This window comes from Taudactylus pleione, unplaced genomic scaffold (assembly GCF_031769625.1).
Source record: "Taudactylus pleione unplaced genomic scaffold, aTauple2 ptg000506l, whole genome shotgun sequence".
In the NCBI taxonomy this organism is placed as follows: Eukaryota; Metazoa; Chordata; class Amphibia; order Anura; family Myobatrachidae; genus Taudactylus; species Taudactylus pleione.
The window spans coordinates 472470-544558 of NW_028284908.1; positions in this window are offsets into that span (position 1 = coordinate 472470).

Genomic DNA, 72089 nt, shown 5'->3' on the forward strand with positions numbered 1-72089 from the left:
ACACACACTTACACTGTTACCCCACCAAGTTACTTCCCCATCACACACACACTTACACTGCTACCTCACCAAGTTACTCCCCCACCACACACACACACACACAGTTATACTGTTACCCCACCATGTTACTTCCACATCACACACACACACACACTTACACTGTTACCCCACCAAGTTACTCCTCCACCACACACACACACACACTTACACTGTTGCCCAACCAAGTTACTCCCCCACTACACACACACACTTACACTGTTACCCCACCAAGTTACTCCACCACCACACACACACTTATACTGTTACCCCACCAAGTTACTTCCCCATCACACTTACTCACATACTTATACTGTTACCACACCAAGTTACTTCCCCATCACACACACTTACACTGTTACCCCACCAAGTTACTCCTCCACCACACACACACACACACACTTACACTGTTGCCCAACCAAGTTACTCCCCCACTACACACACACACTTACACTGTTACCCCACAAAGTTACTCCCCGAACACACACACACTTACACTGTTACCCCACCAAGTTACTCCCCCACCACACACACACTTACACTGTTACACGACCAAGTTACTACCCCACCACACTCACACACACTTATACTGTTACCCCACCAAGTTACTTCCCCATCACACACACACTTACACTGTTAACCCACCAAGTTACTCCCCCACCACACACCCACTTATACTGTTACCCCACCAAGTTACTCCCCCACCACACACACAAACACACTTACAATGTTACCCCACCAAGTTACTTCCCCATCACACATACTTACATACTTATACTGTTACCACACCAAGTTACTTCCCCATCACACACACTTACACTGTTACCCACCAAGTTACTTCCCCTTCACACACACACACACTTACACTGTTACCCCACCAAGTTACTCAACCACCACACACACACACACACTTACACTGTTACCCCAAAAAGTTACTCCCCCAGAACACACACGCACACTTATACTGTTACCCCACCAAGTTACTTCCCCATCACACACACACACACTTATACTGTTACCCCACCAAGTTACTCCCCCACCACACACACAAACACACTTACAATGTTACCCCACCAAGTTACTTCCCCATCACACATACTCACACACACTTACACTGTTACCCCACCAAGTTACTCCCCCACCACACACACACACTTACACTGTTACCCCACCAAGTTACTTCCCCATCACACACACACACTTACACAGTTACCCCACCAAGTTACTCCCCCACCACACACACAAACACACTTACAATGTTACCCCACCAAGTTACTTCCCCATCACACATACTCACATACTTATACTGTTACCACACCAAGTTACTTCCCCATCACACACACTTACACTGTTACCCCACCAAGTTACTTCCCCATCACACACACACACACTTACACTGTTACCCCACCAAGTTACTCAACCACCACACACACACACACTTACACTGTTACCCCACCAAGTTACTCCCCCACCACACACACGCACACTTATACTGTTACCCCACCAAGTTACTCCCCCACCACACACACAAACACACTTACAATGTTACCCCACCAAGTTACTTCCCCATCACACATACTCACACACACTTACACTGTTACCCCACCAAGTTACTCCCCCACCACACACACACTTATACTGTTACCCCACCAAGTTACTCCCCCACCACACACACAAACACACTTACAATGTTACCCCACCAAGTTACTTCCCCATCACACATACTCACATACTTATACTGTTACCCCATCAAATTACTTCCCCATCACACACACTTACACTGTTACCCCACCAAGTTACTTCCCCATCACACACACACACACTTACACTGTTACCCCACCAAGTTACTCAACCACCACACACACACACACACTTACACTGTTACCCCACCAAGTTACTCCCCCACCTCACACACGCACACTTATACTGTTACCCCACCAAGTTACTCCCCCACCACACACACACTTACACTGTTACACCACCAAGTTACTCCCCCACCACACTCACACACACTTATACTGTTACCCCACCAAGTTACTTCCCCATCACACACACACTTACACTGTTAACCCACCAAGTTACTCCCCCACCACACACACACGTATACTGTTACCCCACCAAGTTACTTCCCCATCACACTTACTCACATACTTATACTGTTACCACACCAAGTTACTTCCCCATCACACACACTTACACTGTTACCCCACCAAGTTACTTCCCCATCACACACACACACACTTACACTGTTACCCCACCAAGTTACTCAACCACCACACACACACACACACTTACACTGTTACCCCACCAAGTTAGTCCCCCACAACACACACGCACACTTATACTGTTACCCCACCAAGTTACTCCCCCACCACACACACAAACACTTACACTATTACCCCACCAAGTTACTCAACCACCACACACACTCTTACACTGTTACCCCACCAAGTTACTCCCCCACCACACACACGCACACTTATACTGTTACCCCACCAAGTTACTCCCCCACCACACACACAAACACACTTACACTGTTACCCCACCAAGTTAGTCCCCCACAACACACACGCACACTTATACTGTTACCCCACCAAGTTACTTCCCCATCACACACATGCACGCTTATACTGTTACCCCACCAAGTTACTCCCCCACCACACACACAAACACACTTACAATGTTACCCCACCAAGTTACTTCCCCATCACACATACTCACACACACTTACACTGTTACCCCACCAAGTTACTCCCCCACCACACACACACACTTACACTGTTACCCAACCAAGTTACTTCCCCATCACACACACACACACACTTACACTGTTACCCCACCAAGTTACTCCCCCACCACACACACAAACACACTTACAATGTTACCCCACCAAGTTACTTACCCATCACACATACTCACATACTTATACTGTTACCACACCAAGTTACTTCCCCATCACACACACTTACACTGTTACCCCACCAAGTTACTTCCCCATCACACACTCACACACTTACACTGTTACCCCACCAAGTTACTCAACCACCACACACACGAACACTTATACTGTTACCCCACCAAGTTACTCCCCCACCACACACACAAACACACTTACAATGTTACCCCACCAAGTTACTTCCCCATCACACATACTCACACACACATACACTGTTACCCCACCAAGTTACTCCCCCACCACACACACACACTTACACTGTTACCCCACCAAGTTACTTCCCCATCACACACACACTTACACTGTTACCCCACCAAGTTACTCCCCCACCACACACACGCACACTTATACTGTTACCCCACCAAGTTACTTCCCCATCACACACACGCACAATTATACTGTTACCCCACCAAGTTACTCCCCCACCACACACACAAAGACACTTACAATGTTACCCCACCAAGTTACTTCCCCATCACACATACTCACACACACTTACAGTGTTACCCCACCAAGTTACTCCCCCACCACACACACACACTTACACTGTTACCCCACCAAGTTACTTCCCCATCACACACACACTTACACTGTTACCCCACCAAGTTACTCCCCCACCACACACACACACACACACACACTTATACTGTTACCCAACCAAGTTACTCCCCCCCACACACACACACACTTATACTGTTACCCCACCAAGTTACTCCCCGTCCACACACACACACACTTACACTGTTACCCCACCAAGTTACTCCCCCACCACACACACAAACTTACACTTTTACCCCACCAAGTTACTTCCCCATCACACACACACTTACACTGTTACCCCACCAAGTTACTCCCCCACCACACACACACTTATACTGTTACCCCACCAAGTTACTCCCCCACCACACACACAAACACACTTACAATGTTACCCACCAAGTTACTTCCCCATCACACATACTCACATACTTATACTGTTACCCCATCAAGTTACTTCCCCATCACACACACTTACACTGTTACCCCACCAAGTTACTTCCCCATCACACACACACACACTTACACTGTTACCCCACCAAGTTACTCAACCACCACACACACACACACACATACACTGTTACCCCACCAACTTACTCCCCCACCACACACACGCACACTTATACTGTTACCCCACCAAGTTACTCCCCCACCACACACACAAACACTTACACTGTTACCCCACCAAGTTACTCAACCACCACACACACTCTTACACTGTTACCCCACCAAGTTACTCCCCCACCACACACACGCACACTTATACTGTTACCCCACCAAGATACTCCCCCACCACACACACAAACACACTTACAATGTTACCCACCAAGTTACTTCCCCATCACACATACTCACATACTTATACTGTTACCCCATCAAGTTACTTCCCCATCACACACACTTACACTGTTACCCCACCAAGTTACTTCCCCATCACACACACACACACTTACACTGTTACCCCACCAAGTTACTCAACCACCACACACACACACACACATACACTGTTACCCCACCAACTTACTCCCCCACCACACACACGCACACTTATACTGTTACCCCACCAAGTTACTCCCCCACCACACACACAAACACTTACACTGTTACCCCACCAAGTTACTCAACCACCACACACACTCTTACACTGTTACCCCACCAAGTTACTCCCCCACCACACACACGCACACTTATACTGTTACCCCACCAAGTTACTCCCCCACCACACACACAAACACACTTACACTGTTACCCCACCAAGTTAGTCCCCCACAACACACACGCACACTTATACTGTTACCCCACCAAGTTACTTCCCCATCACACACATGCACGCTTATACTGTTACCCCACCAAGTTACTCCCCCACCACACACACAAACACACTTACAATGTTACCCCACCAAGTTACTTCCCCATCACACATACTCACACACACTTACACTGTTACCCCACCAAGTTACTCCCCCACCACACACACACACTAACACTGTTACCCAACCAAGTTACTTCCCCATCACACACACACACACACTTACACTGTTACCCCACCAAGTTACTCCCCCACCACACACACAAACACACTTACAATGTTACCCCACCAAGTTACTTACCCATCACACATACTCACATACTTATACTGTTACCACACCAAGTTACTTCCCCATCACACACACTTACACTGTTACCCCACCAAGTTACTTCCCCATCACACACTCACACACTTACACTGTTACCCCACCAAGATACTCAACCACCACACACACGAACACTTATACTGTTACCCCACCAAGTTACTCCCCCACCACACACACAAACACACTTACAATGTTACCCCACCAAGTTACTTCCCCATCACACATACTCACACACACATACACTGTTACCCCACCAAGTTACTCCCCCACCACACACACACACTTACACTGTTACCCCACCAAGTTACTTCCCCATCACACACACACTTACACTGTTACCCCACCAAAATACTCCCCCACCACACACACGCACACTTATACTGTTACCCCACCAAGTTACTTCCCCATCACACACACGCACAATTATACTGTTACCCCACCAAGTTACTCCCACACCACACACACAAAGACACTTACAATGTTACCCCACCAAGTTACTTCCCCATCACACATACTCACACACACTTACAGTGTTACCCCACCAAGTTACTCCCCCACCACACACACACACTTACACTGTTACCCCTCCAAGTTACTTCACCATCACACACACACTTACACTGTTACCCCACCAAGTTACTCCCCCACCACACACACACACACACACACTTATACTGTTACCCAACCAAGTTACTCCCCCCCCCACACACACACACACTTATACTGTTACCCCACCAAGTTACTCCCCGTCCACACACACACACACTTACACTGTTACCCCACCAAGTTACTCCCCCACCACACACACAAACTTACACTTTTACCCCACCAAGTTACTTCCCCATCACACACACACTTACACTGTTACCCCACCAAGTTACTCCCCCACCACACACACACTTATACTGTTACCCCACCAAGTTACTCCCCCACCACACACACAAACACACTTACAATGTTACCCACCAAGTTACTTCCCCATCACACATACTCACATACTTATACTGTTACCCCATCAAGTTACTTCCCCATCACACACACTTACACTGTTACCCCACCAAGTTACTCCCCCACCACACACACACTTACACTGTTACACCACCAAGTTACTCCCCCACCACACTCACACACACTTATACTGTTACCCCACCAAGTTACTTCCCCATCACACACACACTTACACTGTTAACCCACCAAGTTACTCCCCCACCACACACACACTTATACTATTACCCCACCAAGTTACTTCCCCATCACACTTACTCACATACTTATACTGTTACCACACCAAGTTACTTCCCCATCACACACACTTACACTGTTACCCCACCAAGTTACTTCCCCATCACACACACACACACTTACACTGTTACCCCACCAAGTTACTCAACCACCACACACACACACACACTTACACTGTTACCCCACCAAGTTAGTCCCCCACAACACACACGCACACTTATACTGTTACCCCACCAAGTTACTTCCCCATCACACACATGCACGCTTATACTGTTACCCCACCAAGTTACTCCCCCACCACACACACAAACACACTTACAATGTTACCCCACCAAGTTACTTCCCCATCACACATACTCACACACACTTACACTGTTACCCCACCAAGTTACTCCCCCACCACACACACACACTTACACTGTTACCCAACCAAGTTACTTCCCCATCACACACACACACACACTTACACTGTTACCCCACCAAGTTACTCCCCCACCACACACACAAACACACTTACAATGTTACCCCACCAAGTTACTTCCCCATCACACATACTCACATACTTATACTGTTACCACACCAAGTTACTTCCCCATCACACACACTTACACTGTTACCCCACCAAGTTACTTCCCCATCACACACTCACACACTTACACTGTTACCCACCAAGTTACTCAACCACCACACACACGCACACTTACACTGTTACCCCACCAAGTTACTCCCCCACCACACACACAAACACACTTACAATGTTACCCCACCAAGTTACTTCCCCATCACACATACTCACACACACATACACTGTTACCCCACCAAGTTACTCCCCCACCACACACACACACTTACACTGTTACCCCACCAAGTTACTTCCCCATCACACACACACTTACACTGTTACCCCACCAAGTTACTCCCCCACCACACACACGCACACTTATACTGTTACCCCACCAAGTTACTTCCCCATCACACACACGCACAATTATACTGTTACCCCACCAAGTTACTCCCCCACCACACACACAAAGACACTTACAATGTTACCCCACCAAGTTACTTCCCCATCACACATACTCACACACACTTACAGTGTTACCCCACCAAGTTACTCCCCCACCACACACACACACTTACACTGTTACCCCACCAAGTTACTTCCCCATCACACACACACTTATACTGTTACCTCACCAAGTTACTCCCCGTCCACACACACACACACTTACACTGTTACCCCACCAAGTTACTCCCCCACCACATACACAAACTTACACTTTTACCCCACCAAGTTACTTCCCCATCACACACACACTTACACTGTTACCCCACCAAGTTACTCCCCCACCACACACACACTTATACTGTTACCCCACCAAGTTACTCCCCCACCACACACACAAACACACTTACAATGTTACCCACCAAGTTACTTCCCCATCACACATACTCACATACTTATACTGTTACCCCATCAAGTTACTTCCCCATCACACACACTTACACTGTTACCCCACCAATTTACATCCCCATCACACACACACACACTTACACTGTTACCCCACCAAGTTACTCAACCACCACACACACACACACACATACACTGTTACCCCACCAACTTACTCCCCCACCACACACACGCATACTTATATTGTTACCCCACCAAGTTACTCCCCCACCACACACACAAACACTTACACTGTTACCCCACCAAGTTACTCAACCACCACACACACTCTTACACTGTTACCCCACCAAGTTACTCCCCCACCACACACACGCACACTTATACTGTTACCCCACCAAGTTACTCCCCCACCACACACACAAACACACTTACAATGTTACCCCACCAAGTTACTTCCCCATCCCACATACGCACATACTTATACTGTTACCACACCAAGTTACTTCCCCATCACACACACTTACACTGTTACCCCACCAAGTTACTCCCCCACCACACACACACTTACACTGTTACCCTACCAAGTTAATTCCCCATCACACACACTTACACTGTTACCCCACCAAGTTACACCCCCACCACACACACACTTACACTGCTACCCCACCAAGTTACTTCCCCATCACACACTCTTACACTGTTACCCCACCAAGTTACTCCCCCACCACACACACGCACACTTATACTGTTGCCCCACCAAGTTACTTCCCCATCACACACACACACACACTTATACTGTTACTCCACCAAGTTACTCCCCCACCAGACACACACTTACACTGTTACTCCACCAAGTTACTCCCCCACCACGCACACACTTACACTGATAACCCCACCAAGTTACACCCCCACCACACAGACACACACTCACTTATACTGTTACCCCACAAAGTTACTCCCCCCACACACACTTACACTGTTACCACACCAAGTTACTCCCCGACCACACACACTTACACTGTTACCACACCAAGTTACTCCCCCACCTCACACACACTTACACTGTTACCCCACCAAGTTACTCCCCCACCACACACACACTTATACTGTTACCCCACCAAGTTACTTCCGCATCACACACACACACTTACACTGTTACCCCACCAAGTTATTCCCCCACCACACACACACTTACACTGTTACCCCATCAAATTACTCCCCCACCACACACACACTTATACTGTTACCCCACCAAGTTACTTCCCCATCACACACACTTACACTGTTACCCCACCAAGTTACTTCCCCATCACAAACACACTTACACTGCTACCCCACCAGGTTACTCCCCCACCACACACACACACAGTTATACTGTTACCCCACCAAGTTACTTCCACATCACACACACACACACACTTACACTGTTACCCCACCAAGTTACTCCTCCACCACACACACACGCACACTTACACTGTTGCCCAACCAAGTTACTCCCCCACTACACACACACACTTACACTGTTACCCCACCAAGTTACTCCCCGACCACACACACACTTACACTGTTACCCCACCAAGTTACTCCCCCACCACACACACACTTACACTGTTACACCACCAAGTTACTCCCCCACCACACTCACACACACTTATACTGTTAACCCACCAAGTTACTTCCCCATCACACACACACTTACACTGTTAACCCACCAAGTTACTCACCCACCACACACACACTTATACTGTTACCCCACCAAGTTACTCCCCCACCACACACACAAACACACTTACAATGTTACCCCACCAAGTTACTTCCCCATCACACATACTCACATACTTATACTGTTACCACACCAAGTTACTTCCCCATCACACACACATACACTGTTACCCCACCAAGTTACTTCACCATCACACACACACACACTTACACTGTTACCCCACCAAGTTACTCAACCACCACACACACACACACACACTTACACTGTTACCCCACCAAGTTACTCCCCCACAACACACATGCACACTTATACTGTTACCCCACCAAGTTACTTCCCCATCACACACATGTACACTTATACTGTTACCCCACCAAGTTACTCCCCCACCACACACACAAACACACTTACAATGTTACACCACCAAGTTACTTCCCCATCACACATACTCACACACACTTACACTGTTACCCCACCAAGTTACTCCCCCACCACACACACACACTTACACTGTTACCCAACCAAGTTACTTCCCCATCACACACACACACTTACACTGTTACCCCACCAAGTTACTCCCCCACCACACACACAAACACATTTACAATGTTACCCCACCAAGTTACTTCCCCATCACACATACTCACATACTTATACTGTTACCACACCAAGTTACTTCCCCATCCCACACACTTACACTGTTACCCCACCAAGTTACTTCCCTATCACACACACACACTTACACTGTTACCCCACCAAGTTACTCAACCACCACACACACACACACACTTACACTGTTACCCCACCAAGTTACTCCCCCACCACACACACGCACACTTATACTGTTACCCCACCAAGTTACTCCCCCACCACACACACAAACACACTTACAATGTTACCCCACCAAGTTACTTCCCCATCACACATACTCACACACACTTACACTGTTACCCCACCAAGTTACTCCCCCACCACACACACACACTTACACTGTTACCCCACCAAGTTACTTCCCCATCACACACACTTACACTGTTACCCCACCAAGTTACTCCCCCACCACACACACACTTATACTGTTACCCCACCAAGTTACTCCCCCACCACACACACAAACACACTTACAATGTTACCCCACCAAGTTACTTCCCCATCACACATACTCACATACTTATACAGTTACCCCATCAAGTTACTTCCCCATCACACACACTTACACTGTTACCCCACCAAGTTACTTCCCCATCACACACACACACACTTACACTGTTACCCCACCAAGTTACTCAACCACCACACACACACACACACTTACACTGTTACCCCACCAAGTTACTCCCCCACCACACACACGCACACTTATACTGTTACCCCACCAAGTTACTCCCCCACCACACACACACTTACACTATTACACCACCAAGTTACTCCCCCACCACACTCACACACACTTATACTGTTACCTCACCAAGTTACTCCCCCACCACACACACACTTACACTGTTACACCACCAAGTTACTCCCCCACCACACTCACACACACTTATACTGTTACCCCACCAAGTTACTTCCCCATCACACGCACACTTACACTGTTAACCCACCAAGTTACTCCCCCACCACACACACAAACACACTTACAATGTTACCCCACCAAGTTACTTCCCCATCACACATACTCACATACTTATACTGTGACCACACCAAGTTACTTCCCCATCACAAACACTTACACTGTTACCCCACCAAGTTACTTCCCCATCACACACACACTTACACTGCTACCCCACCAAGTTACTCCCCCACCACACACACACACAGTTATACTGTTACCCCACCATGTTACTTCCACATCACACACACACACACACTTACACTGTTACCCCACCAAGTTACTCCTCCACCACACACTTACACTGTTGCCCAACCAAGTTACTCCCCCACTACACACACACACTTACATTGTTACCCCACCAAGTTACTCCACCACCACACACACACTTATACTGTTACCCCACCAAGTTACTTCCCCATCACACTTACTCACATACTTATACTGTTACCACACCAAGTTACTTCCCCATCACACACACTTACACTGTTACCCCACCAAGTTACTCCTCCACCACACACACACACTTACACTGTTGCCCAACCAAGTTACTCCCCCACTACACACACACACTTACACTGTTACCCCACAAAGTTACTCCCCGAATACACACACACTTACACTGTTACCCCACCAAGTTACTCCCCCACCACACACACACTTACACTGTTACACCACCAAGTTACTCCCCCACCACACTCACACACACTTATACTGTTACCCCACCAAGTTACTTCCCCATCACACACACACTTACACTGTTAACCCACGAAGTTACTCCCCCACCACACACCCACTTATACTGTTACCCCACCAAGTTACTCCCCCACCACACACACAAACACACTTACAATGTTACCCCACCAAGTTACTTCCCCATCACACATACTCACATACTTATACTGTTACCACATCAAGTTACTTCCCCATCACACACACACACACTTACACTGTTACCCCACCAAGTTACTCAACCACCACACACACACACACTTTCACTGTTACCCCAAAAAGTTACTCCCCCACAACACACACGCACACTTATACTGTTACCCCACCAAGTTACTTCCCCATCACACACACGCACACTTATACTGTTACCCCACCAAGTTACTCCCCCACCACACACACACACTTACACTGTTACCCCACCAAGTTACTTCCCCATCACACACACACACTTACACAGTTACCCCACCAAGTTACTCCCCCACCACACACACAAACACACTTACAATGTTACCCCACCAAGTTACTTCCCCGTCACACATACTCAGACACACTTACACTGTTACCCCACCTAGTTACTCCCCCACCACACACACACACTTACACTGTTACCCCACCAAGTTACTTCCCCATCACACACACACACTTACACAGTTAACCCACCAAGTTACTCCCCCACCACACACACAAACACACTTACAATGTTACCCCACCAAGTTACTTCCCCATCACACATACTCACATACTTATACTGTTACCACACCAAGTTACTTCCCCATCACACACACTTACACTGTTACAACACCAAGTTACTTCCCCATCACACACACACACACTTACACTGTTACCCCACCAAGTTACTCCCCCACCACACACACGCACACTTATACTGTTACCCCACCAAGTTACTCCCCCACCACACACACAAACACACTTACAATGTTACCACACCAAGTTACTTCCCCATCACACATACTCACACACACTTACACTGTTACCCCACCAAGTTACTACCCCACCACACACACACACTTACACTGTTACCCCACCAAGTTACTTCCCCATCACACACACACTTACACTGTTACCCCACCAAGGTACTCCCCCACCACACACACACTTATACTGTTACCCCACCAAGTTACACCCCCACCACACACACAAACACACTTACAATGTTACCCCACCAAGTTACTTCCCCATCACACATACTCACATACTTATACTGTTACCCCATCAAGTTACTTCCCCATCACACACACTTACACTGTTACCCCACCAAGTTACTTCCCCATCACACACACACACACTTACACTGTTACCCCACCAAGTTACTCAACCACCACACACACACACACTTACACTGTTACCCCACCAAGTTACTTCCCCATCACACACACGCTCGCTTATACTGTTAACCCACCAAGTTACTCCCCCACCACACACACGCACACTTATACTGTTACCCCACCAAGTTACTCCCCCACCACACACACGCACACTTATACTGTTACCCCACCAAGTTACTTCCCCATCACACACACACTTACACTGTTAACCCACCAAGTTACTCCCCCACCACACACACACTTATACTGTTACCCCACCAAGTTACTTCCCCATCACACTTACTCACATACTTATACTGTTACCACACCAAGTTACTTCCCCATCACACACACTTACACTGTTACCCCACCAAGTTACTTCCCCATCACACACACACACACTTACACTGTTACCCCACCAAGTTACTGAACCACCACACACACACACACACTTACACTGCAACCCCACCAAGTTACTCCCCCACAACACACATGCACACTTATACTGTTTCCCCACCAAGTTACTTCCCCATCACACACACGCACGCTTATACTGTTAACCCACCAAGTTACTCCCCCACCACACACACAAACACACTTACAATGTTACCCCACCAAGTTACTTCCCCATCACACATACTCACACACACTTACACTGTTACCCCACCAAGTTACTCCCCCACCACACACACACACTTACACTGTTACCCAACCAAGTTACTTCCCCATCACACACACACTTACACTGTTACCCCACCAAGTTACTCCCCCACCACACACACAAACACTCTTACAATGTTACCCCACCAAGTTACTTCCCCATCACACATACTCACATACTTATACTGTTACCACACCAAGTTACTTCCCCATCACACACACTTACACTGTTACCCCACCAAGTTACTTCCCCATCACACACACACACACTTACACTGTTACCCCACCAAGTTACTCAACCACCACACACACGCACACTTATACTGTTACCCCACCAAGTTACTCCCCCACCACACACACAAACACACTTACAATGTTACCCCACCAAGTTCCTTCCCCATCACACATACTCACACACACATACACTGTTACCCCACCAAGTTACTCCCCCACCACACACACACACTTACACTGTTACCGCACCAAGTTACTTCCCCATCACACACACACTTACACTGTTACCCCACCAAGTTACTCCCCCACCACACACACGCACACTTATACTGTTACCCCACCAAGTTACTTCCCCATCACACACGCACAATTATACTGTTACCCCACCAAGTTACTCCCCCACCACACACACAAACACACTTACAATGTTACCCCACCAAGTTACTTCCCCATCACACATACTCACACACACTTACAGTGTTACCCCACCAAGTTACTCCCCCACCACACACACACACTTACACTGTTACCCCACCAAGTTACTTCCCCATCACACACACTTACACTGTTACCCCACCAAGTTACTCCCCCACCACACAAACACACACACTTATACTGTTACCCAACCAAGTTACTCCCCCCCACACACACACACACACTTATACTGTTACCCCACCAAGTTACTCCCCGTCCACACACACACACTTACACTGTTACCCCACCAAGTTACTCCCCCACCACACACACAAACTTACACTGTTACCCCACCAAGTTACTTCCCCATCACACACACACTTACACTGTTACCCCACCAAGTTACTCCCCCACCACACACACACTTATACTGTTACCCCACCAAGTTACTCCCCCACCACACACACAAACACACTTACAATGTTACCCACCAAGTTACTTCCCCATCACACATACTCACATACTTATACTGTTACCCCATCAAGTTACTTCCCCATCACACACACTTACACTGTTACCCCACCAAGTTACTTCCCCATCACACACACACACTTACACTGTTACCCCACCAAGTTACTCAACCACCACACACACACTTACACTGTTACCACACCAAGTTACTTCCCCATCACACACACTTACACTGGTACCCCACCAAGTTACACCCCCACCACACACACACTTACACTGCTACCCCACCAAGTTACTTCCCCATCACACACTCTTACACTGTTACCCCACCAAGTTACTCCCCCACCACACACACGCACACTTATACTGTTACTCCACCAAGTTACTCCCCCACCACACACACACTTACACTGTTACTCCACCAAGTTACTCCCCCACCACGCACACACTTACACTGTTACCCCACCAAGTTACAACCCCACCACACAGACACACACTCACTTATACTGTTACCCCACAGAGTTACTCCCCCCACACACACTTACACTGTTAACCCACCAAGTTACTCCCCGACCACACACACTTACACTGTTACCACACCAAGTTACTCCCCCACCTCACACACACTTACACTGTTACCCCACCAAGTTACTCCCCCACCACACACACACTTATACTGTTACCCCACCAAGTTACTTCCCCATCACACACACACACACTTACACTGTTACCCCACCAAGTTATTCCCCCACCACACACACACACACTTACACTGTTACCCCATCAAATTACTCCCCCACCACACATACACTTATACTGTTACCCCACCAAGTTACTACCACATCACACACACTTACACTGTTACCCCACGAAGTTACTTCCCCATCACACACACACTTACACTGCTACCCCACCAAGTTACTCCCCCACCACACACACACACAGTTATACTGTTACCCCACCAAGTTACTTCCACATCACACACACACACACACTTACACTGTTACCCCACCAAGTTACTCCTCCACCACACACACACGCACACTTACACTGTTGCCCAACCAAGTTACTCCCCCACTACACACACACACTTACACTGTTAACCCACCAAGTTACTCCCCGACCACACACACACTTACACTGTTACCCCACCAAGTTACTCCCCCACCACACACACACTTACACTGTTACACCACCAAGTTACTCCCCCACCACACTCACACACACTTATACTGTTAACCCACCAAGTTACTTCCCCATCACACACACACTTACACTGTTAACCCACCAAGTTACTCCCCCACCACACACACACTTACACTGTTACCCCATCAAGTTACTCCCCCACCACACACACAAACACACTTACAATGTTACCCCACCAAGTTACTTCCCCATCACACATACTCACATACTTATACTGTTACCACACCAAGTTACTTCCCCATCACACACACATACACTGTTACCCCACCAAGTTACTTCACCATCACACACACACACACTTACACTGTTACCCCACCAAGTTACTCAACCACCACACACACACACACTTACACTGTTACCCCACCAAGTTACTTCCCCATCACACACTCATACACTTATACTGTTACCCCACCAAGTTACTCCCCCACCACACACACAAACACACTTACAATGTTACACCACCAAGTTACTTCCCCATCACACATACTCACATACTTATACTGTTACCACACCAAGTTACTTCCCCATCCCACACACTTACACTGTTACCCCACCAAGGTACTTCCCCATCAAACACACACACTTACACTGTTAACCCACCAAGTTACTCAACCACCACACACACACACACACACTTACACTGTTACCCCACCAAGTTACACCCCCACCACACACACGCACACTTATACTGTTACCCCACCAAGTTACTCCCCCACCACACACACAAACACACTTACAATGTTACCCCACCAAGTTACTTCCCCATCACACATACTCACACACACTTACACTGTTACCCCACCAAGTTACTCCCCCACCACACACACACACTTACACTGTTAACCCACCAAGTTACTTCCCCATCACACACACTTACACTGTTACCCCACCAAGTTACTCCCCCACCACACACACACTTATACTGTTACCCCACCAAGTTACTCCCCCACCACACACACAAACACACTTACAATGTTACCCCACCAAGTTACTTCCCCATCACACATACTCACATACTTATACAGTTACCCCATCAAGTTACTTCCCCATCACACACACTTACACTGTTACCCCACCAAGTTACTTCCCCATCACACACACACACACTTACACTGTTACCCCACCAAGTTACTCAACCACCACACACACACACACACTTACACTGTTACCCCACCAAGTTACTCCCCCACCACACACACGCACACTTATACTGTTACCCCACCAAGTTACTCCCCCACCACATACACACTTACACTGTTACACCACCAAGTTACTCCCCCACCACACTCACACACACTTATACTGTTACCCCACCAAGTTACTCCCCCACCACACACACACTTACACTGTTACACCACCAAGTTACTCCCCCACCACACTCACACACACTTATACTGTTACCCCACCAAGTTACTTCCCCATCACTCGCACACTTACACTGTTAACCCTCCAAGTTACTCCCCCACCACACACACAAACACACTTACAATGTTACCCCACCAAGTTACTTCCCCATCACACATACTCACATACTTATACTGTGACCACACCAAGTTACTTCGCCATCACACACACTTACACTGTTACCCCACCAAGTTACTTCCCCATCACACACACACTTACACTGCTACCCCACCAAGTTACTCCCCCACCACACACACACACAGTTATACTGTTACCCCACCAAGTTACTTCCACATCACACACACACACACACTTACACTGTTACCCCACCAAGTTACTCCTCCACCACACACACACACACACTTACACTGTTGCCCAACCAAGTTACTCCCCCACTACACACACACACTTACACTGTTACCCCACCAAGTTACTCCACCACCACACACACACTTATACTGTTACCCCACCAAGTTACTTCCCCATCACACTTACTCACATACTTATACTGTTACCACACCAAGTTACTTCCCCATCACACATACTTACACTGTTACCCCACCAAGTTACTTCCCCATCACACACACACACACTTACACTGTTACCCCACCAAGTTACTCAACCACCACACACACACACACACTTACACAGTTAACCCACCAAGTTACTCCCCCACAACACACATGCACACTTATACTGTTACCCCACCAAGTTACTTCCCCATCACACACACGCACACTTATACTGTTACCCCACCAAGTTACTCCCCCACCACACACACAAACACACTTACAATGTTACCCCACCAAGTTACTTCCCCATCACACATACTCACACACACTTACACTGTTACCCCACCAAGTTACTCCCCCACCACACACACACACTTACACTGTTACCCAACCAAGTTACTTCCCCATCACACACACACACTTACACTGTTACCCCACCAAGTTACTCCCCCACCACACACACAAACACACTTACAATGTTACCCCACCAAGTTACTTCCCCATCACACATACTCACATACTTATACTGTTACCACACCAAGTTACTTCCCCATCACACACACTTTCACTGTTACCCCACCAAGTTACTTCCCCATCACACACACACACACTTACACTGTTACCCCACCAAGTTACTCAACCACCACACACACGCACACTTATACTGTTACCCCACCAAGTTACTCCCCCACCACACACACAAACACACTTACAATGTTACCCCACCAAGTTACTTCCCCATCACACATACTCACACACACATACACTGTTACCCCACCAAGTTACTCCCTCACCACACACACACACTTACACTGTTACCCCACCAAGTTACTTCCCCATCACACACACACTTACACTGTTACCCCACCAAGTTACTCCCCCACCACACACACGCACACTTATACTGTTACCCCACCAAGTTACTTCCCCATCACACACACGCACAATTATACTGTTACCCCACCAAGTTACTACCCCACCACACACACAATCACACTTACAATGTTACCCCACCAAGTTACTTCCCCATCACACATACTCACACACACTTACAGTGTTACCCCACCAAGTTACTCCCCCACCACACATACACACTTACACTGTTACCCCACCAAGTTACTTCCCCATCACACACACACTTACACTGTTAACCCACCAAGTTACTCCCCCACCACACACACACACACACTTATACTGTTACCCAACCAAGTTACTCCCCCCCACACACACACACACACTTATACTGTTACCCCACCAAGTTACTCCCCGTCCACACACACACACTTACACTGTTACCCCACCAAGTTACTCCCCCACCACACACACAAACTTACACTGTTACCCCACCAAGTTACTTCCCCATCACACACACACTTACACTGTTACCCCACCAAGTTACTCCCCCACCACACACACACTTATACTGTTACCCCACCAAGTTACTCCCCCACCACACACACAAACACACTTACAATGTTACCCACCAAGTTACTTCCCCATCACACATACTCACATACTTATACTGTTACCCCATCAAGTTACTTCCCCATCACACACACTTACACTGTTACCCCACCAAGTTACTTCCCCATCACACACACACACTTACACTGTTACCCCACCAAGTTACTCAACCACCACACACACACACACACATACACTGTTACCCCACCAACTTACTCCCCCACCACACACACGCACACTTATACTGTTACCCCACCAAGTTATTCCCCCACCACACACACAAACACTTACACTGTTACCCCACCAAGTTACTCAACCACCACACACACACACACACTTACACTGTTACCCCACCAAGTTACTCCCCCACCACACACACGCACACTTATACTGTTACCCCACCAAGTTACTCCCCCACCACACACACAAACACACTTACAATGTTACCCACCAAGTTACTTCCCCATCACACATACTCACATACTTATAATGTTACCACACCAAGTTACTTCCCCATCACACACACTTACACTGTTACCCCACCAAGTTACTCCCCCACCACACACACACTTACACTGTTACCCCACCAAGTTACTTCCCCATCACACACACTTACACTGTTACCCCACCAAGTTACACCCCCACCATACACACACTTACACTGCTACCCCACCAAGTTACTTTCCCATCACACACTCTTACACTGTTACCCCACCAAGTTACTCCCCCACCACACACATGCACACTTATACTGTTACCCCACCAAGTTACTTCCCCATCACACACACACACACACTCATACTGTTACTCCACCATGTTACTCCCCCACCACACACACACTTACACTGTTACTCCAAGAAGTTACTCCCCCACCACGCACACACTTACACTGTTACCCCACCAAGTTACACCCCCACCACACAGACACACACTCACTTATACTGTTACCCCACAAAGTTACTCCCCCCACACACACTTACACTGTTACCCCACCAAGTTACTCCCCGACCACACACACTTACACTGTTACCACACCAAGTTACTCCCCCACCTCACACACACACACTTACACTGTTACCCCATCAAATTACTCCCCCACCACACACTCACTTATACTGTTACCCCACCAAGTTACATCCACATCACACACAAACACACTTACACTGTTACCCCATCAAATTACTCCCCCACCACACACACACTTATACTGTTACCCCACCAAGTTACTTCCCCATCACACACACTTACACTGTTACCCCACCAAGTTACTTCCCCATCACACACACACTTACACTGCTACCACACCAAGTTACTCCCCCACCACACACACACACAGTTATACTGTTACCCCACCAAGTTACTTCCACATCACACACACACACACACACTTACACTGTTACCCCACCAAGTTACTCCTCCACCACACACACTTACACTGTTGCCCAACCAAGTTACTCCCCCACTACACACACACACTTACACTGTTACCCCACCAAGTTACTCCCCGACCACACACACACTTACACTGTTACCCCACCAAGTTACTCCCCCACCACACACACACTTACACTGTTACACCACCAAGTTACTCCCCCACCACACTCACACACACTTATACTGTTACCCCACCAAGTTACTTCCCCATCACACACACACTTACACTGTTAACCCACCAAGTTACTCCCCCACCACACACACACTTATACTGTTACCCCACCAAGTTACTCCCCCACCACACACACAAACACACTTACAATGTTACCCCACCAAGTTACTTCCCCATCACACATACTCACATACTTATACTGTTACCACACCAAGTTACTTCCCCATCACACACACATACACTGTTACCCCACCAAGTTACTTCACCATCACACACACTTACACTGTTACCCCACCAAGTTACTCAACCACCACACACACACACACACACACACACTTACACTGTTACCCCACCAAGTTACTCCCCCACAACACACATGCACACTTATACTGTTACCCCACCAAGTTACTTCCCCATCACACACACGCACACTTATACTGTTACCCCACCAAGTTACTCCCCCACCACACACACAAACACACTTACAATGTTACACCACCAAGAAACTTCCCCATCACACATACTCACACACACTTACACTATTACCCCACCAAGTTACTCCCCCACCACACACACACACTTACACTGTTACCCCACCAAGTTACTTCCCCATCACACACACACACTTACACTGTTACCCCACCAAGTTACTCCCCCACCACACACACAAACACACTTACAATGTTACCCCACCAAGTTACTTCCCCATCACACATACTCACATACTTATACTGTTACCACACCAAGTTACTTCCCCATCCCACACACTTACACTGTTACCCCACCAAGTTACTTCCCCATCACACACACACACTTACACTGTTACCCCACCAAGTTACTTCCCCATCACACACACACACTTACACTGTTACCCCACCAAGTTACTCCCCCACCACACACACAAACACACTTACAATGTTACCCCACCAAGTTACTTCCCCATCACACATACTCACATACTTATACTGTTACCACACCAAGTTAATTCCCCATCCCACACACTTACACTGTTACCCCACCAAGTTACTTCCCCATCACACACACACACTTACACTGTTACCCCACCAAGATACTCAACCACCACACACACACACACACTTACACTGTTACCCCACCAAGTTACTCCCCCACCACACACACGCACACTTATACTGTTACCCCACCAAGTTACTCCCCCACCACGCACACAAACACACTTACAATGTTACCCCACCAAGTTACTTCCCCATCACACATACTCACACACACTTACACTGTTACCCCACCAAGTTTCTCCCCCACCACACACACACACTTACACTGTTACCCCACCAAGTTACTTCCCCATCACACACACTTACACTGTTACCCCACCAAGTTACTCCCCCACCACACACACACTTATACTGTTACCCCACCAAGTTACTCCCCCACCACACACACAAACACACTTACAATGTTACCCCACCAAGTTACTTCCCCATCACACATACTCACATACTTATACTGTTACCCCATCAAGTTACTTCCCCATCACACACACTTACACTGTTACCCCACCAAGTTACTTCCCCATCACACACACACACACTTACACTGTTACCCCACCAAGTTACTCAACCACCACACACACACACACTTACACTGTTACCCCACCAAGTTACTCCCCCACCACACACACGCACAATTATACTGTTACCCCACCAAGTTACTCCCCCACCACACACACACTTACACTGTTACACCACCAAGTTACTCCCCCACCACACTCACACACACTTATACTGTTACCCCACCAAGTTACTCCCCCACCACACACACACTTACACTGTTACACCACCAAGTTACTCCCCCACCACACTCACACACACTTATACTGTTACCCCACCAAGTTACTTCCCCATCACACGCACACTTACACTGTTCACCCACCAAGTTACTCACCCACCACACACACAAACACACTTACAATGTTACCCCACCAAGTTACTTCCCCATCACACATACTCACATACTTATACTGTGACCACACCAAGTTACTTCCCCATCACACACACTTACACTGTTACCCCACCAAGTTACTTCCCCATCACACACACACTTACACTGCTACCCCACCAAGTTACTCCCCCACCACACACACACACAGTTATACTGTTACCCCACCAAGTTACTTCCACATCACACACACACACACACTTACACTGTTACCCCACCAAGTTACTCCTCCACCACACACACACACACACTTACACTGTTGCCCAACCAAGTTACTCCCCCACTACACACACACACTTACACTGTTACCCCACCAAGTTACTCCCCGACCACACACACACTTACACTCTTACCCCACCAAGTTACTCCCCCACCACACACACACTTACACTGTTACACCACCATGTTACTCCCCCACCACACTCACACACACTTATACTGTTACCCCACCAAGTTACTTCCCCATCACACACACACTTACACTGTTAACCCACCAAGTTACTCCCCCACCAAACACACACTTATACTGTTACCCCACCAAGTTACTCCCCCACCACACACACAAACACACTTACAATGTTACCCCACCAAGTTACTTCCCCATCACACATACTCACATACTTATACTGTTACCACACCAAGTTACTTCCCCATCACACACACATACACTGTTACCCCTCCAAGTTACTTCACCATCAATCACACACACACTTACACTGTTACGCCACCAAGTTACTCAACCACCACACACACACACACACACTTACACTGTTACCCCACCAAGTTACTCCCCCACAACACACATGCACACTTATACTGTTACCCCACCAAGTTACTTCCCCATCACACACACGCACACTTATACTGTTACCCCACCAAGTTACTCCCCCACCACACACACAAACACACTTACAATGTTACCCCACCAAGTTACTTCCCCATCACACATACTCACACACACTTACACTGATACCCCACCAAGTTACTCCCCCACCACACACACACACTTACACTGTTACCCCACCAAGTTACTTCCCCATCACACACACACACTTACACTGTTACCCCACCAAGTTACTCCCCCACCACACACACAAACACACTTACAATGTTACCCCACCAAGTTACTTCCCCATCACACATACTCACATACTTATACTGTTACTACACCAAGTTACTTCCCCATCCCACACACTTACACTGTTACCCCAACAAGTTACTTCCCCATCACACACACACACACACTTATACTGTTACTCCACCAAGTTACTCCCCCACCACACACACACTTACACTGTTACTCCACCAAGTTACTCCCCCACCACGCACACACTTACACTGTTACCCCACCAAGTTACACCCCCACCACACAGACACACACTCACTTATACTGTTACCCCACAAAGTTACTCCCCCCACACACACTTACACTGTTAACCCACCAAGTTACTCCCCGACCACACACACTTACACTGTTACCACACCAAGTTACTCCCCCACCTCACACACACTTACACTGTTACCCCACCAAGTTACTCCCCCACCACACACACACTTATACTGTTACCCCACCAAGTTACTTCCCCATCACACACACACACACTTACACTGTTACCCCACCAAGTTATTCCCCCACCACACACACACACACTTACACTGTTACCCCATCAAATTACTCCCCCACCACACATACACTTATACTGTTACCCCACCAAGTTACTACCACATCACACACACTTACACTGTTACCCCACGAAGTTACTTCCCCATCACACACACACTTACACTGCTACCCCACCAAGTTACTCCCCCACCACACACACACACAGTTATACTGTTACCCCACCAAGTTACTTCCACATCACACACACACACACACTTACACTGTTACCCCACCAAGTTACTCCTCCACCACACACACACGCACACTTACACTGTTGCCCAACCAAGTTACTCCCCCACTACACACACACACTTACACTGTTAACCCACCAAGTTACTCCCCGACCACACACACACTTACACTGTTACCCCACCAAGTTACTCCCCCACCACACACACACTTACACTGTTACACCACCAAGTTACTCCCCCACCACACTCACACACACTTATACTGTTAACCCACCAAGTTACTTCCCCATCACACACACACTTACACTGTTAACCCACCAAGTTACTCCCCCACCACACACACACTTACACTGTTACCCCACCAAGTTACTCCCCCACCACACACACAAACACACTTACAATGTTACCCCACCAAGTTACTTCCCCATCACACATACTCACATACTTATACTGTTACCACACCAAGTTACTTCCCCATCACACACACATACACTGTTACCCCACCAAGTTACTTCACCATCACACACACACACACTTACACTGTTACCCCACCAAGTTACTCAACCACCACACACACACACACACACTTACACTGTTACCCCACCAAGTTACTCCCCCACAACACACATGCACACTTATACTGTTACCCCACCAAGTTACTTCCCCATCACACACTCATACACTTATACTGTTACCCCACCAAGTTACTCCCCCACCACACACACAAACACACTTACAATGTTACACCACCAAGTTACTTCCCCATCACACATACTCACATACTTATACTGTTACCACACCAAGTTACTTCCCCATCCCACACACTTACACTGTTACCCCACCAAGGTACTTCCCCATCACACACACACACTTACACTGTTACCCCACCAAGTTACTCAACCACCACACACACACACACACACACTTACACTGTTACCCCACCAAGTTACACCCCCACCACACACACGCACACTTATACTGTTACCCCACCAAGTTACTCCCCCACCACACACACAAACACACTTACAATGTTACCCCACCAAGTTACTTCCCCATCACACATACTCACACACACTTACACTGTTACCCCACCAAGTTACTCCCCCACCACACACACACACTTACACTGTTACCCCACCAAGTTACTTCCCCATCACACACACTTACACTGTTACCCCACCAAGTTACTCCCCCACCACACACACACTTATACTGTTACCCCACCAAGTTACTCCCCCACCACACACACAAACACACTTACAATGTTACCCCACCAAGTTACTTCCCCATCACACATACTCACATACTTATACAGTTACCCCATCAAGTTACTTCCCCATCACACACACTTACACTGTTACCCCACCAAGTTACTTCCCCATCACACACACACACACACTTACACTGTTACCCCACCAAGTTACTCAACCACCACACACACACACACACTTACACTGTTACCCCACCAAGTTACTCCCCCACCACACACACGCACACTTATACTGTTACCCCACCAAGTTACTCCCCCACCACATACACACTTACACTGTTACACCACCAAGTTACTCCCCCACCACACTCACACACACTTATACTGTTACCCCACCAAGTTACTCCCCCACCACACACACACTTACACTGTTACACCACCAAGTTACTCCCCCACCACACTCACACACACTTATACTGTTACCCCACCAAGTTACTTCCCCATCACTCGCACACTTACACTGTTAACCCTCCAAGTTACTCCCCCACCACACACACAAACACACTTACAATGTTACCCCACAAAGTAACTTCCCCATCACACATACTCACATACTTATACTGTGACCACACCAAGTTACTTCCCCATCACACACACTTACACTGCTACCCCACCAAGTTACTCCCCCACCACACACACACACAGTTATACTGTTACCCCACCAAGTTACTTCCACATCACACACACACACACACTTACACTGTTACCCCACCAAGTTACTCCTCCACCACACACACACACACACTTACACTGTTGCCCAACCAAGTTACTCCCCCACTACACACACACACTTACACTGTTACCCCACCAAGTTACTCCACCACCACACACACACTTATACTGTTACCCCACCAAGTTACTTCCCCATCACACTTACTCACATACTTATAATGTTACCACACCAAGTTACTTCCCCATCACACACACTTACACTGTTACCCCACCAAGTTACTTCCCCATCACACACACACACACTTACACTGTTACCCCACCAAGTTACTCAACCACCACACACACACACACACTTACACAGTTAACCCACCAAGTTACTCCCCCACAACACACACGCACACTTATACTGTTACCCCACCAAGTTACTTCCCCATCACACACACGCACACTTATACTGTTACCCCACCAAGTTACTCCCCCACCACACACACAAACACACTTACAATGTTACCCCACCAAGTTACTTCCCCATCACACATACTCACACACACTTACACTGTTACCCCACCAAGTTACTACCCCACCACACACACACTTACACTGTTACCCAACCAAGTTACTTCCCCATCACACACACACACTTACACTGTTACCCCACCAAGTTACTCCCCCACCACACACACAAACACACTTACAATGTTACCCCACCAAGTTACTTCCCCATCACACATACTCACATACTTATACTGTTACCACACCAAGTTACTTCCCCATCACACACACTTTCACTGTTACCCCACCAAGTTACTTCCCCATCACACACACACACACTTACACTGTTACCCCACCAAGTTACTCAACCACCACACACACGCACACTTATACTGTTACCCCACCAAGTTACTCCCCCACCACACATACAAACACACTTACAATGTTACCCCACCAAGTTACTTCCCCATCACACATACTCACACACACATACACTGTTACCCCACCAAGTTACTCCCCCACCACACACACACACTTACACTGTTACCCCACCAAGTTACTCCCCCACCACACACACGCACACTTATACTGTTACCCCACCAAGTTACTTCCCCATCACACACACGCACAATTATATCGTTACCCCACCAAGTTACTACCCCACCACACACACAAACACACTTACAATGTTACCCCACCAAGTTACTTCCCCATCACACATACTCACACACACTTACAGTGTTACCCCACCAAGTTACTCCCCCACCACACATACACACTTACACTGTTACCCCACCAAGTTACTTCCCCATCACACACACACTTACACTGTTAACCCACCAAGTTACTCCCCCACCACACACACACACACTTATACTGTTACCCAACCAAGTTACTCCCCCCCACACACACACACACACTTATACTGTTACCCCACCAAGTTACTCCCCGTCCACACACACACACTTACACTGTTACCCCACCAAGTTACTCCCCCACCACACACACAAACTTACACTGTTACCCCACCAAGTTACTTCCCCATCACACACACACTTACACTGTTACCCCACCAAGTTACTCCCCCACCACACACACACTTATACTGTTACCCCACCAAGTTACTCCCCCACCACACACACAAACACACTTACAATGTTACCCACCAAGTTACTTCCCCATCACACATACTCACATACTTTTACTGTTACCCCATCAAGTTACTTCCCCATCACACACACTTACACTGTTACCCCACCAAGTTACTTCCCCATCACACACACACACTTACACTGTTACCCCACCAAGTTACTCAACCACCACACACACACACACACATACACTGTTACCCCACCAACTTACTCCCCCACCACACACACGCACACTTATACTGTTACCCCACCAAGTTATTCCCCAACCACACACACAAACACTTACACTGTTACCCCACCAAGTTACTTCCCCATCACATACACTTACACTGTTACCCCACCAAGTTACTTCCCGATCACACACACACACTTACACTGTTACCCCACCAAGTTACTCAACCACCACACACACACACACACATACACTGTTACCCCACCAACTTACTCCCCCACCACACACACGCACACTTATACTGTTACCCCACCAAGTTATTCCCCCATCACACACACAAACACTTACACTGTTACCCCACCAAGTTACTCAACCACCACACACACACACACACTTACACTGTTACCCCACCAAGTTACTCCCCCACCACACACACGCACACTTATACTGTTACCCCACCAAGTTACTCCCCCACCACACACACAAACACACTTACAATGTTACCCACCAAGTTACTTCCCCATCACACATACTCACATACTTATACTGTTACCACACCAAGTTACTTCCCCATCACACACACTTACACTGTTACCTCACCAAGTTACTCCCCCACCACACACACACTTACACTGTTACCCCACCAAGTTACTTCCCCATCACACACACTTACACTGTTACCCCACCAAGTTACACCCCCACCACACACACACTTACACTGCTACCCCACCAAGTTACTTCCCCATCACACACTCTTACACTGTTACCCCACCAAGTTACTCCCCCACCACACACATGCACACTTATACTGTTACCCCACCAAGTTACTTCCCCATCACACACACACACACACTCATACTGTTACTCCACCATGTTACTCCCCCACCACACACACACTTACACTGTTACTCCACCAAGTTACTCCCCCACCACGCACACACTTACACTGTTACCCCACCAAGTTACACCCCCACCACACAGACACACACTCACTTATACTGTTACCCCACAAAGTTACTCCCCCCACACACACTTACACTGTTACCCCACCAAGTTACTCCCCGACCACACACACTTACACTGTTACCACACCAAGTTACTCCCCCACCTCACACACACACACTTACACTGTTACCCCATCAAATTACTCCCCCACCACACACTCACTTATACTGTTACCCCACCAAGTTACATCCACATCACACACAAACACACTTACACTGTTACCCAATCAAATTACTCCCCCACCACACACACACTTATACTGTTACCCCACCAAGTTACTTCCCCATCACACACACTTACACTGTTACCCCACCAAGTTACTTCCCCATCACACACACACTTACACTGCTACCACACCAAGTTACTCCCCCACCACACACACACACAGTTATACTGTTACCCCACCAAGTTACTTCCACATCACACACACACACACACTTACACTGTTACCCCACCAAGTTACTCCTCCACCACACACACTTACACTGTTGCCCAACCAAGTTACTCCCCCACTACACACACACACTTACACTGTTACCCCACCAAGTTACTCCCCGACCACACACACACTTACACTGTTACCCCACCAAGTTACTCCCCCACCACACACACACTTACACTGTTACACCACCAAGTTACTCCCCCACCACACTCACACACACTTATACTGTTACCCCACCAAGTTACTTCTCCATCACACACACACTTACACTGTTAACCCACCAAGTTACTCCCACACCACACACACACTTATACTGTTACCCCACCAAGTTACTCCCCCACCACACACACAAACACACTTACAATGTTACCCCACCAAGTTACTTCCCCATCACACATACTCACATACTTATACTGTTACCACACCAAGTTACTTCCCCATCACACACACATACACTGTTACCCCACCAAGTTACTTCACCATCACACACACACACACACTTACACTGTTACCCCACCAAGTTACTCAACCACCACACACACACACACTTACACTGTTACCCCACCAAGTTACTCCCCCACAACACACATGCACACTTATACTGTTACCCCACCAAGTTACTTCCCCATCACACACACGCACACTTATACTGTTACCCCACCAAGTTACTCCCCCACCACACACACAAACACACTTACAATGTTACACCACCAAGAAACTTCCCCATCACACATACTCACACACACTTACACTATTACCCCACCAAGTTACTCCCCCACCACACACACACACTTACACTGTTACCGCACCAAGTTACTTCCCCATCACACACACACACTTACACTGTTACCCCACCAAGTTACTCCCCCACCACACACACAAACACACTTACAATGTTACCCCACCAAGTTACTTCCCCATCACACATACTCACATACTTATACTGTTACCACACCAAGTTACTTCCCCATCCCACACACTTACACTGTTACCCCACCAAGTTACTTCCCCATCACACACACACACTTACACTGTTACCCCACCAAGTTACTTCCCCATCACACACACACACTTACACTGTTACCCCACCAAGTTACTCCCCCACCACACACACAAACACACTTACAATGTTACCCCACCAAGTTACTTCCCCATCACACATACTCACATACTTATACTGTTACCACACCAAGTTAATTCCCCATCCCACACACTTACACTGTTACCCCACCAAGTTACTTCCCCATCACACACACACACTTACACTGTTACCCCACCAAGATACTCAACCACCACACACACACACACACTTACACTGTTACCCCACCAAGTTACTCCCCCACCACACACACGCACACTTATACTGTTACCCCACCAAGTTACTCCCCCACCACACACACAAACACACTTACAATGTTACCCCACCAAGTTACTTCCCCATCACACATACTCACACACACTTACACTGTTACCCCACCAAGTTTCTCCCCCACCACACACACACACTTACACTGTTACCCCACCAAGTTACTTCCCCATCACACACACTTACACTGTTACCCCACCAAGTTACTCCCCCACCACACACACACTTATACTGTTACCCCACCAAGTTACTCCCCCACCACACACACAAACACACTTACAATGTTACCCCACCAAGTTACTTCCCCATCACACATACTCACATACTTATACTGTTACCCCATCAAGTTACTTCCCCATCACACACACTTACACTGTTACCCCACCAAGTTACTTCCCCATCACACACACACACACTTACACTGTTACCCCACCAAGTTACTCAACCACCACACACACACACACACTTACACTGTTACCCCACCAACTTACTCCCCCACCACACACACGCACAATTATACTGTTACCCCACCAAGTTACTCCCCCACCACACACACACTTACACTGTTACACCACCAAGTTACTCCCCCACCACACTCACACACACTTATACTGTTACCCCACCAAGTTACTCCCCCACCACACACACACTTACACTGTTACACCACCAAGTTACTCCCCCACCACACTCACACACACTTATACTGTTACCCCACCAAGTTACTTCCCCATCACACGCACACTTACACTTTTCACCCACCAAGTTACTCACCCACCACACACACAAACACACTTACAATGTTACCCCACCAAGTTACTTCCCCATCACACATACTCACATACTTATACTGTGACCACACCAAGTTACTTCCCCATCACACACACTTACACTGTTACCCCACCAAGTTACTTCCCCATCACACACACACTTACACTGTTAACCCACCAAGTTACTCCCCCACCACACACACACTTATACTGTTACCCCACCAAGTTACTCCCCCACCACACACACAAACACACTTACAATGTTACCCCACCAAGTTACTTCCCCATCACACATACTCACATACTTATACTGTTACCACACCAAGTTACTTCCCCATCACACACACATACACTGTTACCCCTCCAAGTTACTTCACCATCACACACACACACACTTACACTGTTACCCCACCAAGTTACTCAACCACCACACACACACACACACACTTACACTGTTACCCCACCAAGTTACTCCCCCACAACACACATGCACACTTATACTGTTACCCCACCAAGTTACTTCCCCATCACACACACGCACACTTATACTGTTACCCCACCAAGTTACTCCCCCACCACACACACAAACACACTTACAATGTTACCCCACCAAGTTACTTCCCCATCACACATACTCACACACACTTACACTGTTACCCCACCTAGTTACTCCCCCACCACACACACACACTTACACTGTTACCCCACCAAGTTACTTCCCCATCACACACACACACTTACACTGTTACAACACCAAGTTACTCCCCCACCACACACACAAACACACTTACAATGTTACCCCACCAAGTTACTTCCCCATCACACATACTCACATACTTATACTGTTACTACACCAAGTTACTTCCCCATCCCACACACTTACACTGTTACCCCAACAAGTTACTTCCCCATCACACACACACACACTTACACTGTTACCCCACCAAGTTACTCAACCACCACACACACACACACTTACACTGTTACCCCACCAAGTTACTCCCCCACCACACACACGCACACTTATACTGTTACCCCACCAAGTTACTCCACCACCACACACACAAACACACTTACAATGTTACCCCACCAAGTTACTTCCCCATCACACATACTCACACACACTTACACTGTTACCCCACCAACTTACTCCCCCACCACACACACACACTTACACTGTTACCCCACCAAGTTACTTCCCCATCACACACACACTTACACTGTTACCTCACCAAGTTACTCCCCCACCACACACACACTTATACTGTTACCCCACCAAGTTACTCCCCCACCACACACACAAACACACTTACAATGTTACCCCACCAAGTTACTTCCCATCACACATACTCACATACTTATACTGTTACCCCATCAAGTTACTTCCCCATCACACACACTTACACTGTTACCCCACCAAGTTACTTCCCCATCACACACACACACACTTACACTGTTACCCCACCAAGTTACTCAACCACCACACACACACACACTTACACTGTTACCCCCCCAAGTTACTCCCCCACCACACACACGCACACTTATACTGTTACCCCACCAAGTTACTCCCCCACCACACACACACTTACACTGTTACACCACCAAGTTACTCCCCCACCACACTCACACACACTTATACTGTTACCCCACCAAGTTACTTCCCCATCACACACACACTTACACTGTTAACCCACCAAGTTACTCCCCCACTACACACACACTTATACTGTTACCCCACCAAGTTACTCCCCCACCACACACACAAACACACTTACAATGTTACCCCACCAAGTTACTTCCCCATCACACATACTCACATACTTATACTGTGACCACACCAAATTACTTCCCCATCACACACACTTACACTGTTACCCCACCAAGTTACTTTCCCATCACACACACACACACTTACACTGTTACCCCACCAAGTTACTCAACCACCACACACACACACACACTTACACTGTTACCCCACCAAGTTACTTCCCCACAACACACACGCACACTTATACTGTTACCCCACCAAGTTACTTCCCCATCACACACATGCACACTTATACTGTTACCCCACCAAGTTACTCCCCCACCACACACACACACTTACACTGTTACCCCACCAAGTTACTTCCCCATCACACACACGCACTTACACTGTTACCTCACCAAGTTACTCTCCCACCACACACACAAACACACTTACAATGTTACCCCACCAAGTTACTTCCCCATCACACATACTCACATACTTATACTGTTACCACACCAAGTTACTTCCCCATCACACACACTTACACTGTTACCCCACCAAGTTACTTCCCCATCACACACACACACACTTACACTGTTACCCCACCAAGTTACTCAACCACCACACACACACACACACTTACACTGTTATTCCACCAAGTTACTCCCCCACCACACACACGCACACTTATACTGTTACCCCACCAAGTTACTCCCCCACCACACACACAAACACACTTACAATGTTACCCCACCAAGTTACTTCCCCATCTCACATACTCACACGCACTTACACTGTTACCCCACCAAGTTACTCCCCCACCACACACACCCACTTACACTGTTACCCCACCAAGTTACTTCCCCATCACACACACACTTACACTGTTACCCCACCAAGTTACTCCCCCACCACACACACACTTATACTGTTACCCCACCAAGTTACTCCCCCACCACACACACAAACACACTTACAATGTTACCCCACCAAGTTACTTCCCCATCACACATACTCACATACTTATACTGTTACCCCATCAAGTTACTTCCCCATCACTCACACTTACACTGTTACCCCACCAAGTTACTCAACCACCACACACACACACAAACTTACACTGTTACCCCACCAAGTTACTCCCCCACCACACACACGCACACTTATACTGTTACCCCACCAAGTTACTCCCCCACCACACACACAAACACACTTACAATGTTACCCCACCAAGTTACTTCCCCATCACACATACTCACATACTTATACTGTTACCACACCAAGTTACTTCCCCATCACACACACTTACACTGTTACCCCACCAAGTTACTCCCCCACCACACACACACTTACACTGTTACCCCACCAAGTTACTCCCCCACCACACACACACACACACTTACACTGTTACCCCACCAAGTTACTTCCCCCTCACACACACTTACACTGTTACCCCACCAAGTTACACCCCCACCACACACACACTTACACTGCTACCCCACCAAGATACTTCCCCATCACACACACTTACACTGTTACCCCACCAAGTTACTCCCCCACCACACACACACTTACACTGTTACCCCACCAAGTTACTTCCCCATCACACACACTTACACTGTTACCACGCCAAGTTACTTCCCCATCACACACACACACTTACACTGTTTCCCCACAAAGTTACTCCCCCACCACACACACTTACACTGTTACCCCACCAAGTGACTTCCCCACCACACTCACACACACGTACACTGTTACCCCACCAAGTTACTTCCCCATCACACACACACACACACTTACACTTTTACTCCACCAAGTTACTCCCCCACCACACACACACATACTATTACCCCGCCAAGTTACTTCCCCATCACACACACACACACTTACACTTTTACCCCACCAAGTTACTCCCCCTCACACACACTTACACTGTTACCCCACCAAATTACTCCCCCACCACACACACACTTACATGGGTACCCCACCTAGTTACTCCCCCTCACACACACTTACACGGTTACCCCACCAAATTACTCCCCCACCACACACACTTACACTATTACCCCACCAAATTACTCCCCCTCACACACACTTACACTGTTACCCCACCAAATTACTCCCCCACCACACACACACTTACATGGGTTCCCCACCTAGTTTCTCCCCCTCACACACACTTACACGGTTACCCCACCAAATTACTCCCCCACCACACACACTTACACTGTTACCCCACCAAGTTACACCCCCCTACACACACACTTACACTGTTACCCCACTGAATCACTCCCCCCCACACACACTCTTTCACTATTACCCCATCAAGTTACTAACATCAGTAGAGGAATCAGGCGTATAGGCCTCATGAAGTTACAATGTCAACTCTGAGTCTGGTAATAATAAATTGCATTCATGTTTTAGTAATATGTTTACAAGACTCTTCAAGTAGTACTTAAAGGACGTCTGTTGTTTGGCTATAAAATCTGGACCACAATTAAAATCAGCAATTGGGTTCGGGAACGGAGCGTGACCCAAATATGTCTCCTCTTCTCATGACATCTTAGTTTCATGTTTAAACCACACAATAGAAAACACCAGACAGCTGGCATGGAAAGTAATACTAACGAAATGCATTCATAAAGATGGCGAGCCCAACCGGAAACACGGGCGTTGTTAGTGCAGAACATCTCAGCATTCAAGTCTATCTGTAAATTATGTAATTGTGCTCAGTCATCAAGGGAACCACTGAACCGAAAATCAAGTGACCCATTGTGAAGAGGCATTTTTTGTTACCGTCGGTCAGAGTTGTTACTGTCGGTCAGAGTTGTTACTGTCGGTCAGCATTGTTACTGTCAGTCAAAGTTGTTACTGTCAGTCAGAGTTATTACTGTCGGTCAGAGTTGTTACTGTCGGTCAGAGTTGTTACTGTCAGTCAGAGTTATTACTGTCGGTCAGCGTTGTTACTGTTGGTCAGAGTTGTTACTGTCGGTCAGAGTTGTTACTGTTGGTCAGCATTGTTACTGTCGGTCAGAGTTGTTACTGTCGGACAGCGTTGTTACTGTCAGAGTTGTTACGGTCGGTCAGAGTTGTTACTGTCGGACAGCTTTGTTACTGTCGGTCAGAGTTATTACTGTCAGTCAGCGTTGTTACTGTCGGTCAGAGTTGTTACTGTCAGTCAAAGTTGTTACTGTCGGTCAGAGTTGTTACTGTCGGTCAGCATTGTTACTGTCGGACAGCGTTGTTACTGTCGGTCAGAGTTGTTACTGTCGGACAGCGTTGTTACTGTCGGTCAGAGTTATTACTGTCAGTCAGCGTTGTTACTGTCAGTCAGAGTTGTTACTGTCGGTCAGCATTGTTACTGTCAGTCAGAGTTGTTACTGTCGGACAGCATTGTTACTGTCAGTTAGAGTTGTTACTGTCGGTCAGCGTTGTTACTGTCGGTCAGAGTTGTTACTGTCAGTCAGAGTTATTACTGTCGGTCAGCGTTGTTACTGTCGGTCAGAGTTGTTACTGTCGGTCAGCGTTGTTACTGTCGGTCAGAGTTGTTACTGTCGGACAGCGTTGTTACTGTCAGTCAGAGTTGTTACTGTCGGTCAGAGTTGATACTGTCGGACAGCGTTGTTACTGTCGGTCAGAGTTGTTACTGTCGGTCAGAGTTATTACTGTCGGTCAGCGTTGTTACTGTCGGTCAGAGTTGTTACTGTCGGTCAGCATTGTTACTGTCGGTCAGCATTGTTACTGTCGGACAGCGTTGTTACTGTCGGTCAGAGTTGTTACTGTCGGTCAGCATTGTTACTGTCGGTCAGCATTGTTACTGTCGGACAGCGTTGTTACTGTCGGTCAGAGTTGTTACTGTCGGTCAGCACTGTTACTGTCAGTCAGAGTTGTTACTGTCGGACAGCGTTGTTACTGTCGGTCAGAGTTGTTACTGTCGGTCAGCATTGTTACTGTCAGTCAGAGTTGTTACTGTCGGTCAGCGTTGTTACTGTCGGTCAGAGTTATTACTGTCAGTCAGCATTGTTACTGTCGGTCAGAGTTGTTACTGTCAGTCAGCGTTGTTACTGTCAGTCAGAGTTGTTACTGTCGGTCAGAGTTGTTACTGTCAGTCAGCGTTGTTACTGTCAGTCAGAGTTGTTACTGTCGGTCAGAGTTGTTACTGTCAGTCAGAGTTGTTACTGTAGGTCAGCATTGTTACTGTCAGTCAGAGTTGTTACTGTCAGTCAGCATTATTACTGTCAGTCAGAGTTGTTACTGTCAGTCAGAGTTGTTACTGTCGGTCAGCATTGTTACTGTCGGACAGCGTTGTTACTGTCGGTCAGAGTTGTTACTGTCGGTCAGCATTGTTACTGTCGGTCAGAGTTGTTACTGTCGGTCAGCGTTGTTACTGTCGGTCAGAGTTGTTACTGTCAGTCAGCGTTGTTACTGTCGGTCAGAGTTGTTACTGTCAGTCAGAGTTGTTACTGTCGGTCAGCGTTGTTACTGTCAGTCAGAGTTGTTACTGTCAGTCAGAGTTGTTACTGTCGGTCAGCGTTGTTACTGTCGGACAGCGTTGTTACTGTCGGTCAGAGTTGTTACTGTCGGTCAGCATTGTTACTGTCGGTCAGCGTTGTTACTGTCGGTCAGAGTTATTACTGTCAGTCAGCGTTGTTACTGTCGGTCAGAGTTGTTACTGTCAGTCAGAGTTGTTACTGTCGGTCAGCATTGTTACTGTCAGTCAGCGTTATTACTGTCAGTCAGAGTTCTTACTGTCAGTCAGAGTTGTTACTGTCGGTCAGAGTTGTTACTGTCGGTCAGAGTTGTTTCTGTCGGTCAGAGTTGTTACTGTCTGTCAGAATTGTTACTGTCAACGTTGTTACTGTCAGACAGACACACCCACACAAATTCAGGGGAGTCAGAGGGTTGTGCTGTTAGTTTATTGCCGAGATCCAGCTAATTTAATTTAAATCCGATGGCATTACTATCATTAAATTAGGATCTACTTTCCCTCGACTTGGTTATTGTATAGTGCTCACCACAGCACTGTGAGACACAACGCCGCCCCTCACCCACTCATCTGAGGTCAGGGGTCTGTGCCGGATTATGTTGCAGTATACAGCAAATGGATGGGAAATTACTGTATTTATATAAAGGTCTGAACTATGAAATTAAGAATGAGTTGGCCAACGTCTGAAAAACAATCACTGAAAGGAGTATAATGACTTAATGCCACCATCTGGAATGGTGTCTTAGAGATGTAACATTGAGACGATTGCTGGGGGCTGAGAACATTGAAAAATAAAGGTTGTGTCCACCTGGCATCGCCTCTCACCAACTACTGTATTTTTTGCACTTTGCACTAATGTAGTTTGATCTGTCGTGCTCAACATGTTCCAGTGGTTCTGTAGATACTGGTCAGGGCCAGCTGTTATTACCAAATCCATATGTTTCTGTGACTTGTAATATGATTTAATACTTACAGTATCCACTATCTGTGGCCTGACACTTTTATGCTGACGTAGATATCGGAAACCCCATTTTTAGAAAAAAATCCAAAATATTGTAATAAAAAACAAATAATTCTTCACTTCAGAAGTCAATCCGCAATCAGCCAATCAGACATGGCGGCCAGTGCTGGTGTCATCACCATCAGTGAGTATTTTCACAAGCCTGCAGACACCAGACACATGATTAGAATGTTGACAAAACGTTCCTGGTGGTCTAGCAATACCTTACCTGGTACTCTGGAACTGGTGGCTCCGTTATCTTTGGGTCAGCTGACAGTGACTTCCACATGTTCCTGCTGCAGTTTCATTGGTGAGTACATTATATCACTAATCCTAACTGTTCCCCTAGTGCTTAACTCTAACCCTCCCCTACCATATCCTAACCCTCCCCTACCGTATCTTAACACTAAATCTCACCTACCATAGCCTAACCATAACCATCCCATACCGCAGCCTAACCCTAACACTCCCCTACCGTAGCATAACCCTAATCCTACCCTACCGTAGCTTAACCCTAACCCTCCCCTTACGTAGCCTAACCATAACCCTCCCCTACTGTAGCCTAACCCTCCCCTACCATAGCGTAACCATAACCCTCCCTTACTATAGCATAACCATAACCCTCCCATACCACAGCCTAACCCTAACCCTCCCCTTCGGTAGCATAACCCTAACCCTCCCCTAGCAAAGCCTAACCATAACCCTACCGTAGTCTAACCCTAACCCTCCCCTACCATAGCCTAACCTTAACGCTCCCCTACCGTCCGTAGCCTAACCCTAACCCTCCCCTACCATCAGAGGCGGGCTGGGGGGCAGGGTGCCATGTGCCCACCGGGCCGCGGGCAGTCTGTGTCTCTGTGACACTGACACAGCTGCCTGCACCGCGCGTGTAGCGCTGACCGGACGGAGTTCGGTCAGCGCTACACAGTGACTGACAAACACACAGCCGCCGGCGCCAGCAGCTGTGTGTTTGTTGTAAGCAGCAGCCAATGAGAGTCTGTCAGACTCTCATTAGCTGCTGCTGCGCCCACTGCAGGAGCCGCTCCATCTTCCGGCTCCTGCAGTGGGTAATGGGAGAGACGTCATAACGTCATAACGTCTCTCCCATAATGCAGAGCAGCCCGACCCGGGAGGGCAGATGGAGGAGCGGATGGTGGCGGCGGGTGCGGGGATTCAGGTAAGTGTTTATTATTTTTTTTATTATTACGTGTGTCTACTGGGGGAGGGGTACTACAAGGGGGGAGACCACTACTGGGGGCACAACAAGGTGGGGCACTACAAGGGGGAGATCACTACTGGGGGCACTACAAGGGGGGAGACCACTACTGGGGGCCCTACAAGAGGGGAGACCACTACTGGGGCACTACAAGGTGAGGCACTACAAGGGGGAGATCACTACTGGGGGCACTACAAGGGGGAGATCACTACTGGGGGCACTAAAAGGGGGAGATCACTACTGGGGGCACTACAAGGGGGAGATCACTACTGGGGGCACTAAAAGGGGGAGATCACTACTGGGGGCACTACAAGAGGGGAGACCACTACTGGGGCACTACAAGGTGAGGCACTACAAGGGGGAGATCACTACTGGGGGCACTACAAGGGGGAGATCACTACTGGGGGCACTAAAAGGGGGAGATCACTACTGGGGGCACTACAAGGGGGGAGACCACTACTGGGGGCCCTACAAGAGGGGAGACCACTACTGGGGCACTACAAGGTGAGGCACTACAAGGGGGAGATCACTACTGGGGGCACTACAAGGGGAAGATCACTACTGGGGGCACTACAAGGGGGAGATCACTACTGGGGGCACTAAAAGGGGGAGATCACTACTGGGGGCACTACAAGGGGGGGCTACTACTGGGGGCACTACAAGGGGAGGGACTACTACTACTGGGGGCACTACAAGGGGGGACTACTACTGGGGGCACTACAAGGGGTAGACTACTACTAGGGGCACTACAAGGGGGGCACTACTACTGGGGGCACTACAAGGGGAGGGGACTACTACTAGGGCCACTGCATAGGGGGGAGGGGACTACTATGGCCACTGCATAGGGGGGACTACCACTGGGGGCACTGCATCGGGGGACCACTGCTGGGGGCTCTATATAAAGGGCAATACTGAGGGTACTGAATAGGGGCGAGACTACAACTGGGGCCACTATTTAAGGGGCACTGCATAAGGGTTACCACTATTGAGGGCACTGCATCGGGGATGGACTGCTACTGGGGGCACTATATAAGGGACACTGCATAGGGGGTACCACTACTGGGGGCACTGCATAGGGGGTACCACTACTGGGGGAACTATATAAGGGGCTTACTACTGGAGGCACAAGGGGCACTGCACAGGGGGGACCACTACTGGGGGCACTATATAAGGGGTTTACTACTGGGGGCACAAGGGGCACTGCACAGGGGGGACCACTACTGGGGGCATTGTATAAGGGGCACTGCAAAGGTGGGATCACTACTGGGGGCACTACTGGAGGCCTGCATAAGGGGGTCCTCTCCTGGGACACAGGGGGCACTGCATATGGGCACTACAGGGGGATGCCCCTAATCTTTATTTTTACTTTACATTAATCCCATATGGACCCGCCTCCTCCCTTGAACACTTGAGGGGGGTGCACCATAGCACGCACGTGTTCTGGGCACCCTGGCTACACGCTACTCCTCTACCAGGGCATCTGCATGCATTTGGCCCCCCAGGCTAAAAGTTGCCAGCCAGCCCCTGCCTATCGTAGCCTAACCCTGAACCTCTACTGCTGCTTTACCCTAACCCTCTGGTCTGTGCAGAATGTCTACATTACACATTTTGACATTGTGAAAATGTCAACAGTGTGCAGATACCGACATGTTCAATGTTGACAATGTTGACAACATAACTTTTTCAGGTGGTTCACATGCATATGCCTCATTTTGCAGTTACACGGATACACCCTTACTGTACTCAGTCTGCGTCCCCCATTCAGCCACTCCAAGCTTAATGGGCTGCAAGTACCTCATCTGCATACAGCCGTAGGTGTACGCCTTTTTTTGTTGGCATGCACGGTACAAATTTGCATATCATACATTAGGCAAAACGGAGGTCTGCCAGCTCAGCATTACCCCATTATGTCACATCCTGTCTGTGGTGAAAACATTGCGCCTTAAATTACAACTGAAGCTGGGTACATACTTAAAAGGCATTGAGGCCGACCTGCCATCGCACCGACTGAGCGACTGGATTGGTAATCTATACACACTTAGCAATCGGCTGCGTGATACGTCTGGATTGACATCACAACTGAGCGGGTATTCAAAATTGCACACCCAGTTGTGATGTCAGTGTCAGTGGTCCCTGCAGCCAGTGTACGGGCAGTTGGCGGGTCACCCATACACATTTTCAGTCGTATAGATATATCTACAAGATGGAATGGGTATGAAGTCCCGGTGGCTGAATAGCTGCCAGTTCATATCCCACCGCTGGCAGCCCGAAGGGAGAAGATCCCGACGGGCAGATAGGTACTCTATCCCTACCCCTCTCACCCCTAACTCTCCCTTAGTGGTGCCTAACCCTAACCTCCCCCCCTAGTGCCTACCGCTAACCTCCCCCCGGGGGTGCCTAACCTTAACCCCCTCTTACTGCTCCCTAGACCTAACCCTCCCAGGGGGAATCTAACCCTAACCTCCCCCCGGGGGTGCCTAACCCTAATCCTCCCCCCCAAACCTAAACCTAACCCTGCTACGCTCCCTATACCTAACCCACCCAACCCTGCATGGTTAACGCTACAGACGCCCCAGACCTACCTCATTCTGGCTGGCATCCTTTGGCTTTCCGGCGTCGGGTTTAAGATAGGCGTCAGTATTTCAACGCCTATCTTAAGTCCCTTGCCGGGATTACGATGTCGAAATTGAGACCATATCAGCATCAGCTGTGCTGCAGGGCTGACCTGATACGTCTGTGAATAACATATTGGGTATAAACACCCATTTGATCAAACAATATACCTAGTAGTGTGTACCCAGCATTAGTGACTATGTGCAGGAGACTCAGGGTGATGGGAAACAGTGCTAAGTTATAGTCACCCTTAGAGGGATGATGAAAATGAATATTGACACTTTTCCTATGCTCACGTGGTCAGATGAAGATGACAATTTATCACGTGAAGTGATAATCCTACATGGCCTGACTGTCCTCATTCACAATATCACCATTACAGGTTTATAATTGGGGTTAGACTACAGTTAGGGTTATGCTGTGGTTAGGGTTAGAGTTAGGCTATAGGTTAGGGTTAGAGTTAGGCTATAGGTTAGGGTTATGCTGTGGTTAGCATTAGAGTTAGGCTATAGGTTAGGGTTAGAGTTAGGTTATAGGCTAGGGTTATGCTGTGGTTAGGGTTAGAGTTAGGTGGTAGGTTAGGGTTAGAGTTAGACTACAGTTAGGGTTATGCTGTGGTTAGGGTTAGAGTTAGGCTAAAGGTTAGGGTAAAGTTAGGGTATAGGTTAGGGTTATGCTGTGGTTAGGATTAGAGTTAGGCTATAGGTTAGGGTTAGAGTTAGGCTATAGGTTAGGGTTATGCTGTGGTTAGGGTTAGAGTTAGGCTAAAGGTTAGGGTTAGAGTTAGGCTAAAGGTTAGAGTTAGGCTATAGGTTAGGGTTATGCTGTGGTTAGGGTTAGGGTTATGCTGTGGTTAGGGTTAGAGTTAGTGTAAAGGTTAGGGTTAGAGTTAGGCTAAATGTTAGGGTTATGCTGTGGTTAGGGTTAGAGTTAGACTATAGGTTAGGGTTAGAGTTAGTCTAAAGGTTAGGGTTAGAGTTAGGCTAAATGTTAGGGTTAGGCTGTGGTTAGGGTTAGAGTTAGACTATAGGTTAGGGTTATGCTGTGGTTAGGGTTAGAGTTAAGCTATAGGTTAAGGTTAGAGTTAGGCTATAGGTTAGGGTTAGAGTTAGGCTATAGGTTAGGGTTACAGTTAGGCTATAGGTTAGGGTTATGCTGTGGTTAGGGTTAGAGTAAGGCTAAAGGTTAGGGTTAGAGTTAGGCTAAAGTTTAGGGTTAGAGTTAGGCTAAAGGTTAGGGTTAGAGTTAGGCTATAGGTTAGGGTTATGCTGTGGTTAGGGTTAGGTTTATGCTGTTGTAAGGCATAGACTTAGGCTAAAGGTTAGGGTAAAGTTAGGGTATAGGTTAGGGTTATTCTGTGGTTAGGATTAGAGTTAGGCTATAGGTTAGGGTTAGAGTTAGGCTATAGGTTAGGGTTATGCTGTGGTTAGGGTTAGAGTTAGGCTAAAGGTTAGGGTTAGAGTTAGGCTAAAGGTTAGGGTTAGAGTTAGGCTATAGGTTAGGGTTATGCTGTGGTTAGGGTTAGGGTTATGCTGTGGTTAGGGTTAGAGTTAGTGTAAAGGTTAGGGTTAGAGTTAGGCTAAATGTTAGGGTTATGCTGTGGTTAGGGTTAGAGTTAGACTATAGGTTAGGGTTAGAGTTAGTCTAAAGGTTAGGGTTAGAGTTAGGCTAAATGTTAGGGTTAGGCTGTGGTTAGGGTTAGAGTTAGACTATAGGTTAGGGTTATGCTGTGGTTAGGGTTAGAGTTAAGCTATAGGTTAAGGTTAGAGTTAGGCTATAGGTTAGGGTTAGAGTTAGGCTATAGGTTAGGGTTACAGTTAGGCTATAGGTTAGGGTTATGCTGTGGTTAGGGTTAGAGTAAGGCTAAAGGTTAGGGTTAGAGTTAGGCTAAAGTTTAGGGTTAGAGTTAGGCTAAAGGTTAGGGTTAGAGTTAGGCTATAGGTTAGGGTTATGCTGTGGTTAGGGTTAGGTTTATGCTGTTGTAAGGCATAGACTTAGGCTAAAGGTTAGGGTTAGAGTTAGGCTATAGGTTAGGGTTATGCTGCGGTTAGGGTTAGAGTTAGGCTATAGGTTAGGGGTAGAATTAGGCTATAGATTAGGGTTATGCTGTGGTTAGGGTTACAGTTAGGCTGTAGGTTAGAGTTAGGCTATAGGCTAGGGTTATGCTGTGGTTAGGGTTAGAGTTAGGCTGTAGGTTAGGGTTAGAGTTAGGCTATAGGTTAGGGTTATGCTGTGGTTAGGGTTAGAGTTAGGCTATAGGTTAGGGTTAGAGTGATGCTATAGGTTAGGGTTATGCTGTGATTAGAGTTAGAGTTAGGCTATAGGTTAGGATTAAAGTTATGCTATAGATTAGGGTTAGAGTTAGGCTTTAGGTTAGGGTTATGCTGTGGTTAGGGTTAGAGTTAGGCTATAGGTTAGGGTTATGCTGTGGATATGCTATGTTAGAGTTAGGCTAAAGGTTAGGGTTAGAGTTAGGCTATTGGTTAGGGTTATGCTGTGGTTAGGGTTATGCTGTGGTTAGAGTTAGAGTTAGGCTATAGGTTAGGGTTAGAATTAGGCTAAATGTTAGGGTTAGAGGCTAAAGGTTAGGGTTAGAGTTAGGCTATAGGTTAGGGTTAGAGTTAGGCTATAGGTTAGGGTTAGAGTTAGGCTATAGGTTAGGGTTAGAGTTAGGCTATAGGTTAGGGTTAGGCTGTAGGTTAGGGTTAGAGTTAGGCTAAAGGTTAGGGTAAAGTTAGGGTTAGAGGACTAATAGTAGAAAATGTTATGTCAAAATGCCGACATATTAAAGATAATTTTGCACCCAACTATCCCCATCTGAGTGGCATATCTCCCCCTACTCCTAATAAAAAAAGACATGCCTAGAAAAATGAGCCTGTGTACTCCAGCAGACAACAGGGGCAGATGCAGCATGGCAGGATGTGCGCTGACCCCCGTGTTTTGGTTTTGGATCTGGTTCTCCCTTGGTTTTGGATCTGGATTGGTTTTGCCAAAACCTCACCTCCGTGTTTTGTTTTCGTGTTTTGATTTTGGATCTGGATTTTTACTTAAAAAATAAAAAAACAGCTAAAGTCACATAAAATGGGCCTTTTTTGTTCCTACAGTATTAATAGCCTCAATAACATTTATTTCCACTTGTTTCCAGTCAATTTTGGCCACCTCACAGTTCACAATATTGATATGTTCATCTTCTTTAAAATTTGTACCAAGATAGCTGGTTGACTAAGCCAAGCTGCAGCAGTGGGCAGCACAAACACATGGCAGTTCAACTTCAAACATGGCATATCAGGAAACACTTTTATTATTCAAGAGAGACCTGAGGGAGTTGGAGTATGTATGTAGTTGAAGGTAGGGCAGGGACAGGAAGGGTTGATTGGTAGTAATTTAATGTCATTTTTTGATTCAAAAGAAAATTTATGAGGGAGAAGGGGAGGGTAGGAGGCATTTTCAAAAACATGTGATACAGTACATTTACATCAGTCCTTGCCACAGAAGAATCCTTGAGCATGGTTGCTGCTGCTGGGAGTTGATTTTCTCAGTCCCAGAAGGGGACCAGGAAGAGTGCTTTCCAAAAAAAATAAATTGACTTAAATAATGCTTTGCAAATCTTCTGTAAAGGCATTTCCAAACCTGTACAGGGACATAAAAAAATTATAGTTAGTTAGTGGCCTCAAAGTGTCACTTAACCAGCACAGATATGTGGACAAGTGTAAGATCTATGATTTAAGGGCAGGGGTAGCCAACCCGGCCCTCGAGAGCTACCAACAGTGCATGTTTTCCAGGTCTCCTCACAGAATCAAAACTATAATAATTAACTCCACCTGTCGATCTTTCTAAATATTTTGGTGAGTAATGAATACACCTGTGCACCAGCTAGGTCGTCTGGAAAACGTGAGCTCTCAAGGACCGAGGTTGGCTACCCCTGATTTAAGGCCTTATGTTGTGTCTTTCTTGAGAATCCTGTGTCTGCTTCTGCGGCTAGGAGTGGATTTTCATTCCAGAATGGAACCATGAATAGTGCTTCCTTAAAACAATTGACTTAAATAATCCTTTGCAAACCTTCTGTTATGTAAAAGCATTTTCCAACCTGTACAGGGACATTAAAAAAAATACAGATTTAGTTAGTGGGCTTCAAACTGCCGTTGTTCCCACTGTCCACTTAACCATATGAGATATGTGAACAAGCGGAACAGAGCAGCAAATGCAACATTTCAGAGTTAACGTTTAAGTCTTACGTTGTGTCTTTCTTGGAAATTCTTCCTTGAGCACCATGCCTGCTTGCTGGGAGTGGATTTTTTTCATCCCAGAAGGGGACCAGGAAGCATGCTTTCCAAAAATAAATAAACAATTGACTTAAATAATCCTTTGCAAACCTTCTGTTCTGTAAAGGATTTCCCCAACCTGTACAGGGACATTAAAAATAACAGAGTTAGTTAGTGGCCTTCAAATTGCCATTGTTCCCACTGTCCACTTCTTAGATATGTGAATATGTTAGAATGTAGTTAACAGCAACATACCCCATATGAGTTGGCCATATGGGGTATGTTGCTGTTAAGGGATCAGGCTGGTTATCAGTGGACACATTATTAATATAGTTGTTGTTATTTTGGGTTGCCATCTCCTGAAGGGTGTCTACCAACAGACAGAGACTACCTATCAGCTCAGGCATAGACAATTCCTGAGGAACAGAGCTCTGTTCTCTGGAGGGAAGCCAAATAGGTGGGAGTCCCTGTTCCAACATCTGAAGCTCTTATCTCTCCACATCATCTATTATAGATGAAAAAAATTTCATCGAGAACATCTAGCTTCTCTTTCTGTACCCTGCTCACCCTTTTTGGACAGGAAGTCCAGGATGGATGGTTTGGAAGAAGAAGGCCTGGCAACAGATGGGGATGGTCATTATCAAGACCTGGTCCCCCCAGTGGGTGTAGTCTGGGAGGTATTGTTTGGCATGCAGGTAGTGGAATAACAAAGGCCTCAATGTTGCCTGTGCTTACTATTCCGTATTTCAGTTTACGATTCAGGTAGCAGTAAAGTCAGATACAGAACACAGTGACAGAATCACTGGATGTCTTAGTGCATTCAGGCCAAGTACGATCCATGAATTCCCAGACAGATTCTGGACAGATGAATCCTCTGCTTGTGATAATCTTTGGTAATTCCTGGCGGGTGTTATAGCCAGACACTTTGAAGGCTGTAACTTTGAACTGCTTTATAGAAAACATGTGAATGAATCCTTTCCACACTGCAGAACATGATGGAGAAATCCCTTGAAGTTCAGCACCTAGAGCATCTTTTCTCATGTTCTCTGAGGCCTCTCCTGACTTTTGTTTATGTTTTTGAATAGAACAGTTTTATAATTTAAGATGTCTACTCTATATAGGTTTGCACTTTCTGCAAAAGGTACTGGAGAGGAGTCTGTACACTCTGCACTCGAGCATTGGTGGTCAGCAGATGGCGCATGCACAGAACTGTGCTGGGGTCCCGGAGGAGAAGTGAAGTCAGTGGCAAATGCAGGATTTCCAGAGGGGGGTTTCCAAATGCTTCATTTTAGAGCGAGTGTGGCCTGTCCATGAAGAGGGCAGATTTAGTACTTAACCAGCTTTAATAAGCGTCATACAAACTGTATTGCATGCATTAATTCCAAGCATATACAGGAACAGTGATCACAGTAAGCCATTAGATGCGTAAGTAGGGCCATCCTGCCTGAGGTGAACGTATTTATTTTAGATGTGGGCACCATTCCAGACTATTGGTGCAAGTTCGGGAGCCTGGAGGAACAGCGGAAGAACCTAGCACTGCCCTGGACATATATGTACATATTGGGCTCTATAGCAGTGCATCTCTAACAGTGCATGTTTTCCAGATCTTCTAGTTGGTGCACAGGTTATTTATTACTGGCTGATACATGTTAAAAGATCCACAGGTGGTGCTAATTATTTCATTTGTGATACTGAGAAGAACATGCAGCACTAGTAACAATCTATTATATTACTATTTCTATTGTGGTCATGGTGTGGACTGAGGAGGGGGGTTTCCAGGCAGAGGGAAACCCCCCCTGCGTTTGCCTATGGAAGTGATTGCATTAGATACAACTTCACTTCTATGACACAGCAGCGATGCACCACTGCCGGAGCCCCCTGTCCCTGCCTGTGTTCTTTAATACATCTTTCATTTCTTATTGCCACAAACAGCGAAGATATAAAATTATAATTATCGTGTCCAGAACCCGATAATTACTAAATATGCTCCATGATGTCTTAATTTTAATTAAAAAAAAAGAATATAATCATCATTTTATAAGTTAGTATATTATAACGGATTAAATCACACTTCCCAATTCATTTCCAACGATTTGAATAGCAGGGAAAGTTTGGCATAATCCTGTTTTTCTATTGAGCATATTATTTTGTATTTAGTATTTATTTCTTTATGTTCTGATCAGCATTGTGCCCATTGTATTGCTTAGGAGTACATTTAGATACTATTATTATTAATTAAATTAGAAATGTGCAGTTCAGTTCTCCAGAGATCCTAATCCACCCAAATTTCGTGAATCCGGACAGATCCAATTCGCAGCTCTAATCTTCCCGCGGTTCAGAATTCAGATTTAAAAAAAAAAAAAAAAATTACATGATTTTAGCTGTTTTCAATTTTTTTTTTATCAATTTAGAAAAAAAAAAAACTCAGATCCAAACCCAAAACCAAAACATGAAGATGAATCGATATCCAAAACACGGGGGTCAGTACACATCTATAATTAAAATAAAAAAACACATCTGGGAGAGACTGATCCCTAATCTATGTAATGTCTCCATGTGTCACTTCTGTGCGGCCTCTTACAGAACATTTTTCCAAACAGTTCTATGGTACTTACACCCATTTTCCTAAAAATAATGAACATCTGCCGACAATTACAGTAGCGTAGAAGAAAGAATAATCTGTTACTTCATCTCGTATGATAAACGACCTATGATTTTGTACTTTAGTCTATTAAATGTGGACTTATCGGCTATTAAATCATAATATTTAGGCTACAATGATTAGCATTTTAATCTTGCAACATCTCTTTCAATACAGTTGTATTAAAGATATTATCTGGCGTACAGACTGCAGTGGTCATAGTGAAATATTACACATAAATGAAGAATATGAGTGATGAGTCGGGTGCGGAGATTAGACAAACTGCGAATAAATGGTCTGAGCCTCTAGTCGCCTACCCTGGTGATTCCTCGCTGAGTTATTTCTTTCCGAATGATTTAGATTAAATAAATAACTATAATTATTTTTTTTTCAAAGATATCAAAGGAACTCATGGAGCAAAGTGGCAAAAACTCCTTTATTTGGACTCAAATATATTATTTAAATGAATAAGTAATAAATGGATAATCATTGTGCTTCGCTGTAATGTAACATTTAGAGATGCGCAGTTTGGTTTTCCTGAAATGCAAAAACACTCAAACTTTGGAGTTCCGAGTCGAACCGAGTCTCGGTTCAGTTTTGCAGTTAGCTCAGTACTCGGATTTCAAAACGGAACTCGGGTTTCGGATTGCATTTACACAGGGCCTAATTCAGACCCGCTAGCGAGCGTAGGATGCTCGCAAGCGGGTCGATGGTGCTCTAATGCACATGCGTACGACGGAGGGAGCTCCGTCGCAGGACTGTGAGGTATTACAGATGTGAGATAGCAGTAGTGGGTGTCTCTATGCTGGCTGAGCTGTGGCTGATGTTACAGATGTATATACAGGACTGTGAGGTATTACAGATGTGAGAAAGCAGTAGTGGGTGTCTCTATGCTGGCTGAGCTGTGGCTGATGCTACAGATGTATACACAGGACTGTGAGATATTACAGATGTGAGATAGTAGTAGTGGGTGTCTCTATGCTGGCTGAGCTGTGGCTGATGTTACAGATGTATACACAGGACTGTGAGGTATTACAGATGTGAGAAAGCAGTAGTCGGTGTCTCTATGCTGGCTGAGCTGTGGCTGATGTTACAGATGTATACACAGGAGTGAGGTATTACAGATGTGAGATAGCAGTAGTGGGTGTCTCTATGCTGGCTGAGCTGTGGCTGATGTTACAGATGTATAACAGGACTGTGAGGTATTACAGATGTGAGAAAGTAGTAGTGGGTGTCTCTATGCTGGCTGTGCTGTGGCTGATGTTACAGATGTACACACAGGACTGTGAGGTATTACAGATGTGAGATAGCAGTAGTGGGTGTCTCTATGCTGGCTGAGCTGTGGCTGATGTTACAGATGTATACACAGGACTGTGAGGTGTTACAGATGTGAGATAGCAGTAGTCGGCGTCTCTATGCTTGCTGTGCTGTGGCTGATGTTACAGATGTATACACAGGACTGTGAGGTATTACAGATGTGAGATAGCAGTAGTCTGTGTCTCTATGCTGGCTGAGCTGTGGCTGATGTTACAGATGTATACACAGGACTGTGAGGTATTACAGATGTGAGACAGCAGTAGTGGGTGTCTCTATGCTGGCTGATGTTACAGATGTATACACAGGACTGTGAGGTATTACAGATGTGAGATAGCAGTAGTGGATGTCTCTATGCTGGCTGAGCTGTGGCTGATGTTACAGATGTATACACAGGACTGTGAGGTATTACAGATGTGAGATAGCAGTAGTGGGCGTCTCTATGCTGGCTGTGCTGTGGCTGATGTTACAGATGTATACACAGGACTGTGAGGTATTACAGATGTAAGAAAGCAGTAGTGGCTGTCTCTATGCTGGCTGTGCTGTGGCTGATGTTACAGATGTATACATAGGACTGTGTGGTATTACAGATGTGAGAAGGCAGTAGTGGTCGTCTATATGCTGGCTGAGCTGTGGCTGATGTTACTGATGTATACACAGGACTGTGAGGTATTACAGATGTGAGAAAGCATTAGAGGGTGTCTCTATGCTGGCTGAGCTGTGGCTGATATTACAGATGCATACAAAGGACTGTGATTTATTACAGATGTGAAAAGGCAGTAGTGGGTATCTCTATGCTGGCTGAGCTGTGGCTGATGTTACAGATGCATACATAAGGTATTACAGACATGAGATAGTGGTAGTGGGCGTTTATGCTGGCTGAGATGTGGCTGATGTTACCGATGTTAACACAGGATTGTGAGGTATTACAGATGTGAGAAAGCAGCAGTGGGTGTCTCTATGCTGGCTGAGCTGTGGCTGATGTTACAGATTATACAAAGGACTATGAGGTATTACAGATGTGAGAAAGCAGTAATGGGAGTCTCTATGCTGGTTGAGCTGTGGCTGATGTTACACATGTATACACAGAACTGTGAGGTATTACAGATGTGAGAAAGCAATAGTGGGCATCTCTATGCTGGCTGAGCTGTGGCTGATATTACAGATGTACACACAGGACTGTGAGGTATTATTGATGTGAGAAGGAAGTAGTGGGTATCTCTATGTTGGCTGAGCTGTGACTGATGTTAATGATGTATACACAGGACTGTGAGGTATTACAGATGTGATATAGTGGTAGTGGGCGTCTCTATGCTGGCTGAGCTGTGGCTGATGTTATATATGTATACACAGGACTGTGAGGTATTACAGATGTGAGAATGCAGTAGTGGGCGTCTCTATGTTGGCTGAGCTGTGACTGATGTTACTGATATATACACAGGACTGTGAGGTATTACAGACATGAGATAGAAGTAATGGGCGTCTCTATGCTGGCTGTGCTGTGGCTAATGTTACAGCTGTATTCACAGGACTGTGAGGTATTACAGATGTGAGAAAGCAGTAGTGGACGTCTCTATGCTGGCTGAGCTGTGGCTGATGTTACAGATGTATACAAAGGACTGTGAGGTATTACAGATGTGAGAAAGCAGTAGTGGACGTTCTATGCTGGCTGAGCTGTGGCCAATATTACATATGTATACACAGGACTGTGAGGTATTACAAATGTGAGAAGGCAGTAGTGGGTATCTCTATGTTGGCTGAGCTGTGGCTGATGTTACTGATATATTCACAGGACTGTGAGGTATTACATATGTGAGATAGTGGTAGTGGGAGTCTTTATGCTGGCTGAGCTGTGGCTGATGTTACAGATGTATACACAGGACTGTGAGGTATTACAGATGTGAGAAAGTAGCAGTGGGTGTCTCTATGCTGGCTGAGCTGTGGCTGATATTACAGATGTATACAAAGGACTGTGATTTATTACAGATGTTAAAAGGCAGTAATGGGTATCTCTATGCTGGCTGAGCTGTGGCTGATGTTACCTATGTATACACAGGACTGTGAGGTATTACAGATGTGAGATAGTGGTAGTGGGTGTTTATGATCGCTGAGCTGTGGCTGATGTTACCAATGTATACACAGGACTGTGAGGTTTCATGGATGTGAGAAAGCAGCAGTGGGTGTCTCTATGCTGGCTGAGCTGTGGCTGATGTTACAGATTATACACAGGACTGTGAGGTATTACAGATATGGGAAAGCAGTAGTGGTCGTCTCTATGTTGGCTGAGCTGTGGCTGATGTTACTGATATATACACAAGACTGTGAGGTATTACAGATGTGAGATAGCAGTAGTGGGCGTCTCTTTGCTGTCTGTGCTGTGTCTGATGTTACACATGTATACACAGGACTGTGAGGCATTACAAATGTGAGAATCCAGTAGTGGACGTTCTATGCTGGCTGAGTTGTGGATGACATTACAGATGTATACTGTTAAATCGTCAGTAAACCTTTTACTATAATCCTTCCTATAAACCTCTAAGATTCACCTGCCTATAAACCTCTAAGACAAAACCTGCCTATAAACCTCTAAACACAACGCTAATTGCGTACGCAGTATGACCGCAAATAAAAACAGGAGTGGAAATCTGTGGTTCCAACGCACAAGTATTATTCAGGTAAAAGTACAGTCAGTTACATGCAATCTATACATATACAAGTTAGGCGTAAAAAGGAAATAATACAGACCAAGTTCGGTTATACATACGCTGCGCCTCTGGACCCAGAGATAGACTTCTGACTAGATATCCTCAGTTCACCCAAAATTCAGCATGAACTGCCAACCAGTGTTTGGACACATGTATTTATTCCCCCCCAGACTGAAACAGGACAAAGGGGAAACTTCCTGCTGATCTCATTGGTTCCCAGAGGAGGAGCATATGTAACGACACATTTAACAGGTTGTTTCAAATAGACTTTCCCTGCCTCTAACAGCCGGGGTCTTTCTGGTAATGCCTCCTGTAACATTCCATCAACTAAAACATTTTGTTGCTTATAAGTTCTGCGATCTGTAACTTGAGTTTGCATGATGCGATCTCTCCACCGATAACACCGGGATTCTGTAAAAAGCGTACACATCAGAACGAGACCAAACATACCTTGCTTATCATGTATAATACCTTAGATATCAAAAACCTCTATTTCTTAGCATTTAAACTAACTTAACCAACTTGAATCATACATTTTGATGCTTATGGAAACTTATGTGCGAATATGTAGTGTGTGGGTATTCAGGGTTTGATATAAGGACGCTAGTTATTAATGGGTGAGATTTAAGTGCATAATCTCTCATACACGAAGTGAACATCCAGCAGTGTGGATGGCTGAGGGTTGTAATTCTACATGCCCTCTGTCAGCAGGCCCCCACCTGCTGTGTTCAAAGGAAAACAAAACCTCTTTTGTTCTCACAGACTCTTGTGTGAAGTGCAAATGTATTATCACCTCAAACTGTGGGATTTGGAGCCATCTTGTCTAGGATTCAGGCAAATCCAATTGTGTAGATATTAGATTACAATTGCCACAACTATACTTTATCTGCATCCAGGGATTCCCAATTTGTATGTAAAAATACCCATTGTCTCTTCTTATTTACTTCTACTTAGAAAGCTGGTTTTTCCCGTTTCCCTTGGTACATTAACAAAAACATTGCCATCTGTTCTTAGCTCCTGGGTTATAACTTGAATTAATGCTGACCACACAAAATGGTGTCTTGCGATCTCATTTCCAAAATGGAGTCTTGTGGCCATTCGCAAGATGGCGTCGCTGCGATTAAATTTTAAACTGAACTTGTCTCACTCAATTATTCAACTTCGACAGTCCACCCTTTGATAGCAAACAACATGCTATCACAATCTGCTATAAAAATTTATTTTGGGCTTACATTCATATATTATTTAGTGTTATCATGGGATGGCACAAGGTGGTTCTTAATCCATCAACAATGTGTCTCTAGGCGGGGGCATAAAACTACTATTATACACACCGCGGATCTTGGGAGATCATGTGACAGGTGTGGGAATGCACCAGTCTTATAACAGTAGTTTTGAAGCGGAATTTGAGACTTTACATTGTCTGGGTGTTTTATAAATAACATTTCAATAATATCGTCTATGCATGTCTAAATATCATACATTTAAATGATGGTACTTCCTAGCTCAGGATTGTAGTGCAGTTCTGTATCTACCTCGGTATACATATTATCATTTCTGACCACCATCATAGTTTCATCCCTTCGTTTCACTCTGTTTTCACATTTTCCACACTTCAACACAATAGGAACACACCGGATGCATATGCCAATTACTATGATGACAATCAGTATAAGGATCAAGAATTTGCCTACGCTGGCGACCACTTCCTGGACCCACTCTCCTAGACCCGAGAACCATTTCACTGGGTTCAGCCATGACACCCATCCTTCTATCTTTTCCCCTGCTTCAGCCACTGATGCATTATGGTTCTTACGAAATTCCCACTTTAGCTGCAGAATCTCATCCATCTTCTGGTCTATCACCTCCTTAGGGTCGCTGGTATCATTGGTGACATAAGTGCAACACTTTACTCCAAATTGGGTGGCTAACGTTACGCAATACCCTCCAGTAACAGCAGTTAAATAGTTCAACACTAGCCTGTGTTGCACTAGTTCTTTCTTGTACGCTTGCAATTCTCTCCCTGTGTACCTGAATGTGTCATCATACATCTCGGTGATATTATCTATTAATTTAGCAAGTTCCTGGATATATCTAAAATTTAATGTACCCCTAGCAATTCTGGTGGGATCCAGGGCGACTAAAACTTGGAAGCCAGTTGTCTCACTGATTAACTGAGCGGCTTATGCATATCACCAGGTATCATATTTCTCTTGCCTCTGTGCTCATATTGTGTGTGAAGATATGGTGACGGTATGTCTGTGCACACTAATACATACTTAAGGTTCCTGCAGGGTTTTTCAGGGCATCACCACTTAATTCACATAGATATTTTTTTATCACCTTTCTATTTGTTTGTCTATTATTTATGTCATTTTAACCCCTTACCATTAACACTTATTGATTTATCTTTACACAACTATACTTAACACTTCACTTTCACCCTTTTTTCCATTATTCGTGTGATGCCCTGGGGATGGTCCTTGGCTGGATTCTTTTGGGGTTCCCTGCATCTCGGACGTGAACCCCATAATGTTAGGGACGCTGGTATAGAGGAGCCTTGACGTTTGGCCCAGCGCTTATTCATTTATTTGCAAATGTATGTAAACCAATACCTCTGAATTTCTATTATCATGTAGGATTCAAGTATTTTTGTTTTTGCTGCAGTGTGCTGGAGGGAAAATCCCCTTTTTTTCTGTAGCTCAGTGTAAACCCCACCCTTTACGAGCACCTGTGCAATGTCATTAAGTTGATGTGAGCGACCACCATACTTTTTGTTTGCAGTTCTGTGAGGCATGAAAGGAGCCAGCATTGGGAGGATGTGTTGGTCTGAATAGTGCCATTAGGAGGTTTCTGGGGTACCTTCTAGGTGAGTCTGCTCTCAGCTTATACATGTACTGTTATTATGCAGTACATTAATTTGTAATTATATGACCCAGAGTGGGTGCTACTATTAGGTAGCAACAATTATTTTGGGGTGAGCGTTTAGGCGTGGGGCCCCCAAGGTTGCTCTGGCTGGACCTTTTTTCAGGGCATCACCACTTAATTCACATAGATATTTTTTTATCACCTTTCTATTTGTTTGTCTATTATTTATGTCATTTTAACCCCTTACCATTAACACTTATTGATTTATCTTTACACAACTATACTTAACACTTCACTTTCACCCTTTTTTCCATTATTCGTGTGATGCCCTGGGGATGGTCCTTGGCTGGATTCTTTTGGGGCTCCCTGCATCTCGGATGTGAACCCCATAATATTAGGGACGCTGGTATAGAGGAGCCTTGATGTTTGGCCCAGCGCTTATTCATATATTTGCAAATGTATGTAAACCAATACCTCTGAATTTCTATTATCATGTAGGATTCAAGTATTTTTGTTTTGCTGCAGTGTGCTGGAGGGAACATCCCCTTTTTTTCTGTAGCTCAGTGTAAACCCCACCCTTTACGAGCACCTGTGCAATGTCATTAAGTTGATGTGAGCGACCACCATACTTTTTGTTTGTAGTTCCTGTAAAGGCAAGGCCAAAATAGAAAAACCTGGGATCCACATTCGACAATATCCACACATTCCCAAGAAGGTACGAATTTGCTGTTGATTCTGCGGCAGTGTCATGTTTTGTATGGCCTGGATTCTATCATTTGTGAGATGTCGTAACCCCTGGGTTAGGCAATGTCCCAAATATTTTACTCTGGGCTGGCACGGCTGTAACTTGTCCTTAGCCACTTTGTGTCCTGTTTGCGAGAGATGAAGTAACAAAAGTTTAGTATCATTCACACATGACATAAATGAGTCAGAACATAGCAATAAGTCGTCCACATATTGAATTAGAACTGATCCATTGGCAGGTTGAAAAGCTTGTAAACAGTCATGCAATGCCTGGGAGAAAATACTGGGGCTGTCTATGAAACCTTGGGGCAATCATGTCCATGTATATTGCACACCCCTGTATGTGAATGCGAATAGGTACTGACAGTCAGGATGGAGAGGCACAGAGAAGAAAGCAGAACAGAGGTCAATGACAGTGAAATGGGTTGCATTTGGTGGGATCTGCATCAGGATGACAGCTGGATTTGGCACTACAGGGAATTGGCTCTCTACTACCTTATTAACACCTCTAAGGTCTTGCACCAGCCTATAACCCCTCCCACCACTCTTCTTTACTGGAAAGATGGGACTGTTGGCTACACTAGCTGTATGAACTAAAATTCCTTGTTGCAATAATCGCTCGATTATTGGAAACACCCCTAGTTCTACTTCCTGTTTTAGTGGGTACTGGGGAAATTTTGGAGCTTGCCTACCGCTTTTTATGTTTACCATTACCGGTCTTACGTTTGCCATTAATCCAGTGTCCTGTCCATCTTTTGTCCAAAGGGAATCTGGAATTTGGGACACCATTTCATCTACTTGTGATGGATTTTCTTTTAAAACTGTAGAGTGGAACATTATCCTTTGAGGGGTGTCTAACATATCCCGCACCTCGTATACCATTCTCTCTGGGATATCTAAATATACACCATCAGGGGTGCAATATATGACACATCCCATTTTACATAACAAGTCTCTGCCCAGCAGGTTAGTAGGAGCCGCGGCAGCCAGAAGAAAAGAATGTCTGGTATGCAACGGCCCAATACTAACCTCTGCGGGTCTGATTAAAGGATAACGTTCCACTTTACCTGTCACACCCATTGTTGGTATTGCCTCGTTGGTCACCTGTAAATTAACGGGAGATTTCATCACTGACTTGGTCGCCCCTGTGTCTACAAGAAAAGGATATTCAGTACCAGCTACATCAACCATCAAGACCGGTTCTTCCCTAGTACTTCCCGTTAACCTGACTATCTGTAGACTACAGGTATGACCTGACCCCTAGCGTTGGCTACCATTCTCCAATAAAGCATTTACGGCTACAATTGAAGCTGGTGCTTGCTGAGCATTTGCTGGTCTCTGTGCATATCCCTTATGGGGATGTCCAGGTTTCCCTTGGTGTGGGGTCCATACTCTTTTTACTGTGCAGTTTCTACTTAAGTGTCCTGTTTGTCTGCAATTAAAACATGTCCGTGATTCAGGTGAAAGCATGTGTTGTTGTGGAGTTTGAGCAGAGGGCAAAGGTGGTGGATATGGGTAAGGATAGGGAGGGTAAGGGTATTGTGGGGGGTAAGAAGTAGGTGGATATCCTGGGACCTGTGGTTGCATTGGGTTAGTGGGATAGAGTTGTGTTTGTTGTTGAGTGGGGTTAGTGAGAGCAACTTGTTCTGACATGAGTGTGTGTGCAAGTGCAAGCATGTCTGTTGGCTGTGATGTTACCATCATTCCCTCCAGAGCTTGTATACTGACAGCCATTAATTTTTCGCTCTGGGTCTCCCTCTTTTTTGAGATGTTTTTGTCATGTTCTATGGCAGACTCTATGAGGTTATCTATTGTAAGTCCCCGCCAGCCAGGCTGTGAGGTCTGAACCCGAGTTTTTAAATTCTCTTTTAAACCATCCATTAATATCGTGACTATCATTCCCCTGTGGTGAATGCTATCTTTAATCTCTTCTATCCCAGTGTACTGGGTGATAGCCTGCAGAGCCCGGTCGCAATATTCTTCTGCAGTTTCACTTTCCTTTTGTTTGATTGTGAAGATTTTGTTCCAGTTAACTACTACTGGAAAATATACACCCAATTGAGTCACAATGCGGGAAATGTTACCTTGGTTTACTTGGTCTGTTAAGGGAACGTCGCCATCCAATACACAGTCCGTGATAAATTTTGTCACGTCGGTATTGTGTGGCAGGCAGGCCCTTAACACCACACGCCAATCTTTATTAGTGGGCTCATGAGAACTACCCAAATTTCTCAAAAATCTTTGACATTTGGCTAGTTCCTTTTTGGGATTGGGGAAATCATTTATGATGGAATTTAGTTCTGCCCTTGTCCGTGGACAATGCATTACTACTTCCCTCGTGGGCACTACACCGTTTGCATCCGCATTTCCATTCGGAACAGTTATTGCCCGAATGGGATGCAGACCGGCAGCGTTGCCACTTCTGACCTGGTTACCTGGCTGGGGGTTTAATCTGCTGCTGCTACGTATGGTATTAACAACTTCCTCAATGGGTGCAGAGTGTATTAACACTTCCCTTGCTGTTACCGATGGAGATGGCGGCACCACCCGTGATTGTGGTGATGCAGCATCTATCATTTGCACAGCATGGGAAATGGCGGACATTACAATAGGCTCATCTTCTACATCATAAGCATTGTCTTTATGGTTACTTAAGAGGGGGTACAAATTACTTGTTACATTTTTATTGGTATTTTTGGTAACCGTACTTGCACCTCCATCCACATAAGGTGGGGGAGGTGAGCGTGAACTGCTGGCAATACTCTCCATGACGCTACTTTGCCTCCCGTGCGCGCCAATTTGCGGCTCGCCTGTATTGCAACTCAGCGTCGCGGATGTATTTTCTGGCAATGCATTTGCAACGCTAGCTTGCGTCGTTAAGCCAAGCATCCCTTTCATGCTGCCATATTTTTAAACATTCAAAATATTTAATCTTTTTCTCTCGGGATCTCACCATACTGATGTGATCCTGGACATTATCTAACACATTTTTATCAAAACTACCAATTCTGGGAAACGGACTAACACTCTTTCTCGTCATATTAAACCATATATCACAATGCCTTATTGCATAAGTACCGTACTTAGTATGCATAATACGATGGGCTGATGCAATTGGAGCCTCCATTAGCAGCACATCATTGCCTAACATTTCTACTGTTTGCGTGGCTCCCATTCTGAGACAACTCCTATGCTTTTCAATAAAAATTTAAGCTGGTGAAAGACAATCAAGATACTTTCACTTACCTGTGAACGATTTAAGTCGGCGGCGCCCACACACTTGGATAAGATTTCGTAAGGCAACTTCCACACCTAGATAAGATTTGAAACAAGCAACTTCCACACCCGGATAAGCTTTAGTAAGGTAACTTCCAAACCTATGAGAGTTTGTATGTCGGCCCCTCTCACGCACCTCTATACAACAAAGACAACATGTACACCTGCTACTGTATTTAGAACGGTAAAGCTGCTTACCGAGCGACAAGGCTAACCCTTGCACCTAGCCCTTAAGGATCATACGGTACCCTTAACTTTAGGGAATAAATTACCCCTATCAACAATACACACACTGTTACACACTTTTTCTCTGCGCAGAAAATAAACGTTTAACCCAGATATTGGTAGATAGAAAAAAAATGGAAACCTCAATGGCTTTGTTCAAACACATGGCAGCAGAACCGGAAGTGCGTATACGTTATTTGTTATTTTAGCTGCGTACGCAAATACTGCAGCACCCCTCTAAACACCAGGTTCTATCAACAGAGGAAAAACAAACTTTTTCCTCTCTTGTCCCTGGATTCTAATCAGCGCTTCCTCTACACAATAACCGGCAGTACGCTCTCAGCAACACTGTGGTAATGAAAGACTAATGCATCTCTCAAAAGGCACCTCCACCCTTTTGCTGAGAGAGGAATGACCGAGTGTTATCGTGTATCAGATAGTGTGATAACCGATGAGCCTCAACTGTTAAATTGTCAGTAAACCTTTTACTATAATCCTTCCTATAAACCTCTAAGATTCACCTGCCTATAAACCTCTAAGACAAAACCTGCCTATAAACCTCTAAACACAACGCTAATTGCGTATGCAGTATGACCGCAAATAAAGACAGGAGTGGAAATCTGTGGTTCCAACGCACAAGTATTATTCAGGTAAAAGTACAGTCAGTTACACGCAATCTATACATACACAAGTTAGGCGTAAAAAGGAAATAATACAGACCAAGTTCGGTTATACATACGCTGCACCTCTGGACCCAGAGATAGACTTCTGACTAGATATCCTCAGTTCACCCAAAATTCAGCATGAACTGGCAAACCAGTGTTTGGACACATGTATTTATTCCCCCCCCAGACTGAAACAGGACAAAGGGGAAACTTCCTGCTGATCTCATTGGTTCCCAGAGGAGGAGCATATGTAACGACACATTTAACAGGTTGTTTCAAATAGACTTTCCCTGCCTCTAACAGCCGGGGTCTTTCTGGTAATGCCTCCTGTAACATTCCATCAACTAAAACATTTTGTTGCTTATAAGTTCTGTGATCCGTAACTTGAGTTTGCATGATGCGATCTCTCCACCGATAACACTGGGATTCTGTAAAAAGCGTACACATCAGAACGAGACCAAACATACCTTGCTTATCATGTATAATACCTTAGATATCAAAAACCTCTATTTCTTAGCATTTAAACTAACTTAACCAACTTGAATCATACATTTTGATGCTTATGGAACCTTATGTGCGAATATGTAGTGTGTGGGTATTCGGGGTTTGATATAAGGATGCTAGTTATTAATGGGTGAGATTTAAGTGCATAATCTCTCATACACGAAGTGAACATCCAGCTGTGTGGATGGCTGAGGGTTGTAATTCTACATGCCCTCTGTCAGCAGGCCCCCACCTGCTGTGTTCAAAGGAAAACAAAACCTCTTTTGTTCTCACAGACTCTTGTGTGAAGTGCAAATGTATTATCACCTCAAACTGTGGGATTTGGAGCCATCTTGTCTAGGATTCAGGCAAATCCAATTGTGTAGATATTAGATTACAATTGCCATAACTATACTTTATCTGCATCCAGGGATTCCCAATTTGTATGTAAAAATACCCATTGTCTCTTCTTATTTACTTCTACTTAGAAAGCTGGTTTTTCCCGTTGCCCTTGGTAGGTTAACAAAAACATTGCCATCTGTTCTTAGCTCCTGGGTTATAACTTGAATTAATGCTGACCACACAAAATGGTGTCTTGCGATCTCATTTAAAAAATGGAGTCTTGCGGCCATTCGCAAGGTGGCGTCGCTGCGATTAAATTTTAAACTGAACTTGTCTCACTCAATTATTCAACTTCGACAATACACAGGACTGTGAGGTATTACAGATGTGAGAAGGCAGTAGTGGGTATCTTTATGTTGGCTGAGCTGTGGCTGATGTTACAGATATATACACAGGACTGTAAGGTATTACAGATGTGAGAAGGCAGTAGTGGCTATCTCTATGCTGGCTGAGCTGTGGCTGATGTTACTGATGTATACACAGGACTTTGAAGTATTACCGATGTCAGAAAGCAACAGTGGGTATCTCTATGCTGGGTGAGCTGTGGCTGATGTTACATGTGTATACACAGGACTGTGAGGTATTACAGATGTGAGATAGCAGTAGTGGACGTTCTATGCTGGCTGAGCTGTGGCCAATATTACAGATGTATACACAGGACTGTGAGGTATTACAGATGTGAGAAGGCAGTAGTGGGTATCTCTATGTTGGCTGAGCTGTGGCTGATGTTACTGATATATACACAGGACTTTGAGCATCTCTATGCTGCCTGAGTTGTGGCTGATGTTACATGTCTAACATGTAATAGTCTCTTGATTCTCTTCAATAACTTTCATTGTCCGCAGACTCAGAAGACATACACAGGACTGCGAGGTATTACAGATGTGAGAAAGCAGTAATGGGAGTGTTTATGCTGGCTTAGCTGCGGCTGATGTTACAGATGTATACACAGGACTGTGAGGTATTACAGATGTGAGATAGCAGTAGTGGGTGTCTCTATGCTGGCTGAGCTGTGGCTGATGTTACAGATGTATCCACAGGACTGTGAGGTATTACAGATGTGAGAAAGCATCAGTGGGCGTCTCTATGCTGGCTGAGCTGTGGCTGATGTTACAGATGTATACACAGGACTGTGAGGTATTACAGATGTGAGATAGCAGTAGTGGGTGTCTCTATGCTGGCTGAGCTGTGGCTGATGTTACATGACTAACATGTGATAGTCTCTTGATTCTCTTCAATCACTTTCACTGTCCGCAGACTCAGAAGACATACTCAGGACTGTGAGGTATTACAGTTGTGAGATAGCAGTAGTAGGAGTCTCTATGCTGGCTGAGCTGTGACTGATGATACTGATGTATACACAGGACTGTGAGGTATTACAGATGTGGATAGCAGTAGTGGGTGTCTCTATGCTGGCTGAGCTGTGGCTGATGTTACTGATGAATATACCGGACTGTGAGATATTACAGATGTGATATAGCAGTAGTGGGTGTCTCTATGCTGGCTGAGCTGTGGCTGATGTTACAGATGTTTACACAGGACTGTGAGGTATTACAGATGTGAGATAGCAGTAGTGGGCATCTCTATGCTGGCTGAGCTGTGGCTGATATTACAGATGTATACACAGGACTGTGGGGTATTACAGATGTGAGATAGCAGTAGTGCGTGTCTCTATGCTGGCTGTGCTGTGGCTGATGTTACTGATGTATACACAGGACTGTGAGGTATTACAGATGTGAGATAGCAGTAGTGAGTGTCTCTATGCTGGCTGAGCTGTGGCTGATGTTACAGATGTATACACAGGACTGTGAGGTATTACAGATGTGAGATAGCAGTAGTGGGCGTCTCTATGCTGGCTGAGCTGTGGCTGATGTTACAGATGTATACACAGGACTGTGAGGTATTACAGATGTGAGATAGCAGTAGTGAGTGTCTCTATGCTGGCTGAGCTGTGGCTGATGTTACAGATGTATACACAGGACTGTGAGGTATTACAGATGTGAGATAGCAGTAGTGAGTGTCTCTATGCTGGCTGTGCTGTGGCTGATGTTACAGATGTATACACAGGACTGTGAGGTATTACAGATGTGAGATAGCAGTAGTGGGGTTCTCTATGCTGGCTGAGCTGTGGCTGACGTTACAGATGTATACACAGGACTGTGAGGTATTATGGATGTGAGAAAGCGGTAGAGGGCGTCTCTATTCTGGCTGAGCGGTGGCAGACATTAGCATATTTTCACAGCAGCACTGCGTGCGATTACGGTGCTGCGATCGCGTACTGACTCAGAACCCAATACCGAAACCGAACCAAAACATTTAAAGGTGGTTTTGCCAAAACCAAAACATGATAATGAATTAGAACCAAATTTAAAACCAAAACACAGAGGTGCGCGCATATCTCTAGTTACAAAATTATACTATACATAACAGTCATTGAGTTATGGAACTGTGGGCCCGATTCACTACCGTACGCAACTGCGAATACGCACGCAATCTGCTCATTGTTTTGCACTGCGCATGCATCGCAGTGTGCGTGCACGAACTGGCTGCTGCAATGGGGACTGCGATCACAGTGGCTACGCAGACCCATTGCAGAGTGATTGACAGGAAGTGCTGTTTGTGGGTGGTGATGGGGGGTTGGTCAGGCGAACGCAGACATTTCAGTGTGTTCGCACACCGTTGCAGGGGTGTGTATAAATTAGTCACTGCAATATCATATGCAGCCTGAGGCCTGATAGCATGCGTGGTTGTTACCAATTCCTGAGTACGGTCAGGGCTTGTGCAAGTGTGCATGAGGCTGCGATGGTACTCGATTGCATCGATGGTTTCACTATTCTGCTAAGTATTACGGATGTGTAAATGGTAAAATGGGCGTCCTTATGTAGTGCTGAGTTTGCATTGCAATCACAATGGATTAGCATACTATAGCAGTTGAACTGTGTGCGTATGCAATATTGCGTTCCATAGTGAATCAGACAGTGTCCCAATGTTTAGGTCTGTAGCTTTCTCCTGGATACAGTAGGTGTTCATTTTTGTGAATAGGAGCAATTGTAATAAATATATACATATAATGACATTACAAATTGTGATTTGAAATGCAGACCTACAGTGATGTCGCTTTTTAAATTTCCCTGATCGTCCTCATATCTTACATTTTATTCATTATCGCTCAACCTAGAAACTATTATTTTATGCTTACTATTAATTTATTACATTAAGTTTATTATACTGTGCCTAATTTCACATTACAGCTGCAAAGTTTCACATAGAGGCATTAACGGTGCATAAGTACCGCTATTGCTACGTTTTGTTACTTCTGTTCCTTGAAGACGAAGCACCGTAATCTGATTTATAGAGGAACATAAGAGACGGTCGATCGGCCAGCGAGCCTTTTGTGTAGTTTCCCATATAAAGCTGTTCCCACAAATTGCCGTGCCTCAAAAGTGAGTCATCAGCAGATGAAAGTGTTCCTAGGGAGAGACTTAGCGGAAGCACAGGACAAGAAGACATCCAATAAGCCGGCCAAGGTGTACTATAGGAATATAACAAAGACTAACACCAAATGACAGCAATTTATACAAATATTGCTGCAAACATTCTGTGCTAGAATCTGTCCTCTGTGTTCCAATCTGTCACAGCTTGCTACTGTACATAACTACAAAATGATGTCTGTGCGCAATAAGATATACTACAGCCATGGCCAAAAGTTTTGAGAATGACACAAGTATTGGTTTTCTCAAAGTTTGCTGCTTCAGTGTTTTTAGACATTTTTGTCAGGTGTTACTATGGTATACTGATGTAACATTATAGCATTACATAAGTGTCAGATGTTACTATGGTATACTGAAGTAACATTACAGCATTACATAAGTGTCAGATGTTACTATGGTACACTGAGGTAACATTATAGCATTACATAAGTGTCAGATGTTACTATGGTATACTGAAGTAACATTACAGCATTACATAAGTGTCAGATGTTACTATGGTATACTGAGATAACATTACAGCATTACATAAGTGTCAGATGTTACTATGGTATACTGAGGTAACATTACAGCATTACATAAGTGTCAGATGTTACTATGGTATACTGAGGTAACATTACAGCATTACATAAGTGTCAGATATTACTATGGTATACTGATGTAACATTACAACATTAAATAAGTGTCAGATGTTACTATGGTATACTGAGGTAACATTACAGCATTACATAAGTGTCAGATGTTACTATGGTATACTGAGATAACATTACAGCATTACATAAGTGTCAGGTGTTACTATGGTACACTGATGTAACATTACAGCATTACATAAGTGTCAGATGTTACTATGGTATACTGAGGTAACATTACAGCATTACATAAGTGTCAGATGTTACTATGGTATACTGAGATAACATTACAGCATTACATAAGTGTCAGGTGTTACTATGGTACACTGATGTAACATTACAGCATTACATAAGTGTCAGATGTTACTATGGTATACTGAGGTAACATTACAGCATTACATAAGTGTCAGATGTTACTATGGTATACTGAGGTAACATTACAGCATTACATAAGTGTCAGATGTTACTATGATATACTGAGGTAACATTACAGCATTACATAAGTGTCAGATGTTACTATGGTATACTGAGGTAACATTACAGCATTACATGTGTCAGATGTTACTATGGTATACTGAGGTAACATTACAGCATTACATAAGTGTCAGATGTTACTATGGCATACTGAGGTAACATTACAGCGTTACATAAGTGTCAGATGTTACTGTGGTATACTGAGGTAATATTACAGCATTACATGAGTGTCAGATGTTACTATGGTATACTGAGGTAACATTACAGCATTACATAAGTGTCAGATGTTACTGTGGTATACTGAGGTAACATTACAGCATTACATAAGTGTCAGATGTTACTATGGTATACTGAGGTAACATTACAGCATTACATAAGTGTCAGATGTTACTATGGTATACTGAGGTAACATTACATCATTACATAAGTGTCAGATGTTACTATGGTATACTGAGGTAACATTACAGCATTACATAAGTGTCAGATGTTACTATGGTATACTGAGGTAACATTACAGCATTACATAAGTGTCAGATGTTACTATGGCATACTGAGGTAACATTACAGCATTACATAAGTGTCAGATGTTACTATAGTATACTGAGGTAAAATTACATCATTACATAAGTGTCAGATGTTACTATGGTATACTGAGGTAACATTACAGCATTACATAAGTGTCAGATGTTACTATGGTATACTGAGGTATCATTACAGCATTACATAAGTGTCAGATGTTACTATGGCATACTGAGGTAACATTACAGCGTTACATAAGTGTCAGATGTTACTGTGGTATACTGAGGTAATATTACAGCATTACATAAGTGTCATATGTTACTATGGTATACTGAAGTAACATTACATGCATTTCATAAGTGTCAGATGTGACTATGGTATACTGAGGTAACATTACAGCATGACATAAGTGTCAGATGTTACAATGGTATACTGAAGTAACATTACATGCATTTCATAAGTGTCAGATGTTACTATGGTATACTGAGGTAACATTACAGCATTACATACGTGTCAGATGTTACTATGGTATACTGAGGTAACATTACAGCATTTCATAAGTGTCAGATGTTACTATGGTATACTGAGGTAACATTAAAGTATTACATAAGTGTCAGATATTACTATGGTATACTGAGGTAACATTACAGCATTACATAAGTGTCAGATGTTACTATGGATACTGAGGTAACATTACAACATTACATAAGTGTCAGATGTTACTATGGATACTGAGGTAACATTACAGCATTTCATAAGTGAAGATGTTTCTATGGTATATTGAGGTAACATTACAGCATTACATAAGTGTCAGATGTTACTATGGATACTGAGGTAACATTACAGCATTACTAAAGTGTTTTGCGGCGTGGAGGTTTGCATTCCTTACCGGTGATGGCGCTGTGGCGCAGTCCTTCTGGCAGGGAAGCTGGCGTGTGGAGACTGGCATTGCATATACACAGAGGTCTATCAGCGTTAGGCCATCCAGGCAAGGGTAAGTCTAGTGGCGTCTCTGCGTCACGGCTGTGTGGGCACGACCATGTTTTCTTTGGACATGTGATAAAGCAGGCCAATCATCTGTGGGTCACCTGCTCTCTCTGGCCTATCACGTTCTGGTACTTAAGGATTTTCGGAGCACCCTGTAGTTGCCAATGCAACGTGTTCACAGCGTCAGCTGTGAGAGAGAGGTCTCTGCACTCCTGAACCTTAGTCTTGTGCTCCGGTGCTTGCCCTAGCTCCTTGTCAGCCTCCGGCTCCCTGCATAGCCTGCACCGCTCTGCCTTGCCTTGCACTCTGCTGGTGATAGCCTGCACCTTCCACCAGACCCACGCCTGCCTGAACCTGTCTCCTCAGTTAACCCATTCCTGTGCAGCCATCTTCCCAGCATTTCCGGATTCTCCTTTCAGCCATCATCACAGCATTTCCGGATTTCCCTTTCAGCCATCATCACAGCATTACCGGATATCACTCTCAGCCACTATTCAGCATACCACGATTTCCACTCTGACAGTCTATCTGGATTCACCTCATTCATCTCTGTCACTGATCTGGATATTCATTTATTCCCACTCACTACAGTTCCCTCCTGCCACATATATTAGTTTATTTATTACTGGACTTTAGTTTATCTTATTGTTCATGTCTACCAACATTCTCATGAAACAACCCACCTTTCTGTTTAAACCTGTTCCGGTGTTTCCGGTGTTCGCCATCAGTCATTGGCATGATTCAGACCCACTCGCAAGCGGCTGTCCGCTCACAAGTGGGTCAATGGTCTGCACTGAGCATGCGCACGACGGAGGGAGCTCCGTCGTGCGCATGCGCCAGACGCGACGAGCGAAGGAAAGTCCTTCGCTCGTTGTGTCTGATCAAAGGGGGCGTGCTGTCGATGTTGATTGACAGCACGCCCCCTTTGGTGGGCGTGCTGGGGGCGTGCCTCCCTGACGGGGCGTTCCCAAGGGAACGCCTACCATCAGAAGCCAGCCCACTAGTGATGTCAGTGGGAGTGATTTTGGCTCTGATAGAGCCAAAATCACTCCGGGCCTTGCGGTTGAAAACCTCAACCGCAGGCTCCGGCTCGCAGTATCGATGGTCGCGATGGTCACGACCATCGCGGCCATCAAACTGCACGCTCGTATAGGCTGTGGGTGGTGACCCACAGCTATACGAGCGTCCAGGAGGACGCTCCAGAATTATGGAGGGCGGCCCTCATTCAGAGCGTGCGCTCTGCTCAGAGCGTACGGCTCTGAATGAGGGCCATTGTGTGGCCCAGAAGTTGATTGACAGCATGCCAGGGCGAATTGCAGAGGTCTTGAAAAAGAAGGGTCAACACTGCAAATATTGACTGCATAAACTTAATGTTGGAGGGGAGGGTTAGGCTGTGGAAAGGGGAGGGTTAGGGTTAGACTGTGGGAGGGGAGGGTTAGGTTGTGGGAGGGGAGGGTTAGGCTGTGGAAAGGGAGGGTTAGGCTGTGGGAGGGGAGGGTTAGGCTGTGGAAGGGGAAGGTTAGGCTGTGGGAGGGGTGGGTTATGTTGTTGGAGGGGAGGGTTAGGCTGTGGAAGAGGAGGGTTAGGCTGTGGAAGGGGAAGGTTAGGCTGTAGGAGGGGTGGGTTAGGCTGTTGGAGGGGAGGGTTAGGCTGTTGGAGGGGAGGATTAGGCTGTGGGAGGGGAGGGTTAGGCTGTGGGAAGGGAGGGTTAGAGTTAGGCTGTGGGATGGGAGGGTTAGGGTTAGGCTGTGGAGGTTTGCATTGGGTTAGGCTGTGGGAGGGGAGGGTAGGGTGTGGAAGGGGTTAGCTGTGGGAGGGGAGGGTTAGGCTGTGAAAGGGGAGGGTTAGGCTGTGGGAGGGGAGGGTTAGGGTTAGGCTATGGGAAGGGAGGATTAGGGTTAGGCTGTGGGAGGGGAGGGTTAGGCTGTGGGAGGGGTGGGTTAGGCTGTTGGAGGGGAGGGTTAGGCTGTGGGAGGGGAGGGTTAGGGTTAGGCTGTGGGAAGGGAGGGTTAGAGTTAGGCTGTGGGATGGGACGGTTAGGGTTAGGCTGTGGAAGGGGAGGGTTAGGGTTAGGCTGTGGGAAGGGAGGGTTAAGGTTAGGCTGTGGGAGGGGAGGGTTAGGGTTAGGCTGTAGGAGGTGAGGGTAAGGCTGTGAAAGGGGAGGATTAGGCTGTGGGAGGGGAGGGTTAGGGTTAGGCTGTGGGAAGGGAGGGTTAGGGTTAGGCTGTGGGAGGGTAGGCTAAGGCTGTGGGAGGGGAGGGTTAGGCTGTGGGAGGGGAGGGTTAGGGTTCGGCTAGGGGAGGGTAAGAGTTAGGCTGTGGGAGGGGAGGGTTAGACTCTGGGAGGGGAGGGTTAGAGTTAGGCTGTGGGAGGGGAGGGTTAGGCTGTTGGAGGGGAGTGTTAGGGTTAGGCTGTTGGAGGGGAGCGTTAGGGTTAGGCTAGGGGAGGGTTAGAGTTAGGCTGTGGGAGGGGAGGGTTAGACTCTGGGAGGGGAGGGTTAGGCTGTGGAAGGGGAGGTTTGGAGTTAGGCTGTGGGAGGGGAGGGTTAGGCTGTGGAAGGGGAGGGTTAGAGTTAGGCTGTGGGAGTGGAGGGTTAAGCTGTGAAAGGGGAGGGTTAGGGCTAGGCTGTGGAAAGGGAGGGTTAGGGTTAGGCTGTGGGAGGGGAAGGTTAGGCTGTGGAAGGGGAGGGTTAGCTGTGGGAAGGGAGTGTTAGGGGTTAGGCTGTGGGAGGGGAGGGTTAGAGTTAGGCTGTGGGAGTGTTAGGCTGTGGAAGGGGAGGGTTAGGGCTATGCTGTGGGAAGGGAGGGTTAGGGTTAGGCTGTGGGAGGGGAGGGTTAGGCTGTGGAAGGGGTGGGTTAGGATTAGCTGTGGGAAGGGAGTGTTAGGGTTAGGCTGTGGAAGGGGAGGGTTAGGCTGTGGGAAGGGAGGGTTAGGGTTAGGCTGTGGGAGGGGAGGGTTAGGCTGTGGGAAGCGAGGGATAAAGTTAGGCTGT